This window comes from Salvelinus sp. IW2-2015, linkage group LG1, assembly GCF_002910315.2.
Source record: "Salvelinus sp. IW2-2015 linkage group LG1, ASM291031v2, whole genome shotgun sequence".
In the NCBI taxonomy this organism is placed as follows: domain Eukaryota; kingdom Metazoa; phylum Chordata; class Actinopteri; order Salmoniformes; family Salmonidae; genus Salvelinus; species Salvelinus sp. IW2-2015.
In genome coordinates this window covers 18,691,897-18,763,985 of record NC_036838.1, presented here as the reverse complement: position 1 = coordinate 18,763,985, position 72,089 = coordinate 18,691,897, and the positions used below count along the sequence as shown (strand labels likewise).

At 44.2% G+C, this 72,089-nt stretch overlaps 1 protein-coding gene across 1 annotated transcript; it reads right to left on the bottom strand.

The window, feature by feature from the left end:
• Window positions 1-34,365: 34,365 nt before the first annotated feature.
• On the bottom strand, window positions 34,366-63,529 carry LOC111962082 (histone-lysine N-methyltransferase SETD5-like). The gene is given in 24 exon segments (XM_070440784.1): window positions 34,366-37,055; window positions 37,155-37,243; window positions 37,564-37,691; window positions 38,057-38,361; window positions 40,524-41,030; window positions 41,204-41,260; window positions 41,480-41,760; window positions 43,779-43,902; window positions 44,117-44,374; window positions 44,662-45,024; window positions 45,134-45,283; window positions 45,386-45,469; window positions 45,659-45,968; window positions 46,109-46,218; window positions 47,365-47,482; window positions 47,752-48,209; window positions 50,241-50,279; window positions 50,821-51,008; window positions 54,165-54,185; window positions 54,188-54,222; window positions 56,098-56,237; window positions 56,240-56,368; window positions 56,833-56,935; window positions 63,417-63,529. Coding segments are annotated over 24 exon segments (4,731 nt in total). The 5' UTR covers window positions 63,488-63,529; the 3' UTR covers window positions 34,366-36,392.
• Window positions 63,530-72,089: the final 8,560 nt, after the last annotated feature.

The window sequence follows — 72,089 nt, the reverse complement described above, 5'->3', positions numbered from 1 at the left end:
ACATAGGGAATAGGGTAACAAAAGTAGTGCAATACAGTATATAGGGAATAGGATGGCATTTCAGACGCACYCTTTGTATAGCCTTTTCAAAGCAGATTTCTACTCTCATCCCAGCCTCAAATTAAATGTGTATGTAACAGAGGAACTTCTGTCTTCTCCATCTTGCTAACAGCCAAGTATATTGAAATTTATTGGGATGGTTCTAATGGGAGACTATTTCATTTTTGTATTATCCCTTTTGTTTTACTGTGACTTACATCAAATATCTCTGAACCTCTCTATTATAAATCTTTTTATTTTATTTTTATTTTTACAAATCTCTGTATTGGCTACAATGAAACCTGTCAGCAAATTGCCATATCAATTCTTTAACTTGACGATATGATATCTGGTATGATAACTGACACATACATGTACAGTGTATTTGGAAAGTATTCAGACCCCTTCACTTTTTCCACATTTTGTTATGTTACAGCCTTATTCTAAAATGGATTTAAAAAATACAAATCCTCATCAAATCGACACACCCATAATGACAAAGCGAAAACAGGTTTTTCAAAAAGTTTGCAAATTTATTAAAATAAAAAAACRTATTACATAAGTATTCAGACCCTTTGCTATGAGGCTCGAAATTGAGCTCAGGTGCATCCTGTTTCCATTGATCATTTACATTTACATTTAAGTCATTTAGCAGACGCTCTTATCCAGAGCGACTTATCCTTGAGATTATTCTACAACTTAATTGAAGTCCACCTGTGGTAAATTCAACTGATTGGACATGATTTGGAAAGGCATACATCTGTCTATATAAGGCACGAAGGTCGAAGGAATTGTCCGTAGAGCTCCGAGAAAGGATTGTGTTGAGGCACAGATCTGGGGAAGAGTACCAAAAAAAAWRTTCTGCATCATTGAAGGTCCCCAAGAACAGAGTGGCCTCCATCATTCTTAAATGGAAGAAGTTTGGAACCACCAAGACTCTTCCTAGAGCTGGCCGCCCGGCCAAACTAAGCAATCGGGGGAGAAGGGCCTTGGTCAGGGAGGTGACCAAGAACCCGATGTTCACTGACAAAGCTCCAGAGTTCCTCTGTGGAGATGGGAGAACTTTCCAGAAGGACAACCATCTCTGCAGCACTCCACCAATCAGATCTTTATGGTAGAGGGGCCAGACAGAAGCCACTCCTCAGTAAAAGGCACATGAAAGCTCGCATGGAGTTGCCAAAAGGCACCTAAAGACTCCCAGACCATGAGAAACAAGATTCGCTAGTCTGATGAAACCAAGATTGAACTCTGGCCTGAATGCMAAGTGTCACATCTGGAGGAAACATGGCACCATCCTTACAGGTGAAGCATGTTGGTKGCAGCATTATGCTGTGGGGATGTTGTTCACCRGCAGGGACTGGGAGACTAGTCAGGATCGAGGGAAAGATGAATGGAGCAAAGTATAGAGAGCTCCTTGATGAAAACCTGGACCTCAGACTGGGGTGACGGTTCACCTTCCAACAGGACAACRACCCTAAGCATACAGCCAAGACAACGCAGGAGTGGCTTCGGGACAAGTCTCTGAATGTCCTTGAGTGGCTCAGCCAGAGCCCGGACTTGAACCCGATCGAACATCTCTGGAGAAACCTGATAATAGCTGTGTAGCGACGCTCCCCATTCAACCTGACAGAGCTTGAGAGGATCTACAGAGAAGAATGGGAGAAACTCCTCAAAGACAGGTGTGCCAAGCTTGTAGTGTCATACCCAAGAAGACTCGAGGCTGTAATCGCTGCCAAAGGTGCTTCAACAATGTACTGAGTAAAGTGTCTGAATACTTATGTAAATGTGGTATTTCCGTTTTGTATTTGTAATAAATTGGCTAACATTTCTAAAAACCTGTTTTTGCTTTGTGTGTGTGTGTGTGTATGTGTGTGTGTAGAATGATGAGGGGGAAAAAACAATTTAATTCACTTTAGAATAAGGCTGTAACGTAACAAATTGTAGAAAAAGTCAAGGGGTCTGAATACTTCTGAATGCACTGTATGTTAGTTATATGATCTGTTATTTGATTCACTTTGATATGTTCTACTGAAATGTGCCAAAAATTACATTTAAATTCTATAAATAGTCTTAGTGTCGAGCATCCCTACAGATGAGTCTTATGTCAAACCACACTCCCTGAGATGAGTTTGTGAATTCAATATACAAGATATGCTGTACCAATTATCAGGTTTCCATCCAACCTTTTCAGGTGAGTAAAGCACATGTCCAATAAAACATTTCATTACAGGCCTGATGGAAACAGAACATTTTTCAGTCAACTTTCCAAATGTTGACAAAWCAAAATACGCGAGACATATTTTTGTGTAGGTCAAATTCATTATGCGAGAAATGGCGGTGGAAGCGCCATTATGCCCAAATATTGATATCATAACCATTGTATCGAAGTAAAGTCACACAATGATATGTTGTGTGGTCCTCCCACTACAACTTGGGAAAGCATGCAGTTTATTAGGGTACAGGTTTAAATAAATTATTATGAATTTCACAGGGTGGCGAAAGTGCACGGTGATGAGCTTGATGCTCCTTTCCAATAAATATTGAGGGTCTTATTTTGGTGAAATGATGATCGATGCTTGGCTGCCTAGCATTCCTAGGAATTAGCGACTCTTGCATGGTGGAGGAAAATTATGTTTCATATAGAAAGTATGCATCTTTTCCCCGCCTTCTCGCCATTAAATKAAGTCGAAGCCTTTGTAGCCTGAATGGAGAATGCTTTATGTAGGAACCGGTCGCAGGGGGACGTGAGCGTATTACCGGCTGTGCACATCAAGCCCAGACGATAGTGGAGATCCATAMGGCCCACTTAGCGGCTGCCAAGGCTAGGTAGTCACATGCACTGTCAATTTTACTTAAGAATCTGTTTTTCTTTTTGTTCTTTCTCTGATCAAAATGTGCCAAAACAAAACTGAAATTGTGGAATACTTTGTATGTGCATTACCTGTTGAATGCTTTTCCTTTMAATCTTTTTTGTTGTTGCTTTGCTATMGTCGTAATGTTATTTTCTATCGTAATGAGATGAAGTGATGTCTCGATGTTATGAAAATGGAATGTTTATGCAAGATTGTGCAGCAGGAGAGTCCACCGTGACMGATATTGTCACACACCACTTTACATTGTTAGTGTTGTTGTTTTAAAGGAAAAAAATATGAAATAAATCAATTGAATATCATGCTTTCCATTATTTCATATTACGGTTGAGACACTAACTATCTGGAAAAACGAACAATAATGTATTCAGCCAAAGCGAACTATAACACCATCTAGTAGCATTTAAAGTTAAATAATTCTGTATCCRACAGCTACTGTAACTTCATTTTGTATTTATTTCCCGAGTGCCTCTGCTATGACATTTTCAAGTTCTTTGAGATTTGTTTGGGATACCTACTGTAGTTGTTACTGCCAGAGCCAGAACCAGACCCTGACGCACATGGTTWTTACTTAGTTTTCAAGCTAAAATGATGTTACTGTATTTATTTGGGGAAGAATCTATGAATAATCTATGAAGACAAGCTGGCTCAGCCTGGCTGACAACTCTACTAMACCGTCTTAAACGGCCCTTCTGCATAGTCAACCTGGAACAACATTTTATATCCTATGAATTATTCACCACTTACAACAGCTACCACTGCTTAAAACGGTCGGATGTCTCTCTCCATCTCTCCACTACACCACGTGCGGTAAATTAAGTGTGTTACGCTGTACAATGCACACCTACAGTTAAGACATCTGATGATTGGTTAACCACATCAACGCTATCCATCCTTATTTTAGTCTATTTTTAAAGTATTTTTGAAATAATATTTAAATAAAGTGTAGGCTATTTATTTATAATTTAATGGATTYATATAGAGAGGAATGAGATGGGGAGACAGATTTGGAAAGTCACATGGCGGGTTTTGAACCATTGCCCATAGGGCGATGTTTAGTCTAGAGTCAGCGCTACCACCGGACCAACTCTGGCACCACCTAAGTAAATATGGTCTAATCAATCATTATATAGCCAAACAGATGACCCAACCTGGCCCTCACATCTCCTTCCACAATCTTTTACAGGGGTCATTGGTACTGGAAGGTGGGTAGGGGGGTGGGGGGCAGAGTGGGTGACGGAAGGACTGTGCTGGGTGCCTCTGATTTCATCCTCTGATCTCATCTGTTTGAGAAGCGGCGGGGTGTGACAGAGTACTACTGGACAGTAACATGACCAAGCTTCATCCCCAGGGCTGCGCTATGTACACTTGGGGGATCGGGGATCATAGACATGACCCTTTTCAATATGTTAACCCTTGTTGGGGGGAAATAATACCCCAGAGGTTTGGCTATGGMAATGGTATTCAAACTTTTTCTGCGGGGACTCCATTCTTTCCACCACAATTTCTGGGAACCCCATTTTTTTCCACCAATACTTTCTCGTGACCGCACCACAAATATAATGACACAACCTTAAAAAACAGTAGATTTCGATTTTTACATTCACAAATAACCTTTCATTGAATTTTCATTTTGTCAAGAGATGCTGAAAGAAAGAAAGAAAACCTCCACTCCTGTTCCAGAGACTATTATTTATTTATTTTAAATAATTTTACTGCAAGAAATGCATCATTTTGCAGTAGTTAATATTATATTCCACTTGAAAATTGTCATAAATAAAAAAAGTATACCAGTTTAATTTAAGGACAAAAAAATACAGGTTGCAAAAGAGTTGGGATGAGATTTTCGATCTATCAATTCCATGGCACATTGTTCGTAAACTGATACACAAAACGACGCCGGATTTAAAACTCAAGAGTTTTTCAATTTAAATTAGTATACAACATTCTTGCAACCAATAGAATGTTATATATATGGGGGATACAACSATCCCAGCTTTKCATATTTTGCTGCAAAGAGACAGAATAATTAGATGACTTGTTTTGGTACTGCCCATATGTACCTTKTTTTTGGTCGCAGGTTCAGGAATGGCTGAAAAATTGMAACATTTACTTGAAGCTAACTCTRCAAATAGCACCGTTGGGTGATTTGAAAAGTCAATCAATCGGTCAATAATATAATAATACTCTTAGAAAAGGACAATTTACAATCTGTACAATCAATTTACATTTACAATCTGTAGAAACTATCGGAAAGAAAGGTTCAGTACTTTTGTGAAACATCACAACACACTGGAAAAATATATGGCAGCTAGGAATCCTAACTAGATGGTCTTCAGAGATAGATGGGAGGGTAGCTGAAGGATGGGASTAAGAGTATATACCGTATCCATAAAATGTACAGTACCAGTCAAAAGTTTGGACACATCTTCTCATTCAAGAGTTTTTCTTTATTTTCAACATTGTAGAATCATAGTGACAACAAGAAATAACACATATAGAATCATGTAGTAAACCAAAAAGTTTTAAACAATTCTAAATATGTTTTATATTTGAGATTCTTCAAAGTAGCCACCCTTTGCCTTGATGACAGCTTTGCACACTCTTGGCATTCTCTCAACCAGCTTCATGAGGAATGCTTTTCCAACAGTCTTGACGGAGTTCCCACATATGCTGAGGACTTGTTGTGTCACGCCCTGGCCTYAGTTATCTTTGTTTTCTGTAATATTTTGGTTAGGTCAGGGTGTGACAGGGGGGATGTTTGTGTGTATTTGTCTCGTCTTGGGTGGTTGWATTGTATAGGGGKTTTTGTAGAGGTTATGGGGTTGTGTTGAGTGTAGGTGTCTAGGTATGTCTATGGTTGCCTGAATGGTTCTCAATCAGAGACAGCTGTCTATCATTGTCTCTGATTGGGAGCCATATTTAAGGCAGCCATAGGCATTAGGCTGTTGTGGGTAATTGTCTATGTCTATGTTGCATGTGTGCACGCAGTTTGTTTAGCTTCACGATCGTTTTTTTTCTTTTTTTCGTTTGTAAGTGTTTTGTTTGTCTTCATTAAAGAAGATGTATTTCTCTCACGCTGCGCCTTGGCCCACTCTTCCTCAAAGTTACGACGATCGTGACATGTTGGCTGCTTTTCCTTCACTCTGCCGTCCAACTTATCCCAAACCATCTCAACTGGTTTGTGGTCGGGKGATTGTTGAGGCCAGGTCATCTGATGCCGCACTCCATCACTCTTCTTCTTGGTCAAATAGCCCTTACACAGCCTGGAGGTGTGTTGCATCATTGTCCTGGTGAAAAACAAATGATAGTTCCACTAAACGCAAACCAGATGGGATGGCGTATCGCTGCAGATTGCTGTGGTAGCCATGCTGGTTAAGTGTGCCTTGAATTCTAAATAAATCACCGACATTGTCACCAGCAAAGCACACCCACACCATTACACCTCCTCCATGCTTCATAGTGGGAACCACACATGCAGAGATCATCCGTTCACCAACTCTGCATGAACATATCCTCTGCAGCAGAGGTAACTCTGGGTCTTCCTTTCCTGTGGCGGTCCTCGTGAGAGMCAGTTTCATCGTAGCGTTTGATTTYTTTTGCAACAGCACTTTAAGAAATTTTCAAAGTTCTTGAAATTCTCCGGATTGACAGACATTCATGTCTTAAAGTAATGATAGATTGTTGTTTCTCTTTGCTTATTTGAGCTATTCTTGCCATAATATGGACTTGGTCTTTTACCAAATAGGGCTATCTTCTGTATACCACCCCTACCTTGTCACAACACAACTGATTGGCTCAAACGCATTCGGAAGGAATGAAATTCCACAAATTAACTTTTAACAAGACACACCCATTAATTGAAATGCATTCCAGGTGATTACCTCATGAAGCTGGTTGAGAGAATGCCAAGAGTGTGCAAAGCTGTCTGGTACTGTATATTAAGCTAAATTGAGAGGTTATAGGCCTACAGTCAGTGTCCATATTTCAGTTACTATTCCATTTAACCCATATGAACTTAAATGAGCAATATTCTGTTCATTCATGGCTACAGGGATACTCATGAGCGGGATATCAAAGGTGCATGTAAACCGCTTGTCCCGAATAAGACCTTGAGCGGGATATGAACTACTAACCGTATTCCGTATGTAAACATGGTCATTGACCTCCAAACAAAAACTCCTTGCTTGGTGGGTTAAACAATTAAAAATCTCCACCTGCTGGAGGGAGAATGATTCTCCGGCTAGTTGGGCCGCTCTCTTCCTCTTCCCCTTCTCTGGTTATAACAGGGGTTGGAGCAAAAACCTCCAAGAGGGTAGCTCTCCAGGAACAAGGTGGGAGAGCCACGTTCTAGTGGTTGAAGTATTGTATAGCAAGCAGGCAAGTAGGCCTAAGTATTTTGTGCAAATGGGGGATATGATGACATGCTTAGTTATAAAAACAGTAACAAGATGCAACCACTTGCCATTAGTGGGAAAAACGAAAATAGARTGTGTTTTATTTTTGGAATCTAAAATAATTAGACATAGTAATCTATTTACTATTTATTTTATTTTCATAACCATTGCAAAATAAATTATTTACTTTTCTGGCCTTGATGGGTTCATATTACTTAAGTAAAAAAAAWTGTTTTGAGTGCTAGACAATGTTTCAGAAGTTGCAGGCTATATTTAGGTTGAGGAAAAGTCGATGCAAAACATTGTTGAATTMAAACGTTCTGCTGACAGGTCCAAAACAATTTGCCATTGTTTTCTTTTTCAGAAACTGTCACAGTCSTTTGCCAATTTAAGCATATATTACTCCAACACRGGAAATTGACTGGTAGCTTYATATAAATGTAGWCTATTTKAYAGTATGGGTAGGCTATAGTWTTGCTCTGYGATAGGARCACAACATCATAGGCCTAAACCTTTTTAATCTCAGAGCCTAGACCAAGGCAGGAGGACATAATCTACTGACTAAMAWAATATTGAACAACAATTCATCCTTGGCATAGAAGTTTGGGCTCCTACCACAGGAGGTTGGTGGCACCTTAATTGGGAAGGACGGGCTTGTGGTAATGGCTGGAGCGGAATCAGAGGAATGGTATATACCATTCCATTTGCTCCGYTCCAGCCATTAMTATGAGCCGTCCTCCCCTCAGCAGCCTCCACTGGCCCCTACTTTTAAATTGTTTTCCAATATATACAGTGCATTCGGAAAGTATTCAGACTGAACTGCTACGTTACAGCCTTATTCTAAAATGTATTTAAAAAATGTTTTGCCCTTATCAATCTACGCACAATACGCCATCATGACAAAGTAACAACAGGTTTGTAGAAATTTTTACAAATGTATTAAAAATAAAAAACTTAAATGCCTTATTTACAGAAGCATTCAGACATTTTGCTATGAGACTCGAAATTGACCTCAGGTGCGTCCTGTTTCCATTGTTCATCTTTGAGATGTTTCTACAACTTCTTTGGAGTCCACTTGYAGTAAAWTCAATTGATTGCACATGATTTGGAAAGGSACACGYCTGACTATATAAGGTTCCACAGTGCATGTCAGAGCAAAAACCAAGCCATAAGGTCAAAGGAAATGCCGTAGAGCTCCAAGACAGGATTGTGACGRGGCACAGATCTGGGGAAGRGTACCAAAAAATGTCTGCAACATTGAAGGTCCCCAAGATCACAGTGGCYTCCATCATTCTTAAATGGAAGAAGTTTGGAAACACCAAGACTCTTCCTAGAGCTGGCCGCCCGGCCAAACTTAGCAATCGGGGAAGAAGGGCCTTKGTCAGGGAATTGACCAAGAACCCGATGYYACTCTGACAGAGCTCCAGAGTTCCTCTGTGGAGATGGGARAACCTTCCTGTAACGCTYGTCTTCCTCCTCATCTGARGAGGAGCAAGGATCGGACCAAAGCGCAGCGTGGTTTGAATACATACTTGTTTTATTAAAGAAAGACGAACACGAAAAAACACTTGATAAACTACAAAACAATAAACGACGTTAACAGACCTGAACTTGTGAACATATACAGTGGGGAGAACAAGTATTTGATACACTTCCAATTTTGCAAGTTTTCCTACTTACAAAGCATTAGAGGTCTGTAATTTTTATCATAGGTACACTTCAACTGTGAGAGACGGAATCTAAACAAAAATCCAGAAAATCACATTGTATAATTTTTAAGTAATTAATTTGCATTTTATTGCATGACATAAGTATTTGATCACCTACCAACCAGTAAGAATTCCGGCTCTCACAGACCTGTTAGTTTTTCTTTAGAAGCCCTCCTGTTCTCCACTCATTACCTGTATTAACTGCACCTGTTTGAACTCGTACCTGTATAAAAGACACCTGTCCACACACTCAATCAAACAGACGCCAACCTCTCCACAATGGCCAAGACCAGAGAGCTGTGTAAGGACATCAGGGATAAAATTGTAGACCTGCACAAGGCTGGGATGGGCTACAGGACAATAGGCAAGCAGCTTGGTGAGAAGGCAACAACTGTTGGCGCAATTATTAGAAAATGGAAGAAGTTCAAGCTGACGGTCAATCACCCTCGGTCTGGTGCTCCATGCAAGATCTCACCTCGTGGGCATCAATGATCATGAGGAAGGTGAGGGATCAGCCAAACTACATGGCAGGACCTGCTCAATGACCTGAAGAGAGCTGGGACCACAGTCTCAAAGAAAACCATTAGTAACACACTACGCCGTCATGGATTAAAATCCTGCAGTGCACGCAAGGACCCCCTGCTCAAGCCAGCGCATGTCCAGGCCCGTCTGAAGTTTGCCAATGACCATCTGGATGATCCAGAGGAGGAATGGGAGAAGGTCATGTGGTCTGATGAGACAAAAATAGAGCTTTTTGGTCTAAACTCCACTCGCCGTGTTTGGAGGAAGAAGAAGGATGAGTACAACCCCAAGAACACCATCCCAACCGTGAAGCATGGAGGTGGAAACATCATTCTTTGGGGATGCTTTTCTGCAAAGGGGACAGGACGACTGCACCGTATTGAGGGGAGGATGGATGGGGCCATGTATCGCGAGATCTTGGCCAACAACCTCCTTCCCTCAGTAAGAACATTGAAGATGGGTCGTGGCTGTCTTCCAGCATGACAACAACCGAAACACACAGCCAGGGCAACTAAGGAGTGGCTCCGTAAGAAACATCTCAAGGTCCTGGAGTGGCCTAGCCAGTCTCCAGACCTGAACCCAATAGAAAATCTTTGGAGGGAGCTGAAAGTCCGTATTGCCCAGCGCCAGCACCGAAACCTGAAGGATCTGGAGAAGGTCTGTATGGAGGAGTGGCCAAAATCCCTACTGCAGTGTGTGCAAACCTGGTCAAGAACTACAGGAAACGTTTGATCTGTGTATTTGCAAACAGAGGTTTCTGTACCAAATATTAAGATCTGCTTTTCTGATGTATCAAATACTTATGTCATGCAATAAAATGCAAATTAATTACTTAAAAATTATACAATGTGATTTTCTGGATTTTTGTTTTAGATTCCGTCTCTCACAGTTGAAGTGTACCTATGATAAAAATGACAGACCATCTACATGCGTTGTAAGTAGGAAAACCTGCAAAATCGGCAGTGTTCTTGGGGTTGTACTCATCAACCCCAATAAAATGCAAATTAATTACTTAAAAATCATACAATGTGATTTTCTGGATTCTTGTTTTAGATTCCGTCTCTCACAGTTGAAGTGTACCTATGATAAAAATTACGGACCTCTACATGCTTTGTAAGTAGGAAAACCTGCAGAATCGGCAGCGTATCAAATACTTGTTCTCCCCACTGTATATACATTTTAGAATGTAACGTAACAAAATGTGGGAAAAGTCAAGGGGTCTGAATGCTTTCTGAATGCACTGTAGACTAATCAATCTTGCAGAATGCACGGACAGGCGGAGACACGCATTCGCTATAGTCCCAGTCGGTCTTAGATAGAACGCCTGCCTGTGGGGAAAACAAGCAATGGCTACCTTGGTTACCCCATCGGCTCACAGCAAAAACTTGATTCTGGTCATACGCAATTTTCTTGTTGTCTGCTTGTTTTAGTCAATTACAAAACTAAATTTAAAGAAAAGTACAACATTTTTAAAGATAGCATTTCAACATTGCCTGCTCCAGGGCGTTGTCAAAATAAACATAAAATGTCAAACCGTACCAATATATCCTCTTGATACCGGCTTCGAGGACATTATCGCTTTTATACATTACCAACATATTCAAATAATGATTGACATATGTTCATTAAAACATTTATTTAGCCGGCTGTGACCGGGAATCCCATAGGGTGGCGCACAATTGGCCCAGCGTCATGCGGGTTAGGGGAGGGCTTGGCCGGGAGGGCTTTACTTGGCTCATCGCGCTCTAATGACTCGTTGTGGTGGGCCGGGCGCCTGCAGGCTGACTTCGGTTGTCAGTTGAACGGTGTTTCCTCCGACACATTGGTGCAGCTGGCTTCCGGGTTAAGCGAGTAGGTATTAAGAAGCGTGGTTTGGCAGGTCATGTTTTGGAGGTCTTATGATTCAACCTTCGCCTTGCAGCAATGAGACAAGATCGTAATCACGAAATTGGGGAGAAACGGGGTTAAAAAAACAACAACATTGATTTAGATACATTTATTCATACTATTTCATCCTCCACAAGACATAGTCCTGATACAAATCTAGGGTTGCTACCCAAGGTCGTTTTTTTCCATATGTTCGGTTGCCAGACACTCGTTACGTTAAGTCTTTTTGTTCGGTATCTATGGACGCGACCTAGTTGTTCGTCCTAAATGTTCTATTGGCTGGCAACATTCTTATCCTTTGCTTGCTAGCTAGCCAACTATGGCTAACTTACAGTCACGTCAAACAGTGCAGCCAGTGGCCGCATTTGCATTTGTATAAGCTGTTTTTCAGTGACATTTATTTGGATACAGTCATAAGATTGAGTTAATGATGCGCGATTTCACCTGGCATAGAAAATGTGCGCTCTCATCAGGACACTGATGTCCAGAGGAGCTAGCCAACAACACAACTAACACAATATTTTTTATCTTGAAGTTGGAAAGACTACAAACTAGCTGTATTTCGTTTAGTTTAACCTGTTTTCTATTGACATTTCAATAGTCCATAAAAATTATGCTGATTCATGATTTCGACTGGCTGAGAAATGCTGCCTGCCTCATCCCGACTCCCGACCCCTACACTGTCATTACTATGGGACAGCTGGAGAACGAATTTCAATATTGAAACAATGTTGCAAATGTCAGAGAGACAAGTTTTATACAAATCACCGCTATTGAAAAGCAAATAATTGCTAGTTAAAATGAAATGGGAGATAATGTCTAGATGCTTTTTACAGTGGATATCAAGTTTATAAATTGTCTGGCTGGGCGGATGAGACAGTGGATTGCGCAGTGAGATGGAACAGAGTAAATAGGCATTTCAACGTCATAGCTTTATCCAGTGGTAACTTGTGGAAGAGACTGCACTTTTAACCAATCAGCATCCAGGATTAGACCCACCCATTGTATATTTATGTATAACAAAAAAACGATGATGAATTTGGCTCTTTTACAATGGGGGTGAATGGGAAAGAATGTTGGTTTCCCACAATTTGTGGAAGAATCACTGCAAAATATCCCAACATTCTGCCCACACCTCTACAGAAATGCAATCAAATATGCCATTGCTCTTTATTTTACAGACTGCAGTGGCCTAATTCTATTAGTGCCAAATTATTCAGCAAATAAAGGGCGATTGTCACCATAAAAGGTGAATGGAGTTTGATTCGTTTTATGACAGGTCTGATTCATAATGGGTAACATGAATATGTATGGCGTGCGCCAAGTTTATAAATATATTTCTGTGCATGTGCAGTCTTTTCAGAAATTGCACATGCAGATACAGTATCTAGTGTGAAATTGCTACAGTTCTAAATGAGGCCGCATGTGCCATTTTTGAAAAGTATATCTAAATAAAAAATATTGAGGTTTATAAACTTAGCGCATGCCATACATAGGCCTACGCATGTTTCCCGTTATAAATCAGACCTGTCGTAAAACGGTGCGGGTGTGAATGAGCATTAAAACTCCATTCACCTTTAAAGGTGACAATCGCCCTTTATTTGCTGAATAATTTGGCACTATTGGAATTAGGCCACTGCAGTTTGACCTTTTATGGTGACAATAACACCCTTATTTGCTGTATACTTTGGAAGTATTGTAATCGGCATATACTGTATTTCCTTTTATTAATTGAATTTCCATTATCATTGCAGAATAAATTCCTGGGATGGTTTCATAGGCTACTCATGTCACGAAATAGCCTATATCCCTACAACAAGTTACTACCATGAAATAGCCTATATGCCTACAACAAGTTAGTATAAGATTGGTTGTTCCAGTTTAGATGATTAAGGTAGTCTCATATCTGAATGCAGGTTGCGGGTGAATAAACATTGCAAATGTTGGATATCCCCACTCTGTCTGGATTCCAATAGGAATTACACATCACTTTGCAAGCCAGCATAAAGTGACTTGCAGGCCTAATTTTGCCTGTAAACCATGAGTTTTAGGCCACTGTATTAGGGTAAAAATAGGCCCTCAAAATAAGGACTTATTATGTGTTGTATTGTGTTAAAGCATTACATTTTAATGATAACATATTCGCTTAGGATCTCACTTGGTGAAGGCCACAGGGCTGAAAATGGATGAATGCAACAACCATGTCTCTGTCACTAACAAATAGTCAACAAATAGTCTACAATTCACTCAAAAGGCAAGGCACTCTGGGAAATATTCAAATAAGGCTTTACACTAAGCAGTGTGTTAAATGAACACTGAAAAGTGTGGATCCATATAGACACTGGACCAGTGTTAAATTTAACACTCTCAGTGTTGATTTAACACTGGAGAATTTGCTGTGAAGGTATCAGTGAACACCATAACAGTGTACATTTAACACTGACCTGCTGTAGTGTAAAAATCGAATTTTACGGTGTTAAATACAAGGTATCAGTGAACAACACCAACACAATGTAACTTTAACACTGAGTTAGTGTAACATTATAATGCCACTGGTGTTGGAAAGCATCGGTGTTAAGGGGCTTTGGTGGGTGGAGTAGTGGAGAACAATTGGAGGGTTACTTAGTAACAATACAAATATCATGATACAGCTATATGGACACTCAATCACTATGGTACTTTTTAATGGTAAATTTACAAACATATATAGATTTGAAACTTGAATCACATTATGGTAAATGGTGAAATAAGTATAGCCAGTTAGAATTGTAATGGCTTAGCAGATAATAAGAAAAGAAGAACAATATTTACCTGGCTCGAAGAGAAGAAATATAATATTGTTTTCAGGAAACTCATTCAATCATTTTAGATGAAGGTGTGTGGAAAATGGACTGGGGGGGGGGTGAAATATACTTCTCCCATGGACAAAGAAACTCAAAAGGGGCGATGATATTAATTAACAGTAATTTTGATCTGAATGTGCAAATTGTCCAAACAGATCCGCAAGGTAGATGGAGGATTTTAAATATGTTACTGGACTATAAACAGATATGGCTCATTAACCTTTACGGAACAAATAATGATGATCCACGCTTCTTTGAAAATATATATCATACATTGGCAACCCTGCAAGCAATACAAGACTCTAATATTATGGTGAGAGATTATAATACTGTTTTAAATACCTCAATGGACCATAAAGGAAATCACACTACAAACTATCACCCTCATGCACATTTGTGGCCTGCTGGAGGTCATTTTGCAGGGCTCTGGCAGTGCTCCTCCTTGCACAAAGGCGGAGGTAGCGGTCCTGCTGCTGGGTTGTTGCCCTCCTACGGCCTCCTCCACGTCTCCTGATGTACTGGCCTGTCTCCTGGTAGCGCCTCCATGCTCTGGACACAACGCTGAGCGACACAGCAAACCTTCTTGCCACAGCTCGCATTGATGTGCCATCCTGGATGAGCTGCACTACCTGAGCCACTTGTGTGGGTTGTAGACTCCGTCTCATGCTACCACTAGAGTGAAAGCACCGCCAGCATTCAAAAGTGACCAAAACATCAGCCAGGAAGCATAGGAACTGAGAAGTGGTCTGTGGTCACCACCTGCAGAACCACTCCTTTATTGGGGGTGTCTTGCTAATTGCCTATAATTTCCACCTTTTGTCTATTCCATTTGCACAACAGCATGTGGAATTTATTGTCAATCAGTGTTGCTTCCTAAGTGGACAGTTTGATTTCACAGAAGTGTGATTGACTTGGAGTTACATTGTGTTGTTTAAGTGTTCCCTTTATTTTTTTGAGCAGTGTATTTTAATAATAAAGCAAACTGGATGGAATATGGCAAAAAATGCACCAAATATCTTTTTATCTTCAACATGGAAATGCTGCCAAAAATAATCCAGTACATTTAAAAAATTGTAGGCCCCTTACACTTCAGTGTTGGGATGCAAAAATTCTAGCAAAATGTATAGCGCATATAATTAACAGCTATTGTCGGACATTATTCATTCTAATCAGACAGGTTTTTACATGGACTATACATTGGAGATAATATAAAGCAAGTACTGGAAACAATAGAACACCATGAAAAATCTGGGTAGCCATTTGATTAGCTGTTCAGGGGTCTTATGGCATTTGGGTAGAAGCTGTTTAGAAGCCTCTTGGACCTAGACTTGGYGTTCCGGTACCGCTTGCCGTGCGGTAGCAGAGAGAACAGTCTATGACTAGGGTGGCTGGAGTCTTTGACAATTTTAGGGCCTTCCTCTGACACTGCCTGGTATAGAGGTCCTGGATGGCAGGAAGTTTGGTCCCGGTGATGTACTGGGCCATACGCACTACCCTCTGTAGTGCCTTGCGATCGGAGGCCGGGCAGTTGCCATACCAGGCAGTGATGCAACCCGTCTGGATGCTCTCGATGGTGCAGCTGTAAAACCTTTTGAGGATCTGAGGACCCATGCCAAATCTTTTCAGTCTCCTGAGGGGTAATAGGTTTTGTCGTGCACTCTTCACGACTGTCTTGGTGTGCTTGGACCATGTTAGTTTGTTGGTGATGTGGATGCCAAGGAACTTGAAGCTCTCAACCTGCTCCACTACAGCCCCCGTCGATGTTAATGGAGGCGTACTCGGTCCTCCTCTTCCTGTAGTTCACAAACATCTCCTTTGTCTTGATCACGTTGAGAGAGAGGTTGTTGTCCTTGCACCACACCGTCAGGTCTCTGACCTCCTCCATGTCTCGTCGTTGTTGGTGATCAGGCCTACCACTGTTGTGTCATCAGCAAACTTAATGATGGTGTTGGARTCGGGCCTRGCCGTGCAGTCATGAGTGAACAGGGAGTACAGGAGGGGACTGAGCACGCACCCCTGAGGGGCCCCATGGCAGATGTGGATCAGYGTGGCAGATGTGTTGTTACCTACCCTTAYCACCTGGGTGCGGCCTGTCARGAAGTCCAGSATCCAGTTGCAGAGGGAGGGGTTTAGTCCCAGAGTCCTTAGCTTAGTGATGAGCTTTGAGGGCACTATGGTGTTGAATGTTGAGCTGTAGTCAATGAATAGCATTCTCACGTAGGTGTTCCTTTAGTCGAAGTGGGAAAGGAAAGTGCGGAGTGCATTAGAGATTGTGTCATCTGTGGATCTGTTGGGATGGTATGCATGCATATTGGAGTCCATGATATCTTTGGACATGATATCTTTGATGATGGTGTTGATGTGAGCCATGACCAGCCTTTCAAAGCATTTCATGGCTACAKATGTGAGTGTTACAAGGCGATAGTCAATTAGACAGGTTACCTTGGCATTCTTGGGCACAGGGACAATGGTTGTCTGCTTGAAACTTGTAGTTATTACAGACTGGGTCAGGGAGAGGTTGAAAATGKCAGTGAAAACACTTGCCAGCTGGTCAGAGCATGCTGTGAGTACGCGTTCTGGTAATCCATCTGGCCATGCGGCCTTGTGAATGTTAACCTCTTCAAAAGGTCTTACTCATGTCGGCTACGGAGAGCGTGATCACAMAGTCRTCCAGAACAGCTAGTGCTCTCACGCATGGTTCAGTGTGGCTCGTCTTGTAGGCTTGTGTCACTGGGGAGCTTGTGGCTGGGTTTCCCTTTGTAGTCCRTGATAGTTTGCAAGCCCTGCCACATCCAACGAGCGTCAGAGCCGCTGTACTAGGATTCAATCTTAGACCTGTATTGACACTTTGCCYGTTTGATGGTTCGTCGAAGGGCGTAGCAGGATTTCTTAAAAGCATCCGGGTTAGTGTTCCGCTTCATAAATCATAGAAGCAGCAGAGATGGTGCTATGACCAGGTCTGAAACCCGACTAATTATCATTTAGAATATTTTTCATAGTTAAAAAGGATCTTAGTTGAGTATTTACCAAGGATGTTMCGATTTTAGATAGGCAAGAGAGTTTGGAAATGGGGCGATAATTTTTTGGGTCACATGGGTTGCAACCTTTATGAAGGAGGAGTATATGGGCCGCCTTCCAGACCCCAGAGATGGAATCAGAAAACACAGTCAGGTTAAAAATATGTATTAGAGTTTCTGCTATCTGTGGAGAATCAAGCTGTAGCAAGAAAGGATCAAGCTAATCTGCCCCAGTGGATATGTTTTTTTTTACATCAATCTTARRCAAGGCATCTRGCCCATCACAAGTACAAAGTTGTTGAAATTAAAAATATTCACTAAAAGTTGACTGATCTTCAATCGAGCCAACTGGAGGCTGGGAGGGGGAAGAACAATTGACTGATAGACCAGGGTCAATTAAACCACAATTTATTTCAAATAAATAAAAGCATCACTTATCTCATTTTTCTCACACTGTCACGCTCGTCGTACGAACTGGAAGCATACTCGGACCAACGTGCAGTGTGATCTAGGTTCCACATCTTTATTTATTTAAAGTAAGTGAACCACATAACAAAACAATAAAGAATAATGAAACGTGACGACAATGGAGTGCTGACATACAACTACACATAAACAATATCCCACAAAACACAGGTGGAAAAAAGCTACCTAAATATGATCCTTAATTAGAGACAACGATTACCAGCTGCCTCTAATTGGGAATCATACAAAATCACCAACATAGAAAAACAAAACTAGAACCCCACATAGAAATAATAAACTAGACTAACCCCCAGTCACGCCCTGACCTACTCTGCCATAGAAAATAAGGCTCTCTATGGTCAGGACGTGACAGTACCCACCCAAAAGATGCGGACTCCGGCCGCAAAACCTGAAACCAAAAGGGAGGGTCAGGGGGTGTCTAGTGTCGGTGGCGCTCTGGCGCGGGGCGAAGTACCCGCTCATCCGCCAGCATCGGGGGGCTCTGTGCGACGAAAACCCACTCAGCTCGCGGATCCACCATCTTTACTGGCGCTCTGGTGCGGCCGAAGAACCTGCTCATCCCACGGATCCACCCGACCCAGCTGAACACTGTGCCTGGACTGACCTAGATGCCGAGGAAGGCTCCTTCCAGTGAGCGGACTGGACACCGGCCCTGGCCTGGACATCGTGCAGAGGAAGACTCCTGCCATGGAGCTGGACTGGACGCCCTGCTCGGACTGGCATCGGCGCAGAGGAAGCTCCTGCCCTGGAGCTGGAGGTTCTGGACCGGGGACCGTCGCAGGAGTTCTGGACCGTGGACCGTCGCGTGAGGTTCGCGACTGTGGACCGTCGCCGGAAGCTCTGGACTGGGAACCGTCGCCTGAACTCTGGACTGGGGACGCCACTGAGGCCTGATGCGTGGGGCAGGCACAGGTGGCACCGGACTGGTGACACGCACCTCAGGGCGAGTGAAAGAGCAGGCACAGGACGTACTGGGCTGTGGAGACGTACTGGAGACCTGGTGCGTATAGCCGGCATCAATGTACCGGGTTCATGACACCCTCGCCGCAAGTGCGAGACCTGGACAGGACGTACTGGGCTGTGAAGGCGCACTGGAGACCTGGTGCGTATAGCCGGCATCAATTGTACCGGAACTTTAACACACTTCTTAGACGAGTACGGGAGCTGACTCAGGTGGCATTAAACTAATTACACGCTCCTTAGGGCAACTGTCGTGCATCTTCCCACAACTTAACAACTCTCTCCGCCTTTCTCCTCCAATACCTCCATCCACTCTCTGACTGTCTCTGACTCTCTCCTTTCACTCTCCTCCAGTTTCTCCCTCTTCTCCAGACTGCTCTGGTTCACTCCGCCGACCATCCCATGTGCCCCCACCAACAAAATAATTCGGCTGTCTTTTTGGCGTTTCTCTGTGGCCGCGAACCCCGGCGTCGTCGCTGTCCTCCCTTCCTTCCTTGCGTCTCCCGCCAAGGAAGGCGACCTGTCCTGCCAGGATTCCTCCAAGTCCAGGATCCCTTCCGTCCAGAATCTCCTCCCAAGTCCATGTTACCCTCTCCTCCTGGGCACGCTGCTTCGTCCTTTGTTGCGGATATTCTGTCACGTTCGTCGTACGAACTGGAAGCATACTCGAACAAAGTGCAGCGTGATCTGGGTTCCACATCTTTATTTATTTAAAGTAAGTGAACCACATAACAAAAGAATAACGAAACGTGACGACAATGGAGTGCTGACATACAACTACACAAAACATTATCCCACAAAACACAGTGGGAAAAAAGCTACCTAAATATGATCCCCAATTAGAGACAACGAATACCAGCTGCCTCTAATGAGAATCATACAAAATCACCAACATAGAAAAACAAAACTAGAACCCCACATAGAAATAATAAACTAGACTAACCCCCAGTCACGCCCTGACCTACTCTACCATAGAAAATAAGGGCTCTCTATGGTCAGGACGTGACACACACATGATGCCAGAGTCTGACACAATTTGCTTAGGCAGCGAATTATAGGAAATTCCACGCTTCAGAGCATTTACAATTTTCMAAAATTTTGACTGATCAGCAGAGTCTGAGATGGAACTTACAGGGTTCGTACAGACAGTGTCAAGTCAAATTCAAGGAMWTTCAAGTACTTTTTCAAGCACTAATATTTATTTTCAAGGACCATTCATTTGTAATAGTTCCTATTATGCAATTGTTTCTAGTCGCCAACAGACGACAGCATATTGGCACAACMTCATGAAAAAAAACAACTAACTTACTATTCATCACTGAAAAAAGGGGGAGGGGCGGCTATATATGTGAAATTGACTCTCGTGGCATCATTTTGTCTAAGTGTCACTATCCCCAAAAGGTGTGAGTGTTTGGTTATAGACATCACAAGTTCTATTCAATAATACCTGTTTCACTGCTTATTTACTACATACACGAGTGGTAAGTCAGGACTGATGATGTTGACTGATTTCCTTACATGAACTGTAACTCAGTCAAATCTTTRAAATTGTTGCATGTTGCGTTTATATTTTTGTTCAGTGTACATAAAATGAAATTGTCTTTATATTTCACGAAATTGTAGGTCCCACAGGCTGTCCCAACACAATGACATGAAAGTGAATTCTGAYAGTGGAAAAGGCCCTTAGTTGACTCTAAAATGTATTCTATACCCATTTGAAGAGAAACAAGTTATGAATGTGTTTGATAAGATTAAAGATTATGTAAGGACCCTGTCTAAATTTTAGGGGACCCCACATTGGTCCCGGACACCAAGTTTGGGAACCAATGTAYTATTAACCTCTCTCCCTGTTTGCKTCAATGCTTCCTCTCTCTGTGTATCTCCTTTGCCCCCTTCATTGCAGCCTGACTCCCCACTGTCTGTCACACTACGCTCTATAGAGAAAAGGTATTTTGTTATAATAACTTATAGTAGGCCATCTTYCGATTACAGTTAGCTTAATTTCAGTCAACTGCTCCTGCTGCGGTSAGGCTCCGTTCAAGGTTAGCTTCTAACGTCATCCTTCTAGCCAGCTAGTTATAGCTAGCTACCTGGCTAATAGCCAGACCAAGGTAAAGTTKGTTTTATATTCACACATTCGGGACATTCAACAGACATTCGCCAAAAGCCATTTAAAATGGTAAAAATCCAACACGAATTCATTGATTGTCACAGAAACAAAAAAATAGATATGGTTTATTCTATRCATTTCTAGCATACTTTTACAACCTTTGTTTTGAGGGAAAAATCCAGTTTTGACTTGATAGCAATACATAACATCTATAAAATGCCATTTAAAGCTACAWAAATCAATAACGTTTTCACTGATTATGACATATTGTTTGCCAGAGATATACAAATAGATGAGACAAATTCTAGAGACAATTCCAGGTCAGTTGCATAGCTGATAGAGGAAAGCTCAGAGCAATACATATCATGAAGGAACGCCTGTGGAGATACTGTATATATATATATATATATATTTTAATACAAGAATCAATGTTTTTCTGTTTTGTATCTCTAATACATGCAATAGGATAGTGATCACTGATGTCATTAGAAAAAAACACCACTCGATAAGCACTTGTGGGGGGCCTTTTGTCAAAAWWTGTTCAATCRKGGAGGAGYTTGYTGGGTTTCTTACATTAATCCGTGTAGGTTTGGATATTAGTTGAGTCAGGTTAAAGTCGATACAAATATTCTATTTAAATTATCTGAGGCCGGGATAAACTAATCCAGGTTAAAATCTCCCCAAAGAAATATACTGAACAAAAATATAAATGCAACATGCAACAATTTCAAAGATCAGGCTGTTGCTATGTGGCCTGTGGAATGTTGTCCCCACTCCTCTTCAATGGCTGTGTGAAACTGCTGGATATTGGCGGGAACTGGAACACTCTGTTGTACACGTCGATCAAAAATCATCCCAAACATGCTCAACGGGTGACATGTCTGGTGAAGGCCATGGGGAAGAAGGCCATGGAAGAACTGGGATATTTTCCGCTTCCAGGAATYGTGTGTAGATCCTTGCGACATGGGGCCATGCATTATCATGCTGAAACAGGAGGTGATGGCAGCAGATGAATGGGCCTCAGGATCTCGTCACGGTATCTCTGTGCATTCAAATTGCCATCGATAAAATGCAATTGTGTTCATTCTAGAGCTTGTTCATTCTAGCTTCTAGCTTTCATTCTATGCCTGCCCATACAATAACACCCCCCCCCGCACTATTGGGGCACTCTGTTCACAATGTTGACATCAGCAAACTGCCATATTCTCTAAAACGATGTTGGAGGCTGCTTATGGAAGAGAAATGGTGGACATTCCTACACTATGGCATTGTGTTGTGTGGCCTTTTATTGTCCCCAGCACAAGGTGCACCTGTGTAATGATCATGCTGTTTAATCAGCTTCTTGATATGCCACATCTGTCAGGTGGATGGATTATCTCGGCATAGGGAGAAATGCTCACTAACAAAATGTGATAAATATATGTTTTTTTGTGCGTATGGAAAGTTTCTGGGATCTTTTATTTCAGCTCATGAAACATGGGACCAACACTTTACATGTTGCGTTTATATTTTTGTTCAGTATAATTCAGATTACGGAAAAGGTTATAATTAAATACAGAAATAGTACCAACAGCCTCTGGCAGTGCAGCAGGGCGGCAGTAAATCTTTGCTACAAACATATGCATGTTTTGGCACAAGGCCACATCTATAACCAAACACTCACACCTTTTGGGGATAGTGACACTTAGACAAAATGATGCCACGAGAGTCAATTTCACATATATAGCCCCCCCTCCCCCTTTTTTCAGTCTATCACACCTGAAGATGTTGTAATCAGCAATTTCAATGTCTTTATCCATGATCGAACCATTGAGCCAGGTCTCTGTGAGAACCAGAACATCCAGACAGAACCTCCTCGTTGTTCGCCGAGAGAACTGTTGCCTCTCTCCTATATGGATGCAAGCCATTCCTCTTGTAAAACTGGGGCCTCTTCCAGGAGTTCTCAAAATTGTCAATGAACTCCAAATCTATCGAGGAACAGTAGGATTTAAGCCAGTAGTGTAGACAGAGGAGACGGTTACTACTTTATTATCATTATTTGTATTAACAATGGACACCACAGAAAACTATCAATTGAAATTATCTCCACACTACTGTTTAGTCTATGACAGAAGCTTGAAATGCTGAAACGACACACGGTTAAATATCACATTACAAAGCTATGGCTAGAAAGAGAGATGGAGAGAGAGACAGAAAAAGAGGGCAGAAAGTGAATGCAAATCTCGGCAAATGGGAAAAGAGAAATGAAGAGCAAGAGTCAGCTGGAATTGAGAGAGAGAGAAAAAAACAGAAGGAGACCCAGATGGTCAGTCTGGCGCTTGGCTGCAGCAGGCCGTCTCCTGTCTGCTCCCTGCGGGCTGGCCAATGGGAYGGCAGGATGGAGGGGGCCCTGGCCTGGACAGTGCCAACGCTGTCGGGCAGTGCCAACATGCTTTGAGAGGGGCCAACCAGGGGCCAAGCTGTCACAGAGGAGCCCTGTGGAGGGTACCGGCAGGGCCGCTTTCACTTTGATCACAGGGCACCGACAGATGATGGCACTGCCAGTGCCAGCRGACTGATGCCAAGGTATCCTTATACACCCTAAGAGTATCTATTATAATGACAAGATAGTCGAGTGACCGCTCTAACAATGGAAATACATGTCCTCAAAGATGGAAGCACTGTATTGTCTTTGATGGAAGACAGGCGGGAGTAGGCAAGATCAGGTGGGACCATTCTAGCCAATGAGAGGGCAGATATGCATGTGAACAACAGGCACATTTCCAATATTTTGGTTTTTTAAGTTGCCAAAATGCCACGTACGTCCACTTATATCAGCACATTCGTGACAACCTAAGCAATATGAAACTTCTATTCGATCAAATAAGCCTCACRTAGCAAATGAGCAATTCAATTTTTTGTTGACAAAATTTGACACTCTCTCATTGACCTCCCCAAAAAAATTCCTCACTTCGTGGTCTTATCTTTGGGCGGAGTAAACCCTCTCACGTCGCCTGTTCCTCTCTGACTACCCTTTCAAATGCCTCCTCGCTTTCTCCCTTTCTTGASAGGTTCGCCGATGTGTTGGCAATAAGACAAGTGAAGCTACACAGCCACACTAATGGATTGCGTCCTAAAGTCATATATAATTGAAACCTGSATATGGTGTAAACATGTCATTGTCTTTGATTGCACCAGCTGTCATCTACAGTATCTAAACAGAAGTGTGGTACGACTCAGATAGTGAGCGAGTCTGGACCCTCACTCTGTGTCGATCAATCGGCTCTGACCAGTTGCGCATGTGTGGTCCTATCGGCCGCTCTCCTTTCTGACCTGTAGACATGAAAGGGAAAAAAGGAATGACCAGTTGTTTATAGCACACCTTGTTTAAATAATTCAGTCTGGTCAAAGAAAAGGATGTTGTCAGCCCCTGGCTCCAAACCACTTCTAAATCATCATCACCCATCCAGTCTTTATGAGTCACCAGGAGTATTACACACAACCAACTAGGCAGTGGGTGCCACACCTTGAAGGCCTGAGCTCATCGACTGGAGAGAGAACAGTCGAGTCAGGGAGTGGACCACAGTTTGTGTATGTGTGGCCTGTCACTGTGTGTATGTGTCAGGAAGTGGACCACAGTGCGTGTGTGTGTGTGGCCTGCGAGAGTGTGGCCTGTGTGTGTTCACGCGGCTAGCGAAAATAATCACATGGAGTGTGGTCATCATCGGGTGAGCAGAGATTAGCTCTTTGGCCATGTGCGTTTCTCATCTATGGATGGGCTCGGTCGGGAGTGGAGGGGTATGGGAAGGAGAACAGGATGTGCTAGGCAGGGTTTTGGTGGGGTGGGTATCTGTCAAAGGGTGTCTGAGTGTTTAGGCTTCACCATCGGAGTGGCAGCTTTGAAAATAAAGCAACCATGTCACGTCACTTTGTAGACAGAGCCAGCAGCCGGGCCTGTGAGGCTTTGGCAGGAAAGGTGGAAAACGTTACCCCTTACCTACAACGCGCACACTCCCCCGGCACACACACAAGACGAAACCACACACACGCAAGATGTCACTGCTGATTGAAAAACCGAAATGATGCTTTTTTTGTTGTTGCTTCATCTCCTTCATTCATGGGGGGAGTAGCCAGGTAGCCTAGCGGTTAAGAGCGTTTGGCCAGTAACCAAAAGGTTGCTGGTTTGAATCCCCCCCCCCCAAAACAAATCGGTCAATGTGCCCTTGAGCAAAGCACTTAACCCCAATAGCTCCTGAAAAATCGCTCTGGATAAGAGTGTCTGCTAAATGACTAAAATGTAGGCGAAATAACACAGGCCTACCTTGGGCACAACACAATCATAGCAGTGCAGTCAAACACATGGTTCTAAATGCCATGTTGTCGCCGTCTCCATTCTTGTTTTAGTCAAATGTCAGACGTGTTTATTGTCCGTCTTAAAGAACAAGATGTGCTGACAGGACTCAATATAACACCACACCCTATCTAAAGCACTGGTTGGTGACCAGGGCCCGTAGCCACAAAGTCTATCAGAGTAGGAGTGCTGATCTAGGATCGGTTTAGCCTTTTAGATGATAATGAATATATTGACAGGTGGGGACCTGATCCTAGATCCGCACTCCTGCTCTGAGACGCTTTGTGGATACGGGCCCCGATTCCAGTGGACATGTAACACACAAGCATTAACCACGTGACACACAAGCAGGAACAGCACATGTACAAACACGGGCCATCCTGAAATTCAGGCAGTGCGAGAGTATATTTCCTCTGCGAAGCTCCTAAAGAGCTTGCCCAAATCATCTTATAGGAAATAATCTTCAATATATACCTTCGCCTAATGTACATAGAGCTCCATAGAAGTTACATAGATGTTTCCCCTAGGTACAGATCTAGGATCAGCTTGCTTTTCCAAAATCCTAACCTTAACCATTAATGGGGAAATGCTAAATTGACCCAAGAACAGCATCCAGGGGCAACATAGATGTCCAGGATCAGAACCAGTATGCATCTACTTACAGCCACTTACAACTAGCTGGATCTCTTTTTGGAGACTGGTTGGATGACGTGCCAAGATAAAATTAGACCGTGGTTTTCATCAGCTGGTATAATTAACCAGTTATGTAACGGTTCTGCTGCCACGGTGATGGCCTGGCGGGGGTTCTCCTCATTAAAAATGGACACATCTAACATCGTCATCACCRATGCACATGCAGTGAGCTCCAAATGTATTGGGACAATGACACGTTTGTTGTTGCTTTGGCTCTTTACTGCAGCACTTTAGATTTGAAATGATATGACTATGACCCCTCAAAGGTATTGGTACAAATTCACTTACGTGTATTAAAGTAGCCAAATGTTTTTGGTCCCACATTCATAGCACACAATGATTACATCAAGTGTGTGACTCCACAAATGTATTGGATGCATTTGCTGTTTGTTTTGGTTGTGATTCAGACACAGGAGGTTTGTGGCACCTTAATTGATGAGGACGGGCTCGTGGTAATGGCTGGAGCAGAATGACTGGAATGGTATCAAATACATCAAACACATGGTTTCCATGTGTTGTGTCATTTCCATTCGCTCTGTTCCAGACATTATTATGAGCCGTCGTCCCCTCAGCAGCCTCCACTGGTTTCAGATAATTTTGTGCCAAATAGAAATGAATGGTAAATCATGTATTGTGTCATTCATTATTTACCATTACGTTCTATTGGGCACAAAATTATCTGAAACACAACCAAAAACAAACAGCATATGCATCCAACAAATTTGTAGTCACAAGCTTGATGTAGCCATTGTGTGCTATGAATATGGGACCAAATACTTAACTTTTTACTACTTTAATACACGTCGGGCATCCTTCTGAGAATCCGGAGGCGAGCGTGTAAACTCCCACTGCCTTCCATTCTTCTGGCTAACGTGCAATCACTGGAAAATAAAATTGATGACCTACGATTAAGATTATCCTACCAACGGGACATTAAAAACTGTAACATCTTATGTTTCACCGAGACGTGGCTGAACGAAGATACGGACAATTTAGAGCTAGCGTGATTTTCCATGCACCGGCAGAACAGAGACGCTACCTCTGGTAAGATGAGGGGTGGGGGTGTGTGTCTTTTTGTAAATAACAGCTGGTGCGCGATGTGTAATATTAAAGAAGTCTGGAGGTATTGCTCGCCTGAGGTAGAGTACCTTATGATAAGCTGTAGACCACACTATCTAGCAAGAGAGTTCTCGTTTGTATTATTCGTAGACGTCTATTTACCACCACAAAACGAAGCTGGCACTAAAACCGCTCTCAACCAACTCTATGAGGCCATAAGCAAAGAAGAAAATGCTCACCCAGAAGCGGTGCTCCTAGTGGCCGGAGACTTTAATGCAGGCAAACTTAAATCAGTTTTACCACATTTTTACGTGCAACCATGGGAAACCATGGTTGCCATGGGGGAGGGGGGGGAATGGGGAAAAAATCCTAGACCACCTTTACTCCACACACAGAGATGCATAAAATGCTCTCCCCAGCCCTCCATTTGGCAAATCTGACCATAATTATATCCTCCTGATTCCTGCTTACAAGCCAAAAAGCAGGAAGTACCAGTGACTCGCTCAATACGGAAGTGGTCAGATGACGCGGATGCTACACTACAGGACTGTTTTGCTAGCACAGACTGGAATATGTTCCGGGATTCATCCAATGGCATTGAGGAATACACCACCTCAGTCATCGGCTTCGTCAATAAGTGCATCGATGATGTCGTCCCCACAGTGACAGTATGTACATATCCCAACCAGAAGCCATGGATTACAGGCAACACCCGCATCGAGCTAAAGGCTAGAGCTGCCGCTTTCAAGGAGCAGGAGACTAATCCGGACACTTATAAGAAATCCCGCTATGCCCTCAGACGAACCATCAAACAAGCAAAGCATCAATACAGGATTAAGATTGAATCCTACTACACCGGCTCTGACGCTCGTTGGATGTGGCAGGGCTTGAAAACTATTACGGACTACAAAGGGAAACCCAGACGCGAGCAGCCCAGTGACGCGAGCCTACCAGACAAGCTAAATGCCTTTTTTGCTCGCTTCGAGGCAAGCAACACTGAAGCATGCAYGGGAGCACAAGCTGATCTGGATGACTGTGTGATAACGCTCTCGGTAGCCGATGTGAACAAAACCTTTAAATAGGTCAACATTCACAAAACCRCTGGGCTAGACGGATGACCAGGACTTGTACTCAAAGCATGAGCAGACCAACTGTCAAGTGTCTTCACTGACATTTTCAACCTCTCCCTGACTGAGTCTGTAATACCTACATGTTTCAAGCAGACCACCATAGTCCCTGTGCCCAAGGAAGCGAAGGTAACCTGCCTAAATGACTACCGCCCCGTGGCACTCACGTCGGTAGCCATGAAGTGCTTTGAAAGGCTGGWAATGGCTCACATCAACAGCATCCTCCCGGACACCCTAGACCCACTCCAATTCGCATAACGCCCCAACAGATCCACAGATTATGCAATCTCAATCGCACTCCACACTGCCCTTTCCCACCTGGACAAAAGGAACACCTATGCGAGAATGCTGTTCATTGACTACAGCTCAGCGTTCAACACCATAGTGCCCACGAAGCTCATCACTAAGTTAAGGACTCTGGGACTAAACACCTCCCTCTGCAACTGGATCCTGGACTTCCTGATGGGACGCTCCCCGGTAGTAAGAGTAGGCAACAACACATCTGCCACACTGATCCTTAACACTGGGGCCCCTCAGGGGTGTGTACTTAGTCCCCTCCTGTATTCCCTGTTCACCCATGACTGCGTGGCCAAATATGACTCCAACACCATTATTACGTTTGCTGACGACACAACAGTGGTAGGCCTGATCACCGACAACGATGAGACGGCCTATAGGGAGGAGGTCAGAGAACTGGCAGTGTGGTGCCAAGACAACAACCTCTCCCTCAATGTGATCAAGACAAAAGAGCTGATCGTGGACTACAGGAAAAGGCGGGCCGAACAGTCCCCCATTAACATCGACGGGGCTGTAGTGGAGCGGGTCGAGAGTTTCATGTTCCTTGGTGTCCACATCGTCAACGAACTATCATGGTCMAAACATACCAAGACAGTCGTGAAGAGGGCACGCGAAAACCTTTTCCCCCTCAGGAGACTGAAAAGATTTGGCATGGGTCCCCAGATCCTCAAAAGGTTCTACAGCTGCACCATCGAGAGCATCCTGACCGGTTGCATCACCTCCTGGTAAGGCAACTGCTCGCCATCTGACCKTAAGGCGCTACAGAGGATAGTGCGAACGACCCAGTACATCACGGGGGCCAAGCTTCCTGCCATCCAGGACCTATATAATAGGCGGTGTCAGAGGAAAGCTCATAACATTTTCAGAGACTCCAGTCACCCAAGTTATAGACTGTTTTCTCTGCTACCGCACGGCAAGCGGTACCGGAGCGCCAAGTCTAGGACCAAAAGGCTCCTCAACAGCTTCTACCCCCAAGCAATAAGACTGCTGAACAATTTAGAAAATCACCACCGGACAATTTACATTGACCCCACCTCTTCCCTTTTGTACACTGCTGCTACTCTGTTTGTTTGTTACCTATGCATAGTCACTTCGCCCTCACCTACATGTACAGATTACCTCAATTAGCCTGTACCCCTGCACACTGACTCGGTACCGGTGCMCCCTGTATACAGCCTCGTTATTGTTATTCTTATTGTGTTACTTTTATTATTACTTTTTATTTTAGTCTACTTGGTAAATATTTTCTTCTTCTTGAACTGCACTGTTGGTTATGGGCTTGTAAGTAAGCATTTCATGGTAAAGTCTACACTTGTTGTATTCGGCGCATGTGACAAATAAAGTTTAATTTGTACATGAATTTGTCCCAATACTTTTGGTCCCCTAAAATGGGGGGGTGGGACTATGTACAAAAAGTGCTGTCATTTCTAAATGGTTCACCTGATATGGATGAAAATACCCTCAAATTAAAGTTGACAGTCTGCATTTTAACCTTATMGTCATCATTTGATTTGAAATCCAAAGTGCTGGAGTACAGAGCCAAAACAACAAGAAATGTGTCACTGTACCAATACYTTTGGAGCTCACTGTATATACAGTGCCTTCGGAAAGTATTCAGACCCCTTGACTTTTTCCACATTTTGTTACATTACAACTTTATTCTAAAATGGATAAATAAATACAAATCTCAGCAATCTACACACAATACCCCATAATGACAAGCGAACACTGGTTTTTAGACATTTTTGCAAATGTATAAAAAAACAAAAAACAGAAATACCTTACTTACACAAGTATTCAGACGCTTTGCTATAAGAGTCGAAACTGAGCTCAGGTGCATCCTGTTTCCATTGATCATCCTTGAGATGTTTCTACAACTTGGAGTCCACCTGTGGTAAATTCAATTGATTGGACATGATTTGGAAAGGCACACACCTGTCTATATACGGTCCCACAGTTGAAAGGGCATATCAGAGCAAAAACCAAGCCATGAGGTCGAATGAATTGTCCGTAGAGCTCCGAGACAGGATTGTCCCGAAGTGGCTTTGGGACAAGTCTCAATGTCCTTGAGTGGCCCAGCCAAAGCCCGGACTTGAACCCGATCGAACATCTCTGGAGAGACCTGATAATAGCTGTGCAGCAACGCTCCCCATCCAACCTGACAGAACCTGAGAGGTGTGCCAAGCTTGTAGCGTCCTACCCAAGAAGACTCGAGGCTGTAATCGCTGCCAAAGATGCTTCAACAAAGTACTGAGTAAAGGGTCTGAATACTTATGTAAATTTGATATTTCAGTTTTTTTTATACATTTGCTTAGATTTTTTAAACCCTGTTATTGCATTGTCATTACAGGGTATTGTGTGTAGATTGGTGAGGAAAATAAACAATTTCAYCMATTTCAGAATAAGGCTGTAACAACAAAATGTGGAAAAAGTAAAGGGGTCTGAATACTCTCCTGGCTTGGATCATTTTCAAAAACCCTGAGGTTGGGCAAAAAGGTGAATTTGCTGCTAATTACTTGGTTAGGATGTTGGGTGGTAGATGAGAATAAACTCTACTTAATGTGGCCAAAAAACAGGTCAGGAGCCACTCACGGCTCAGACTTGAATGGAGGGCTTGAAAAGGGGCTTGTGTCATGGTAACTGGGTTAGATCACGGAGGGCTGTCGTGTTCCCKTTACGTCTGTTAGCTCTCCAGAGTTTCCTCTCTGAGTGATTGTTATTCCGAGTGCAACAGTGACGACAGATAGACCTACACGACAGCCTGTTCCCACGTAAGACTCCAGGTGTGGTTGACTGATGTGCGTGTGTGTTTTTGTGAAAAAGCCACCCAGCGTGCTACAGTGCTAGACACGGCACCGACACCCACAGGAAAACGCCAGGCTGGGACATTCCGAAACGAAGCGGTCCACATTCCACACCTAGCGTTACAATTCCGGAAGCTGCGCTTTGCTCATATAAACCCAATGAGTCAGAAGAAATATCAAAATATTTAGTGGAACTTTTCCCTTTTCCCAGACCCAGACGGACCAAACCCCAGTCGACCCAGAGCGTTCCAGAACGGAGATGCGCCAGCCAGACAACGAGGGGCGGGGGTGCACTCTGGCACAGACATGAGTGCAATAGAAAAAGAGGGAGGAACGAAAATAACATTTAAAAATTGGAAAGAAACAAGTACAGAAATGTGTGTTTAGTCCTAGGCGTCTCCCACCCTCTCTCTCTCTCTCTCTCTCTCTGCTGTGTGGTACCTTGGCCGTCAGAGCAGGTGTTGGGCAGGGAGGGTATAAAGGCCATCTGGAGCGCAGAGCAGTGAGAATTAAGACTTCCACACTCTGACAGGGCTCAGACGAACCATCTGGTCCACCCCTYGCTTAAAGAACCTGTTCCCAGCTTCATCACACACCGGCCTCCGGCACTTGCGCTCTCTCACTAAAAACATAGGCTACCTCTTCACTCACTCGCTTTGATTAGCATTCGCTGTCGGGAGGTTAGTGTCGTGTGAAGACCTGCTTCTTCCTGGTAGATTTCMAGTTAATTTTTCTTGTTACTTCTTGGAGTGGAGTCGGGCTGCCATGGCGTGGGCGAGACGTGTGTTTGGACCTGGGATGTCAGTCTGTCTCTGGGCTTTGTGTCTGTCCCTTAGTCTCATCTGGACTTGTCAGGTGACCCAGGCAGCCATCTACAGACACGCAGGTACAGTACAACCTTGATTATATACACTCTTAGAAAAAAGTTGTAATGAAGGGATCTGTTTTTTGGTTCCGGGTAGAAACAGTTCACCCAACGAACAATCCTTTTGTAAAAAAGGTTCTACCTGGAACCAAAACRAGGGWTCTCCATCAGGAACAGCTGAAGAACCTGCTCTGGTCCTAAGTAGTGCGCCAGAGTAGGCTAACATGTTTCTGGTAACTTGTCGTTTTTCTTTTGGTGCACAGGCTATTTCGTTTTACCTTTCTGTAAAAAAAAGAGAAGTAAAACCTATATAGAATATATTTTGGCTTAGGTCAAATAAACATTTTGCACACATTTCTTCCTTCAATTGAATAGTGACTKGCCAAAACAAAGCAAAACTCCCCTTAACAAATCAGCGTAGATAAAGATACACGTTGTGTTGTACCATCAATTAAAATAAAATCACATYTGTGATAATGCATTTTCACATGCATTGTATGAATCCATTTCTCAATTTGGGTCATCACTTATTTGGTATGGAGCGCTTTACTGTTCAGCAGTTTTAAGTGTAACATTTCCATCTACTGGCCAACTGAAATAATGCTGGCAGCGCAGGGTGTGATACAGCAGGGCAGGCCTACTTATTCAGGGTCAGATTGGTATCAGGCAGTAATCTCTTGAGTTTATTTGTAAATCCTTGCAATTGTGCATGCCATAGCCAGATAAATTGACAGTGCATTCTAACAACCGGTACCTTTTTAATCAATGTCAATTGAGCTCTGTATTCTGACTGCAGGTCCGTGTATTTACAAGGAGGTTCAGTTTCAGCCTGGACAGACCTTCTACAGGGGCTGTGACAAGTGCTACTGCCACGAAAATGGCTACTTTTGCCTCTCGTGAGTAAACGAACCAAATGAATAGCTAAATTAAAATAGACCTTAAAATGTTGAGTACTGGTATGCAACAGTGAGATAGAAAAATCTGCTAAAGACAAACAAGAATTCTGTTGTTGCCAATATCAAAGTGCCTCGTTTCTGTTCGTATCYCCAGACCGATGAAACCTACCACATGGCCCAACAAGTGCCAGCGGGTTTCGACAGAGTGTGGCTACCGCATCGTTTATAAGGAGTTGCCGGAGGTGGAGTGTCGTGCCTACAGCTGGATCCGGTGAAGGAAGACACACCGATGCCCCCTACAGTCAAAATACAAGACGGCAAGACTCTGGCAGTGGACAACCCTTTAACGAAGCAGTTACGCGGCAGAGAACATAACCCTTCGATTTGGGAATTGGTTCTCTCAAAAGGAGGAACCAATTCCCAAATTGAACAACCCAACTCCCAAAGTTTCATCCTGTGTGCCAGTGTGTGCACAATATTGACTGTAAAAACATTTAACTGGACCAAAGGATCTCCTCAGTTGGCATGGATAGTAATAAGGTGTTATCAAACAAGTACCGCAAAAGTAGCAACCAACTCCAGTGTACAGTTTCCYATCGTCCCAATATGCTTGTTCAGATTCCTGCCCATCGCCTTACTGTAATGACCACTGATACATGGGACAAACTGAGTTGATTGGTGGACTGCGTTGCCCTTCTAAGAGGACAGACCATGTATCACCTCGCGACAAGTACGCAAGACAAATGGCGTTGCATTATACATGTCAACGCTATTACACTCCGCTGSCCAAGCGTGGGCGCCCATACCCCGACCAGACACCCTTCATTACCACGCAGTGTTACAAAAAGGTCTATAGCCATTTCCCTATTTATAATTTTCCTATCTGTTCTTTCGTAGGTCTTCAATCTCCTATATGACATTGACTAAGTAGCGCTTTCGCACCCTGATAGGTTTTCAATGTGAAAGGTAGCGAGAGCGCCATCAGTCAACTTCACAAACGTAGGCTGGGTTTACACTTCACTAGGCGTGCTCCAGAGGCTTCCAGACTACACACGACACCGAGATTTCGGTGCATGTCAGAAATTGCAACTTTACGCAAGCATCCGTGACGTATTGCTAAGCACCCTAGCATCACTTAGTTTAAGCTAAGGAGATGCATGCCAATATTTCACTGTTGACTTCATTGTATGTATATAATTTCTTTCTAATAAAAAATGGCAGTTTAACATACTGTGTGGACATTTTTTCCTCACAGATTTGGGGGGTAGGGTATACACAACATACCATAGTTAGGGTGGAAGGTAGTCTAGCGGTTAAGAGCGTTGGCCCAGTAACCGAAAGGTCGCTGGGTCGATTCCCTGAGCCGACGTGTCCTTGAGCAAGGCACTTAATCCTAATTGCTCTGGATAAGTCTCTAAATTACTAAAATGTAAACGTAGGATTGTCCTTGCATGAAATATTAAAAAACTCAATGTATTTTATTACAATTAATTACATCTCTTCTGCTTTCTTTTGGATGGGGAGTCCAAATAGTTACCACTATGCTCTGTTTAAAAATCAAAACAAAAAAGTTAAAACTCACCAAAAAAAATAAAAAAATAAAAATGCACTGTCCCGTTTTGTTGAGTAKAAACAGATTTTCTGGACAGACTCAGTCATCCCAATCTGTCCATCGGTAAGAYCCAGAAAAGAAATATCATGCTGCAAATTTAGTGTACTATATTTTTCTTCGTACAGTTTAACACATTTTATACAAGTACACATGATCTTACATTCTCATTTGTTTCATTTTAGGGGTTTGTCTTTCACTTAAGGTGCTGGTAATATTGGGTCACAAATTTCTCTGAAGTCTTCGGTCAAACATTCATGTAACAAGTGAGTACCCTTTGTCTATGGATGAGGCAATAAGGTCAAGTGTCCGGTCAAGCTGACAAGTCCCTCTGTCCAAAACCTTCCCTTAAAGCCCCAGTGTGCTTCCTGGCTCCCCAAAGACATTTACTCCCAACCAAACTAGAACGTCCGAACGAGTTCCATGAAAAGTCCATCTTCCTGCGGTCTCGTCTGTCACGAGGAGACTACATCTCCCAGTGTGCATCAGCAATGTCATTTAACATTGATTAAAAGTCCCACTGCAGTGATCATGGCACATGACTTGAAAATCACACAGCGACGTTAACATCTTTTTGTTTTGGATTCAGTTGGTGAAGACCCTACTAAAATGGAGGTACAGCATTCTGTGGGAAGGGAAACGTCTTGAAGCAGCACTTGCGTAAAAAATAAGAAAACAAGGAGAACACAGCAGCTTTTTTTTTTTTTTTATACCATTCAAACAAATCCCGCCATAGATTATCCTCCTATTTTCTTAGGTGGCATACGGAATGCAAGGATTGGTCAGAGGGAGAGAAAAAAATATATTCTCAATACATTTTTCATAAAAAGAATCCGACAGGATTCAAGAGACAACAAACCCAACAACGGAGTAAAGAAAAATGAAGTATTCTGCTTCTTACTTCTCGCTCCAGCACAATAAAAGTTAACGATTACTAAGATGTATTTCTGGCAAAAGTCTTGATTCCAAATAACAAATGAGCTGAATCAACCGGGTGTGGAACATAACTGGATTTGAATGTAAATAACTTAAAGACGAAAACAACTGCAGCACCATGAATTACAAGATCTGTATGACTCAAGTACAATATAGCAAATCTACTGTGAAGTAGTAATACATCAAATAAAAAGAGTCATGTGGAAAAAGAAAAAGAAAAAAAAAGAGCAGAAGAAAAATCATTGAACAGTAAATACAGATCAAGAGTTTTCAGAAATTGGCTAAATTTGAGACACAAAAAACTGGAAATCATAAGGAATGATTTTTAGGCAGCTCTTATTTGCCACCCTCTGCATCTTTATAATGGATGATACACACATACGCTTTTGCTAGTATCGTTTCCCCTTTCCAAACGAAACACTGCAGGACTGACCCGGCTTCTAGCCAAATCCAAAAAGTAACCTTGACAAAGTCTCTGCTGAGTTACACCTGCCATCTCAGCATTATCAAATCCGGAACCAAAACCATAGGTACGCTTCTTTAAGAACAAAAACAAAGAATACACTTTGTACAGATAGTCGCGGTTGAGTTTCACCATCTACTTAGCCAGTTTTACACAGTCTGCTCACGTCAGGGCAATTTCAAATTACACATCTTTTTTTTGTTGAACATGTCTTTTTTCGCTTTTCATTTGATTCCTTGATGATGTTGAAGTTCCTCAATTAGCCATGTTTAGAATGCAGCAATTTATTTTCGGATAAAACAAAAAAAGACAGAAAATAAGGAGAAATCCATACAAGAAGCCAAGTCCTTTCTCCTCTTAGGTCTGTATATATCCCCTCCCCCGAGCCTAGTTTCTCCACAGGGTTTAAGATAGAAGGTACACAATTTCACACACACGCTCAAGCAAACAAACACACACACACACACAACATCCTAAAAGCTTCCTGACTGTGTCCTTACTCCTGACCCCTGTATGGGTGGGTGCTGGAACTGACTGAGGGGTGTCCCGCGCTGTGGGTAGTGTTGGCCGGTGGAGGACGCCAGGAGCCTGGAGCCGGCCTGCAGCACTGTCTGCCCGGGGCTGCCTGGTTTCAGGCTCCGGGACGCCTGCTGCTGGCTCAGTCTGGAGACGTGGTGGGACGCCGGGTTCCCCGCAGCACCGGCGCCCAAGTCTGTTTTAGGGTTGCCGTGAGCCCTGGAGCCAGGGGTGGGAGACCCTGACAACCCGCTGTTCAAGAGGCTGGCTTTTAGGTGGCTCCCGCCACTGTACACGTGGGACCCGTCCATACTGCTGCTGCCGCTCGGCTGGTGCAGGTTGCCTCCTGGCGGTCTGGAGGCCCCACACAGCGCCGAGTCTGCAGTGGAGGTGGTTTGGTTGGGGAAGGAGGACAGGGGGTTGAGGGGCTGTTGTTGATGCTGCTGCGAGGGGTCTTGAGACAGGCCGGAGAGGGAGGACAGGCGAGAGTAGAAGCCCTGGCCTGAGGGAGAGGGAGCCGAGGGGCTGTAGGAACCACGGAATGGAGAGGACACGCTCTGCTGAAGGAAGGCTGGACTGTCCACTGTCTGCTGGTGGCTCTCCGATAAGGGGGGCTGCACCTTAGAAGGAGAAAACACACAAAATACTTCCTGACACCCTAGTACAAAACCAGGCGAAACAAAACACTCAACTCTCGCAAATGACAAGGGACACCATACCTGGTGTGTGTAGACAGACGAGCTGTATCTCTGTGGGCTTTTCATGGGAGAGGCCAGGGGTACCGTCTGGATCTCATACCGGTCTGCATCTGGGATAAACATAACAGGACACAAGCTTAACAGGAGAACAGATGGTACATGCGTGCGCATTCCCCGAAACCTCGGAATCTGAAATKAATTTGGCAAATGTTGTTCCAGACTAGGCTAGATACTGTAGCTACATTTCAGACAAAAACTTAAGACGAGAAAAACCAAGACAAACCAGCCTAAACACRCCTCTATATTTCAGACTAGAGGTCTATGCTTTAGTCTAGTCTAAAATTGGGACGGGAGGACGTCTGGTCTGAATTTCCTACTACTTCATTCACGTGAATACTAGAAAAACGGGTAGTGAAAACGAGTGCAGTACCAGGGTCCTTGTCTGTAGCCGAGCAGTCCGTTCTCTTCAGCACACGGTCCATCTTGAGGGAGCCCCTCAGTACCCGCTCTAAGACACCCTGGCCCTCCCTCAGCCGCTCAACTGTCGTGGGCACCATCCTGGACCAAAGCAAAACACCAACACCGTCATGTACAGTATGTTCAGTCACACAGACACACACAAGGGGCTTATGTAGGACTCTATAAAATCTGTACAATATATTTGTTTTTTGCCGAATCCGTGTTAGTTTTTTCCTAAACTCAGTTWAAAAAAAWTWWWWTWATAGAAGAACAAACAAATTGGATGTTCCAAGTCCACAACAATGTTTAAACCACATCAGGATACCACTTTTGAGGTCTGGGGGATTTTTTGTTGTYGAGTGTAGTTACCCTTTAATTCAACTGSACACCAGCAAGACAAGTGAATGCTAAGTGACAGGGAACAAAGTGCTGTGAGAGGATGTGGTGCCAGTGTCTAGTCTTACCAGTGGCTGGTGCCTTCCTGAGCCCTGGACTGTTGCTGTGTTGACGGTCCAGGGGCGTGGGAGGTGGTGACGTTGTGGTGGTTATCTGGGGGGCTCACCTCCTCTATCTGGGGGATGGAGGAGTGGGTGGGGGAGGAGAAGGAGCTGTGGGGGGAGGCTGGGGGCTGCAGGTGGAAGGAACGGAGGCCTCCGGGGGACTTGGCGCTGGCACAGATGGAGCTGGGGCGGGTGTCCAGGGAGCTACCCCCGGGCTCTGGGTCCCTGCTGCTCCCCTGCTTTCTCTTACGGTACTCCAGCAGAGACACCTGAGTCGCCGAGGGAAAAGAACCATCCCTAGTCAGTCATATGTACAGCCTTAGTCCCATGACACACACACACACTACCACTGGTTGCATTGCGACACCAGTGATTACTCACCAGTACAGTATGGTCAGGGCGTCATGCATCAACTCAACTGTTAGACGACTTACCTTGAACGCACGTTCGCTTACACGTTATCAACGGACTGACCAAACATCCAAAATGTTACCAAACCCTGAACGGAAGAGCAACCACAGGTCACCGATCTACTACTTCTACCATCCTGGGAGTTCTATGGTGGGTCAACATCCTCGGTTGCTGTGGTTATCTGACGTGGATACAGAGGGGCAAAAATACAATACCTTGGCTGACAATTGGAACGAGTTGACTTTTGACAATAACAGACAAACAACGAAGCAATCCTGGGTAGCTTTATCACGCTCTGCCTACAGTGTCGGGACAAAACCCTGCTGAATGGCAAAGAAAATGGCTTTTTGTATCAGAGTATTGATACTGGCATCAATGTTATTACCAGAATCAGGAAGCTATCATATTCTAAAATGGGTTKTGTCACACACCACAATTCTGTTTTGACTTTTGAAGCCTTTGTTCTTTGTGGATAGTTAGTAACGGGCCAAAATTGAAACATCAGCACAGGCAACTTATCATTTTCAAATGAAACAACACAACACAAAGCAACCACTGCGAGGTAATAAACAAAACAGAAAAAGGGGGGAGGGGGGGGACGACAAAAACAGAACCACAGAGCACTCGCGTACGGTACATACACCCACACTCAAGAGACAAATGAGAACAGCCCGGCAGAAGGTCGTCATGAAACAGGCAGGAGACTCAAGGAGGGGACGGGGGGAGGATGAGAGAGATGAAGGCTGGCTGAATGGACAGTCCGATATCAKGGCTACCAGGAGGCCTCACCTAGACCCTTAGGACTTGAAGAATCGCCACACAGTAGGGTCTTCGGACCCGAGGACTACTGTACTTGTTAGGGGCTTTGGATTCTGCTTGGGCCCTTAGAACAGCTTCTCGGGCTCCAAAGACTACTTTTATGGACCTTCTGATTGTCCTTGGGCCCTTAGGGGTGCCTCTTGAAGGGGTGCTAGTATGGTTCTTAGATGGGCATTGGCCATACTGMTGGTATGGATCTGACTTGGGCATGGATCGAGGCTGGTGAAAGGGGAAGCGGGCACAGGGGGACAGAACTATGGATGAGATGGACCATAGACGAATGGCCAGTGAAGCCGACGCCAACAGGGCCTAGCCCAACCTCGGCAGCCTGAAGACGACACCATGAAGCATCGGGCTCGTAGCACGGCGCTCCGAGACGACGGGGTGACCATGTTTCTGATACAGAGATGTTTTGATATAATAGGTCATGTTCATGTAGGTTTCTTTTGGAAAAGGGGAGTTTGGGGCAGGGCTGTGTATGCGGATGCCAAACAATATTTACATGCACACTTCTAAATGGTATGGAAATATTCACCATATTGTGTACTGTCTTGTATTCACGTCTTACTGCTATAGCCTGGTAACCTGGCTGTCCTGTCAGCAGACTAACGGTTTGCAGGTTGGCCCTCTGCCTTGGTAGAAACAGTGGAAGAAAGACTTGGCAAAGGTTTCAGGAGGAGCATAGGGGGGAGTGGGAGGGTGAGGAGAGGGTCGACAGAACACAAAACCTGTTGGGCTAGCTGCAGTAGGAAAGACAGAATACACATAGAGAGAGAGAAAATGTGTAAATCATTCTAGAAGTACGGCATTGTTGGTTTCTAAAGACATGTATGACAATTGTTACCCCACGTCTATTTTGATTTAGTTATCATCTCGGCGTGGAATCACTGAGCCCACTTGATCTATTTGACACAAAGTGAATGGAAAACACAAAGCAAGGAAAGACTACAATGTCCGAGTAGCCATTCAGTTTCCACATACCCTACCACACTCAAAATGACTCTTTCACCCTCAAATTTGGACATTATACCAATAAGCATGTAGGCACTTCTTCCATACTACCACTACAGACATGATCTACCTAGCATACCGCCATTTGGGAGTTTCATTTAAAACACAAATATCTTTGTTAAAAACAGTACAATTTCTTTGGGGAGAAAAAAAAACAAAAGCAGGAAGACGTTGAGAGAGTTGGACTTGCCTTCTTTTTCTGCGGTGGGTTACTGGTGTGGTGGGGAGGGGTGCCGCTGTCTGGGTAGCCCCCGCCATAGTGCTGCTCGCCGTAGGGCGACAGAGAGCCAGGCCCTGCCTCCGCCAGAGGCCCTTGGCCACTCACGGTGCTGTAGAAGGACTCGGCCGGGGAGAAGCTGCCCTCCGATTGGCTGAGGCGCCTGTCGGTGGTGGCGGGGTTGCCCAGGTTGGCGTTGAGCGGGGAGCAGGTATAGATGAGGTTGAACTCAGTCCTGAAGCTCTGCTCTCTGGCCTGCTGGGCCGACTCGGACAAGGTGCCTGGCGCCAGGGGAGTGAGAAGGCCTGCCCCGCCCACTATGGAGGTCAGCGGCCCCTGCGTGTCGGGGGGAGGRGGCCCCGTTGCCAAGAGGAGAGAGAAGTCGTCTGACATGGCGGGCACAGGGCCATCAAGGCCCGAGGACAGGTTGGGGAACTGCAGGGCGCAGCGCGGTGTGTCAACGTCMGGTTGCAGACACGGCTACAGGTGGAAGAGGAAGAAGAGGGAAACAGGGTTACGAAACCTGTGACAAAGGAATAAACACCTGCCCTCATCTGTCCTGTGTTCCCTATCCATTGACACTAAAGCTAACCCATTTAGCCCCGTCTCCAGTGCTCTCACAGTTACTCTGGGTCTGTGGGGTGAATGCCTACCTCTGGAGAGATGGACTCTGGCCTGTGCACAGGAGAGGCCTCTGGAGATGATATGTTCTGGATGGGTAGAAGAGAGACACATGAAATACCATTAGAAACAGATAGATAGCACAGTGAAAACAACTATGTCTATGCACTGTAGCGTTGTACGCAGAAATGTCATATGTTCTGGTACCCCACTGACACACGCTCAGTATGTCCTGTGTGTGTGMGCGCGTGTTTGTGAGTGTATTTCTGTATGTCCTGTGTGTGTTTATMCGCCTCCTTCCAAAGTACCTCAAACTGCAGTGGCGTGTTGCAGCGGCTGGTTGGCAGCGAGGGCAGTGGCGAGTAGCCAGCCATGCCGTTGGACAGCCGGCGCTCCTCGTCGCCRTAGCAACCCAGCAGCGCGGCGTAGGAGGCGGGGCTGGGCAGCGGTTGGTCCGACGGCAGCGGGGGAGTGATAGGCGACAGGGGCCGCAGCAGCAGACCGTGTTCTTCTGAGCCGGGCAGAGGCGGCGCTGCCTCCACCTCCGGGCCATATATGGACCGCCGCTTCTTGGGGGGCGCCGCCAGTTCTTTTTTTTATTCGGAAAGAAAAGCAATAGCGTCAGACGATCTGCTGTGACAGGTGTCAGCGCACACCGATGAAAAAKATCTTTGTTTGGGGTTAAGTTCACTTAAAATGATGTACATGGTTGACTAATTAGGATAAAGTAAAACAATACCAGACTAATAATAGCCAACGCTAAATATTGGCACGACTGAGTAAGTGTGCTCGTCAACAGCAAGACTGCTGTACCGGACCCGGGTTCCAAAAACAATTTCAACTATTAGAAACCTTTCAAATGCTGCAGCTGTGCTTGGCTGACCTCTTGCAATTGAACAGAAAAAGAAAAAAGTCCCAAAAGTGCAAACATCGTCCACCTTGAAAATGCTCAAAGTATTTGAAAGACTWGGAATAGTATAAACCAGGTCTGTACTAAACTCAGCAAAAAAAGAAACTTAACATGTGTAAATATTTGTATGAACATACGATTCAACAACTGAGACAAACTCAACAAGTTCCACAGACATGTGACTAACAGAAACGGAATAATGTGTCCCTGAACAAAGGGSGAGGGGGGTCAAAAGTAACAGTCAGTATCTGGTGTGGCCACCAGCTGCATTAAGTACTGCAGTGCATCTCCTCCTCATGGAGTGCACTAGATTTGCCAGTTCTTGCAGTGAGAGGTTACCCCCACTCTTCCACCAAGGCACCTGCAAGTTCCCAGACATTTCTGGGGGGAACGACCCTTGCCCTCACACTCCGATCCAACATGTCCCAGACTTGCTCAATGGGATTGAGATCCRGGCTCTTYGCTGGCCATGGCAGAACACCGACATTCCTGTCTTGCAGGAAATCACACACAGAACGAGCAGTATGGCTAATGGCATTGTCATGCTGGAGGGTCATGTCAGGATGAGCCTGCAGGAAGCCCGCGTTACCACTCATGAAGGAGGATGTCTTCCTGGTAACGCACTGGTGTTGAGAGCTGCTGCAATGACAACAAAGCTCAGTCGACTGATGCACTGTGAACACTGCCCAGACCATGACCTCCACATCGATCCCCTCTCCAGAGCCAGGCCTCGGTGTAAACGCTCTGATTCCTTCACGACTAAAAAGCGAATACCGAATCACCCTAGTGAGACAAAACCAACCGACTGCGTGTGAGTGCACTCTCCGCGTCAACAGGACATCATTTCTTCGTCTTGTCACAGTCAGTCCCGCTTACTAGAAATTATCTGCCGCCGTCGCGTTGCTCATCCACACTCGCAAGTGTGTGACAAAGTTGTTGTAGGATCTATAGCTCGTGGTGGTGCTTCTTGAGACGCATGGACCTGCGTCCTAGAGCCTACACCGTAGAGGCTCATGGGGCACGGCACTCAACTCAGGTAAGCCTCCTCTCAGCCTGTTGCGGACAGTCTGAGCACTGATGGAGGGATTGTGCATTCCTGGTGTAACTCGGGCAGTTTTTTGTGCATCTCTGTACCCGATCCTGTGCAGCGTTGTTATTACACGTGGTCTCCACTTGACATGAGGTACGATCAGCTGTCCGTTCCTGGCCTTACTCCCTGATAGCCGTGTCCTGATCTTTATGCATCTCACAATACGGACATATAAATGTATTGCCCTGGCCACATCTGCAGTCTCATGCCTCCTTGCAGCATGCCTAAGGCCCATTCACCCAGATATGAGCAGGGACCCTAGCATCTTTCTTCTGGTTCTTCAGGATTTCAGAAGGCCTCTTTAGTGTCCTAAGTTTTCATAACTGTGACCTTAATTGCCTACCGTCTGTAAGCTGTTAGTGTCGTAACGACCGTTCCACAGGKGCATGTTCATTAATTGTTTATGGTTCATTGAATAAGCATGGGAAACAGTGTTTAAACCCTTTACAATGAAGATCTGTGAAGTTATTTGGATTTTTACGAATTATCTTTGAAAGACAGGGTCTTGAAAAAGGGACGTTTCTTTTTTTGCTGAGTTTAGATTACAAATGCTACTAGACTTGTTAGTAAACAGTGGACAAACAAAAAAAAAGACGTTTGTAGATACCGGCTTTGAAAGGGTTGGGGGTGGAGCTGCTGCTGTTACTTTGGTGGGAGGAGGTGGACTCGGTGCCGTCCTCCAGGCCTCCCGAGCAGAGCCCGCTCTCATCCTGGGCTTGTTGGATCCATCTCTGCACATAGGGGAGATAAAAACAGGCATCAGACAAAATACCGGAACACTGAATATCCTTCAAACCTATGATGGGTAGTGGACAAGTGTACACTTGGGATGCATCCACTTCTAACAGTTCTGTCCTTCTCAAGCACCCACTACACATCACATTATCCATGTAMCCCTTATTCCCCATTGACCCCAACAACTTCCACAACTCCCTCCACCGTTACCTTCTTGAAGGAGCCGTAGGTGGCGTCCACACTGACGGGCCGGCGCCGGCGCTCAGGGTTGAAAGGCGAGCCGAAGCGCACGTAGTGTTTGGGCGCTGTGCAGATGAGCGGCGAGGCCGCAAGCCCCGGCAGCATGTTGAGCGTAGTCGCMAGCACCGTGGGGTCGGTGGTGATGCGCAGTTGCCGCTCCACCGTGGGCGCCTCCTGCTGGACTACCTTGTCCAGCACTTTGTCGTTCAGCCACTCCGTCACCAGATACTGGGGGAGGGGGAGATCATTATTTGCAAACAAATTCTGGAAGACTCGTTACCGTCAAATTCTAAAAAGGGACTTTTTAGCGAGAAATTTGGGAATTATTTTTAACTAATTGTGGAAGAGACTTTTCAGTGCCAAATTCTACATTTGTGTATATTGGACTATAAATGTTGTAATACAAACACAAAAAAAACTCTACAGAGTTGTCCTGGTTCATTAAATGTTTAAGAAATTATAACGATTAAATACAAAACTAGATGGTGGTTGGAAGTCAGCCCCGTCCCGCTCACCTTCTTAGTCTTAGGCAGGTTGCGAAGGTTGCCCTTGTTCAGAGCACTCAGGCCTTCTCCGTCAAGKAGTTGCCCAGCTCCCAATGCTCCGTCCCCCAGCCTCAGCTCTGTCCCGGGTCCCCCCAGGGGACCCTCCTGCCCCTCGGCCACCACCGCCTGCTCCAGGGCCGCCTGCTGCAGGGCCAGGGCCTGCCGCTGGCGGCGGGCTCGCTGCGACGAGCTGGAGCGGTAGCGTGAGATGCGGCTCTTGGGCCGTGGCTTGGAGGAGCGGGCCGGGGGAGGCTTGGGGGGCGCCGCRAGAGGGGCCAGGAGGGGTGCAGTACACACCAGGGCCTTGTCTGCGTCGGCTGCTAAGGAGGGTTCCTGGAGAGAGAGATTCTGTTAGGGTGGGGGGGCAATATTGAAATTGGAAAATTGGTCACAAAGTTCAAAGAGAGAATGTGGCGGTAAGGGGGATGAAAGTCTGACTCACGGTGACGTAGGTGGCACGGCGGGTGCTTATCCCCACCCCTGCTTGGTGGGCCGCGGCGATAACCCCCGTGGGGTTCCCTCCGCTCCCCTCTACAGGCTCCAGGYCCTCCTGTTTAAACTCGTCTATGCCCCCTGCGCTGGGCGTCCTCTTCTACAGACAGAGAGAGTGGGTTACGAACTGCAGACTTACACTATGATTTGATAGTGACAGTGGGTGGGTTGGTTGATGCGACAGGAATTATGTGGCACATACCGGTCTACTGGAGATGAGGACTCCGTTCTCGTCCAGCTCTTCCTCCTCTCCTTCCTCCAACTTCACCCCATCTAGGAGTCCCTCCTGTAACACACATGCACACATTACTTTGTGATTGCGAAATGGCGCATTCATTTTCATTACACAGTGCACACACCCCTGTGTCTCTCTGTAGGAAAGCACCATATGAGTTGTAAAATCCTCTACAACCCACCCTGTCTCTATACGTACACACACACACACACACACATCTTTGCACCAAGACAAACACACCTCTGTGTCACTGTTGCCCAGGCTGACGTTGCCCTGCAGCGTCTCCCGGACCTCACCACTCTCCTCGGGCGGCTGGTTACTGTCATCTGACATCCCGAATGGTCCCTTGCCGCCACCTGGCCCCTCCATCTCTCTCCGCTGGGCCTTCCGCCGCCGCGTCTCGGCCCCCGTGGGTGCCGGGGGTTGGGAGGGCGGGGGCAACGACCCTGTGGCGTGGCAGAGCAGGGTTTCGCGCGGGCTCAGGTTGTGCTTCAGCACGGGGCAGTTCTGCTGGCTGCCCWTGTAGCAGGCACAGTCCACCTTGTAGTTACTGCAATAACAATACAATTATTTTTCGAGTGCTTTTCTAAAACCCAGATCTGATACTTTAGGGTCGAGATAGAGAAGAGCGAAACCGTACATTGTGCTGATATGAAAAAGTCTTTACAGATATACTTGATTGACACTGACCAGCTATTGAACTCGTAGTCAAAGCCGATGGTGACCTCGGCATCCTTGATGATTTGCGTGACGGCGTAGATACAGAGGTGGATCATGCCATCGGCGATCATATGCCGAACCTGGAGGGGACAGAAGACATTATGTATTAGCTTGGCTAGGACTGTATCCACTTCCCCCCTAGAACAGGGGTCTCCAACCTTTTCCAACATGAGAGCAACGTCAAAAAGAATTAAATGAAACAGGTCACAAGCTACTCATTTTTTCCCTAGCTTTCAAATAGGCACATTCTTCTCTTCTCTCCCCTGCAACTCTTCCCCGGGTCCTTACTGTACCAGAGAAAGCAGTGCACTGTTTTCTATCAATATACCTGGTAAAATAATGGTTAATGAAAAACTAAGGGGGGCATTTTCAAATCTGTGATGTATTATAAAATTGTGTTTTACTCAMTTGTATTTTTCCTGGTTTTAGATTTTAGTATTTCACTCACAAAATGWCAATTGTTCATAGAGAAACAACAAAATTGGATGTTCCGAGTCAATGGTTAAATCATATCAGAAGACAATTTTTTTGTTTAGGTCTGGAAGAAAACTACCAAATTGATTAAGTGTAATTCCCCTTTAATTGCACATCTAGCGAGTGAGGAAAGTGCCATCTAATGTGCCTGTCTAGTGATGGTTCTGTACTGCTGCTGCTCATTTCAAGGCAAAGTTCGCAAATAACAATAGATACTCATGATATACTTCTGCCAGGTAAGCCTACAATGCAGTTAACACTTCATTGAGAAGSTTTTGGGGAAAGCRCCACAGACAAACAGGGGCAACTTTTCTGGAACTTAATTGGCAGATATTGTTTTAGGTTTGGCTTTTTAAGCCAATGGGTGGCTAACCAGGGGTGGGATAATGTCAGTGTTGCGTTGATTAGATAGTAGCTTGCGGTGTCTGATACTTGTGAGATTGGTTTATGAAAGTTTGCGATGGAACACATGGAAAATTGCATTTAGGCYTACTTTCAGAATTGTTTGATCGACCTGTTGGAGACTCCTGCTCCAGAAGGGTGCATCTCAATAGGCATACACCTCCTCCTCTCCCTATCTCTTTTCCTTCATCTATGCTGATGTAAGAGCCCAGGAAAGGTGAGAGCTAAATTCACCTGGTCTGACATTTCAAATGAGTGAAGTGAACTAAGGAGAGGAGGGAGTAAGTGTAAACTATTGAGATGCACCCAATGCCTTTCTTGAAGAAAAAAACAAAAACAAGATGGCTGACCTCTGCGCTGGGTGTACAGGACCTCCGGATGAAGCGTGCGTCATTCCCAAATGTCCGCGCGTCCACGCACATCTCCACATCGTTGAACTTGGAGTAGAACAGCACGAAAGGGTAGGGCCTAGAAGAAGTCAAAATCATGTCAGAATTTGTATTTTTTTCATAATAATACATCCTCAATTTCCTTCTTAAAAACCATGCAATGGAGCAGCATATGAAAACCAAAATATTCCACCTTACAAATGTCAGATTTGACATCTTACAAATTAGTTGGATGCCACAATTTAGATGCCACATTTTTATTGGGTCTGCTTGAAAAAGCATGGAAGTTTGGGAAAGGTTTAGGGAATTCTGCAACCATATGGAGAAGTGTAATGAACAAATGCATACTTTTTGAAGAAGTGTCCGTTGACCTCAAACTGCTGTTTGAGCATGACCTTGCCCCGGTACTCGATGATCAGGGTGTCTGGCTCTAGATCCCTTGACGCACGCAGGATCTTCCGGTGCTTCTGCACGCGTGTCACCCGCCCCAGTTGTAACTGCATCTGAGAGCCAAGCACCGTGTTGTTGCACGCCAGCTCCGTTCGGTTAATTGTGTCCATGGCATTGGCCGAGGCGTTGACCTGGGCCGGTGAGGTCGTCGTTGCCGCTGGCATTGTATCGCCCACTACCACGCCSTCGGCAGCAACAGTAACGGTGGCGGCGCGGTGCAGCTGGAGCAGTGTCTGGACGTCAGCACTGTACTGGTTGGCCGTGGCCTCCTCGTACTGGTCCGTCCACTGGCGRATGCGGCTCTCCCAGCCCTCCGCTGTGGTCTCGTCCACTGCGCTGGCCTCCGTAGTGGAGTTCTGGGGGAGGGGAGGGGAACGTTTTTACTTCAGAGCCGTGTCGTGTTGATAATACTTATTTTTATTGTATTCACCTCCCTTCTAAAACCTTTCATAAATGACCATGTCAGGKGTACAACCCGTGTTTCTTCCCCTTAGATGAATGGGTTACCATGGGTGGGTGGTGCACTGTGCTCTATATCAACTTAACATATGATAATAAAATGGGTGTATTTGTGTTATGCTCAAAGGAACACGTCACTCAATGGAACCCTGAAGCTAACAGTGGCACTGATTTCTTCATCCCATTAGCCACTGCTGTGAAGTTTATCTATACATCGATATACAGTACCAGTCAAAAGTTTAGAATCACCTACTCATACAAGGGTTTCTTTTTTTTTTTGTTGCATTTTCTACATTGTAGAATAATAGTGAAGACATCAGAACTATGAAGTAACACATATGGAATATGTAGTAACCAACAACAAAAAAAGTGTCAAACAAATCAAAATATATTTTATATTTGAGATTCTTCAAAGTAGCCACCCTTTGCATTGATGACAGCTTTGTACTCTTGGCATTCTTTCAACCAGCATCATGAGGTAGTCACCTGGAATTAATTAAATTAACAGGTGTGCCTTATTAAAAGTTAATGTGGAATTTCTTTCCTTCTTAATGCATTTGAGCCAATCAATTGTGTTGTGACAAGGTGTGCCTTATTTAGAAGGCAAGGGTGGTATACAGAAGATGCACTAAAAGACCAAGTCCATAWTATGGCAGGAAGAGCTCAAATAAGCAAAGAGTAACAGTCCATCATGACTTTAAGACATGAAGGTCAGTCAATCCRGAAAATTTGAAGGACTTTGAAAGTTCCTTCAAGTGCAGTCACAAAAACCATCAAGTGCAATGATGAAACTGGCTCTCATGAGGACCACCACAGGAAAGGAAGACCCAGAGTTACCTCTGCTGCAGAGGATATGTTSAYTAGAGTTACCAGCCTCAGAAATTGCAGCCCAAATAAACACTTCAGAGTTCAAGTAACAGACACATCAACATCAACTGTTCAAAAGAGATTACGTGAATCAGGCCTTCATGGTCAAATTGCTGCAAAGAAACCACTAGTAAAGGACACCAATAAGAAGAGACTTGCTTGGGCCAAGAAACACGAGCAATGGACATTAGACCGGTGGAAATCTGTCCATTGGTCTGATTAGTCCAAATTTTAGATTTTTGGTTCCACCCGCCGTGTCTTTGTGAGACGCAGAGTAGGTGAACAGATTTTCATTGCATGTGTGGATCCCACTGTGAAGCATGGAGGAGGTGTGATGGTGCTTTGCTGTTGACACTGTCAGTGATTTATTTAGAATTCAAGGCACACTTAAACAGAACGGCTACCACAGCATTCTGCAGCGATACGCCATCCCATCTGATTTGCGCTTGGTGGGACTATCATTTGTTTTTCAACAGGACAATGACRMAAAACACACCTCCAGGCTGTGTAAGGGCTATTTGACCAAGGAGGGTGATGGAGTGCTGCATCAGATGACCTGGCTTCCACAATCGCCCGACCTCAAACGAATTGAGATGGTTTGGGATGAGTCGGACCGCAGAGTGAAGGAAAAGCAGCCAACAAGTGCKCAGCATATGTGGGAACTCTTTCAAGACTGTTGGAAAAGCATTCCAGGTGAAGCTGGTTGAGAGAATGCCAAGAGTGAGCAAAGCTGTCATCAAGGCAAAGGGAGGCTACTTCGAAGAATATCAAATATATTTTGATTTGATTAACACTTTTTTGCTTACTACATGATTCCATATGTGTTATTTCATAGTTTTGATGTCGTCACTATTATTCTACAATGTGGGGGTGGGGGAAAAAACGTTTAATGAGTAGGTGTGTTCAAACTTTTGACGGGTACTGTATATAAATGAACTTCACAGCAGTAGCTAATGGGATGAAGAAATCAGTGCCACTGTTAGCATCATGGTTCCATTGAGTGACCGTTGACTGGTACTGTATAACTAAACAAAAGATCCTCGGGAAGGAATTCATCTTACCTTCATCCTCATGGACTTTCTAGAACCCTCTCTGAAGGCCTGTAAAGACAGACACTCATTTACACAACGTTTCAGAGTCTACTCACAGCGTTTAGACAACATTCAGAGGGTCTCCTACTCACAACGTTTAGGCAACGTTTCAGAGAGTCTACTGGTCAAGATTCAGCTAAATAATGTAGCAAAAATAACTTTATGCTACTAGAAAAAGACTGCAACTTCTCTCTTGGCCTCAAGAGGTATAATTGGCATATTCAGCCTTAAGAGCAAGTTAAAACAAGGAACTTTACCATCTTGGTCCTCTTCCTAGCTGTGGGTTTTGCATTTGCTCCCTCAGCCCCTTTTCACACTTTGCTTGTGTGGCAATTGGCACACTTGGCCATTTTCCCCATACTATTGGTGTCTTTAGCAAGGATACTCTTGCCGTCGCTACCGCCTGCATTTAGCCCACATGGTGGCTGGCACCTTCCGCTAGCACATCATTTGGCACTCTTGCCTGGCATGTCTCGCATTTCACACACACTTAGGACTCTATGCTAACTGTGCTCTTTTGAGGACTGTGCTCTTGCGCCAAAGTTCCTACCTTTATTTTCTTGCCCTTGGGCACTCCGCGGGCCTTCTCCGTGCTCTTCTTCCTCTTCTTGGACTTGTTCCGCTTGACGCGGTTGACTGTGAGCGTGATGCTGGTGGGCGTGTGCTGCGTTGCTGTGTAGGACACCGTGGCGGGCGACACTTCCTCGTCGCCACTCTCCGTGGCGCTGCTATCGCCCACTAGAAGCGCAAGAGAGACTTGAGCATTCACAGGTACTTGGCAAAGTTAGTTTCCACCTGGGCACGCCAACAGTAAAGACTTAGGGTTGGTTTCCCGGACTAAGATGCTATTTAAATASAGATTCTGCATTGAACTTTTTAGACCAGGCCTAAGGGTGCTTTCACACCAAATTGGTTTGGAACRTTTTTTCCGAACTCTGGCGCGTTTTCTCCCTTAGTTCAGTTCGTTTGGACTGGTGTGAACACTATCCGCACTAGGGAGCGCACTAAACACACCGTGGTTCGCTCAAAAAGGGTGATCTCGGTACGATTCCATTTGTACTGTGGTGTGGTTCGCTGCAGGTGATCATGCAGTCCGGACCAAACACAGTAAAAGAACCAGAGGTTCATTCAGTATTATTGGTTGTTTGATTGCGATAATTTGATCAAATGCATGCAGTGCCTTAACATACGGTGAGTAATATCACATTTATGAGCGCATCCCATGCAGATTCATGGAGAAGGGGGCTATACTGTAGGCTACTGAGCCGGTAGTGAAATTCTACACACCCCTTGCACAGACTTCACATTTTGCGGCCTGAATATAACATCTAAAAAGGGATTACATAGTATTTAAGTAATGAGGTAGCATCATGTTATGAWTGTCATTGGCAGGGACTGGGGAGTTTCATATGTCTTTTGATCCTGACAAAGGAGCAAAGCTCACGTAAAAAGTTAAATGAAAACCTGCCTCAGTCTTCTGAAAACCTAACCCTGGGATAGTTTTATCAGCAAGAAATTTACACAGATCTTTATGCCAAAGACACACCAGAATGGCTCTCCAAGAGGTCTTGCGTGTTCATGAGTGGTCTAGCCTCTTTCCGGACTTAAATTTGTTTGACAATCAGAGTCAAGGTTTAAATATTGCTGCCCATCAATGATTCCCAACCAAATTTACTGAGCATGAGACATTTTGACCAAAACAATGGACATATGTTGCCCTAAGAGTTGTGCAAAGTTGGTAGAATACTATTCAAAATGATTCACAGCTGTAAACTCTGCCAAAGGTGCTTCCACCAAGTATTAACACTGGGGTGTGAAGACATACGCAACCAAACTTTCACTTTGAATATGTGGAGTAGGTCGTTCAGATCTGAAGGAACAAAATCCAATGCAATCAATTTTTACATTTAATTTTAAGGCAGCAAAATGTGAAGACTGTGCAAGGGGTGTGTCGACTTTCACTAGGCACTGTAGTATACTCTTCTCCTCTGGCGGCCGTTTTCACAGTTAGAGTGGATATTGCGCGGTTTCCTCACGCATTTTGTTGGATGACCAAAGCGAAAGTATTAACTCAGCAAAAAAAGAAGCATCCTCTCACTGTCAAATGCGTTTATTTTCAGCAAAATGAACATGTGTATATATTTGTATGAGCATAACAAGACAAACTGAACAAGTTCCACAGACATGTGACTAACAGAAATGGAATAATGTGTCCCTGAACAAAGGGGGGGGGGGTCAAAACCAAAAGTAACAGTGAGAATCTGGTGTGGCCACCAGCTGCATTAAGTACTGCAGTGCATCTTCTCCTCATGGACTGCACCAGATTTGCCAGTTCTTACTGTGAGATGTTACCCCACTCGGCCTTAGCCCTCAAGCTCCGATCCAACAGGTCCCAGACTTGCTCAATGGGATTGAGATCCGGACTCTTCTCTGGCCATGGCAGAACACTGACATTCCTGTCTTGCAGGAAATCACACACAGAACGAGCAGTATGGCTGGTGGCATTGTCATGCTGGAGCGGTCATGTCAGATGAGCCTGCAGGAAGGGTACCACATGAGGGAGGAGGATGTCTTCCCTGTAACGCACAGCGTTGAGTTGCCTGCAATGACAACAAGCGCAGTCCGATGATGCTGTTGACACACCGCCCCAGACCATGACGGACCATCCACCTTCAAATCGATTCCGCCCCAGAGTACAGGCCTCGGTTAAACGCTCATTCCGTTGACAATTAAACGCGAATCAACCATCACCCCTGGTGAGACAAAACCGCAACTCGTCAGTGAGAGACATTTTTGGCCAGTCCTGTCTGGTCCAGCGATGGTGGGTTTGTCCCATAGGCGACATTGTTGCCGGTGATGTCTGGTGAGAACCTGCCTTACAACAGCCTACAACCCTCAGTCCAGCCTCTCTCAGACTATTGCGGACAGTTTAAGCACTGATGGAGGGATTGTGCGTTCCTGGTGTAACTCGGGCAGTTGTTGTTGCCATCCTGTACCTGTCCCTCCAGGTGTGATGTTTGGATGTACGATCCTGTGCAGGTGTTGTTTCACGTGGTCTGCCACTGCGAGGACGATCAGCTGTCCGTCCTGTCTCCCTGTAGCACTGTCTTAAGCATCTCACAGTACAGACATTGCAATTTATTGCCCTGGCCACATCTGCAGTTCTCATGCCTCCTTGCAGCATGCCTAAGGCACATTCACGCAGATGAGCAGGGACCCTGGGCATCTTTCATTTGGTGTTTTTCAGAGTCTATAGAAAGGCCTCTTTAGTGTCCTAAGTTTTCATAACTGACCTTAATTGCTACCGTCTGTAAGCTGTTAGTGTCTAACGACCGTTCCACAGGTGCATGTTCATTAATTGTTCATGGTTCATTGAACAAGCATGGGAAACAGTGTTTAAACCCTTTACAATGAAGATCTGTGAAGTTATTTGGATTTTTACAAATTATCTTTGAAAGACAGGGCTCTAAAAATGTTTCTTTTTTTTGCTGAGTTTATGAAGTTTGGGAACACACAGTTATGCTTCTTGATAATCATTGATGGATTTAACATGACCATTTTCTCCAATAAACAAATGGCTCGTATGACACATGGTTGTTTAACATTTGGCAATGTGAAACCAACCTGACCAAATGCAAAAAATAAAAAGTAACAGATAAAATCAAAGTCGGATTCGAACTATAGCTACGGAATATAGCTATGAACTGTGTTGTAAGGCCCTAAACTTAATCAGTCCAGGAAAACTGGCCCATGGAGTTTACGTGGTTTAGTTGAGGCCAAGTGGCACCATATATATACGTAACGCCAGTGCATTAATGTGGTGGCTGTATGCGTTTTCCATACTTGGAATACGCACATTGAGATGTAGGTTATGTAGTCTGTCATTCACCATACCTGATACATTTTCTTGTTTCGGCGTTGGCCATCCAGTCCTTTCCTCCTGTCTAGCCCCCTGAAAATCACAGAAATAAGAACATTTCAATCAGGAAATTGCAGATCTTATAGGCTTTAGCAAGGTGATATATATATATATATATACACACACACATACTAGGTCTGTATTAATCTAAGACAAATAGAAGTGGTGACGTAGATAGATACACACACAGTTGAAGTCAGAAGTTTACATAAACAAGTTATGACTCCAACTAAGTGTTTCAACCACTACACAAATTTCTTGTTAACAACTATAGTTTTGGCAAGTCGGTTAAACATCTACTTTGTGCATGACACAAGTAATTTTTCAACAATTGTTTACGAAATTATTTCACTGTATCACAATTCCAGTGGGTCAGAAGTTTACATACACTAAGTTGACTGTGCTTTAAACAGTTTAAAATCGCAGAATCTACTTTAGTCATTTAGCAAGCTCTTATCAGACGCTCAATGTGATTACTTATGTCCATGACAGCTTACAATAGTGATATCTTTAGTCAGAAGGATTACTTATCTATCCTAGGTATTCCTTAAAGAGGCTGGTGTGATATAATTGACATCATTTGAGTCAATTGGAGGTTACCTGTGATGTATTCAAGGCCTACCTTCAAACTCAGTGCCTCTTTGCTTGACATCATGGGAAATCAAAAGAAATCAGCCAAGACCTCAGAAAAAAACAACAAGTCTGGTTCATCCTTGGGAGCAATTTCCAAACGCCTGAAGGCACCACGTTTATCTGTACAAACAATAGTACGCAAGTATAAACACTATGGGACCACGCAGCCGTCATACCACTCAGAAAGGAGATGCGTTCGTCTCCTAGAGATGAACGTACTTGGTGTGGAAAAATGCAAATCCAATCCAGAACAGCAAAGGACCTTGTGAAGATGCTGGAGGAAACCGTACAAAAGTATCTATATCCACAGTAAAACGAGTCCTATACTGAGATAACCTGAAAGGCTGCTCAGCTAGGAAGAAACCACTGCTCCAAAACCGCAAAAAAAAAAAGTCCGACTACGGTTTGCAACTGCACATGGGGACAAAGATTGTACTTCTTGGAGAAATGTCCTCTGGTCTGATGAAACAAAAATAGAACTGTTTGGCCATAATGACCATCGTTATTTTGGAGGGAAAAGGGGACGCTTGCAAGCCGAAGAACACCATCCCAACCGTGAAGCACGGGGTGGCAGGATCATGTTCTGGGGGTGCTTTGCTTCAGGATGGACTGGTGCACTTCATAAAATAGATGGCATCATGAGGTAGGAAAATTATGTGGATACATTGAAGCAACATCTCTAGACATCAGTCAGGAAGTTAGAGTTGGTCGCAAATGGGTCTTCCAAATGGACAATGACCCCAAGCATACTTCCAAAGTTGTGGCAAAATGGCTTAATGACAACAAAGTCAAGATTTGGAGTGTCCATCGCAAAGCCCTGACCTCAATCCTATAGAACATTTAAATGCAGAACTGAAAAAGCGTGTGCGAGCAAGGAGGCCTACAAACCTGACTCCGTTACACCAGCCTGTCAGGAGGAATGGGCCAAAATTCACCCAACTTATTTTGGGAAGCTTGTGGAAGGCTACCCGAAACGATGACCAAGTTGAACAATTTAAAGGCAATGCTACCAAATACTAATTGAGTGTATGTAAACTTCTTACCCACTGGGAATGTGATGAACGAAATAAAAGCTGAAATAAATCATTCTCTACTATTATGCTGACATTTCACATCTTAAAATAAGTGGTGATCCTAACTGACCTAAGACAGGAAATGTTTACTCTGATTAAATGTCAGGAATTGTGAAAAACTGAGTTTAGATGTACACACACATCCCACAGATGTTACCATGTATTCAGAACCTTTTCTCAAAATGGTGCCGCCGGCTCTCACCTGCAGCTCTCGCACTTTATGAGGAAGCCATCCTGAGTCAGGCTGCAGTGGCACCAGCTGGCCACGGCCCCTTCTTCCTCCGACGAGCTGTCGCTGTCAGCAGAGTTCTCCTCCTGGCGGCCGTTGTCATGGTAGGGGAGGTAGGGCCGCGTGCCACGCCGTTGAGCTCCATGCGGGGGATGATGGTTTGGGAGAGCGGGAGGCGGGTGGGTGGGGGGAGGGGCGCGCCATAGTTGTGATCCTGACAACACACAACGGAAGACTGTTGCATCTTCAAACAATGGGTGTTCAGGTACAAAAAAAGAACAAAAAAAGAGGAAGGGGGAAACGGAAAATGGAAGACGAATGAAAATGAGGGCAAACAAAATGGTACGTGACAATATAGCATGTTAGCTAAAAACGCACGAGGGCGCTGCGAACGTGTTAATCAGCATTAGCGATCCATAGCATTGAAGCCTTGCGCCGACTTTATTTTGCTACGTTTTTCTAGATACTTGAGACTTAGCATGTCGTGCAGGACTCTCCTTCCACTCGGATGTAAGACTAYGCTTGCAACAGTACTGCCCGTACGCGCTCTTAGGCCGACACATTCATTTAGTGTACTGATGAAAAGTCCATAAGGGACATCTTACAAAAAGGTACTTGATCGGAATGTTGATATCGTCAGATATGAGAGAGACTGGCCTATAAAATTGGCCACATTGTGACAAAGGAAGAAAAGAGCTGTGTACTCACAGTATATGGTAGTCCCCGATACCCATGACTCTGTGCACTCACACAGCTGTGGTTGGGGTAGTTTTTCTCATTCACGGCAGGGCTTGCTTCCACTGACTCAGGGCTGAGAGAGGGAGAGARAATGAAACCGTAAGCAGTGGAAACATGGACAGTAAAAGAGTAATGGTACAGACACATCGAGAAATCTGACTGCTGATAGGTACTTAGCACAGTTGGAGGCTGTTCCTCCTCTTGCAAGAACAAAGATGAACTAAATGCTTTACCAATAAATAATTTAMTTCACTCTCCATTATCCCATACTGCCAGTGTCAGTTCGCTTGCAAGCGTCGCCATTTAGCACAACACCGCTAGCTACTCCATCGTCTCTCGAAAGACAGGCAGCTGCTTCATTCAAAAAACAAATCCATTGTGATTTAATTATAATGTTGCTAACTACACTAGTTATCTATACTGAMTACAAATATAAAACATGTAAAGTGTTGGTCYCGTGTTTCATGARMTGAAATAAAAGATCCCAGAAATGTTCCATACGCACAAAAAGCGTATTTCTCTCAAATGTTGAACACACATTTGTTGACATCCCTGTTACTGAGTATTTCTCCTTTACCAAGATAATCCATCCACCTGACAGGTGTGGCATATCAAGCTGATTAAACAGCATGATCATTACACAGGTGCACCGTGTGCTGGGGACAATAAGGCCAAACTAAAATGTGCAGTTGTCACACTTCACAATGCCACAGTTTCAAGTTGAGGGAACGTGCAATTGGCATGCTGATTGCAGGAATGTCCACCAGAGCTGTTGCCAGAGAATTGAATGTTAATTTCTCTACCATAAGCCACCAACATCGTTTTAGAGAATTTGGCAGTACGTCCAACTGGCCCCACAACCGCAGACCACGTGCAACCCCACCAGTCCAAGACCTCCACATCCGTTTCTTTACCTGCCGGATCATCTGAGACCAGCCACCCAGAGAGCTGATGAAATTGAGGAGTATTTCTGTCTGTAATACAGCCCTTTTGTGGGGGAAAACTCATTCCTGATTGGCTGAGCCTGGCTCCCCCGTGGGTGGGMYTATGCCCTYCCAGGTCCACCCATGGCTGCACCCTGCCCAGTCATGTGAAATCCATAGATTAGGGCCTAATAAAGAAATCAGCCAATTGAAATAAACTCATATGAACTGTAATTCAATAAAATCGTTGAAATWGTTGCATGTTGCGTTTTATATTTTTGTTCAGTGTAAATAGCCAAGAAACACAAGGACAGTTTCACTTCCGTAGACTTTCGTTTCAAGTAAATAAGTAACAGAGCAGCTTGCTAGTTTGCTTACATTAGCTCCAGCATGCACAAGCCAAACAAGCTACTGCCACCTTGTGGCCTGGAGTATTTCAATGAAGCAAATAGGAGGCAAAACTGTTCTGTGTGAACAACAAAGTAAACTGCCGACACTCTGGGCAAAGGTGCTAAGTACCTACCAGAGGTCAGATCTCGGTGTGTCTGACCCGTAAAAGAGTGTAAAACAAAAAAGTTGGAGAAATGTAGGAGTTAAAGATAGAACGAGATCCAGATAGGGAAAAGTTAAGAGATATACTGTAGAATGAAATATCGTATCTAGAAAGAGTAAACAAAACTACAGGGAAAGCCATTTTTCAACTACTAAGCAGCTAAGCTTGGTCAAATTCATAACGCAACAGACTGAAAAAATAATAAAGACAACCTAAATTTGCCAATAAGACATGCCCGTTGTCACTTATCGTCACAAAACGTTTTGGTATAGTTTKTCTTGATGAATACTACCATCTTGGGGTGGTTCCTGCATTAACCTGCTTTACTTGTAAACAACTCTAAGGTGATATCTCCTAGACCTGTTCTGTACACTAGATGGCACCACAGCCCAAACCATCCTCAACAGCCAAGGGAAGTCTGGGTGAACGATGACAATTCAGGAAATGGAATGTCAGCGGCCATGATGCGTGTTATGCAACTCCCCCGTTGCCCTTTAGCAGAGGTCTTGGTGGGAGGGGAGAAGAGAACCATGTCTTTTTACCCAACTACTAACAGTCCTGGTACACGTAGCCCTGCCGAACAATATCAAATGTCAAAAGGCTACATGTCAAAACAAGAAAATATTACATCCCGGCTGGTGATTTTTCTAAATGTCGCCCATGTCTGCTTTTCTGTTTCTCATTGTTTTCATGTGAGGTGAAATCCCCCACCCTGCATGCCTTCCCCTGAGTCAGGTTGGGTTTCTTAGAGGGAGATGTATGGGGGAGGGGAAGAGCCTGATCCAGCTACATTCCATAGAAGCTCAGTCATCTGGCTCACCTACAGGGTAGTAGGAGCACTGGGTTCAGGTTGTTTTCCCTGTGCAGTCCGGAGCCATTTCCTCATACAGCACTCAGCAGAGCAGCTGGCTCTTGATCCAATACTTTTCTGATTTAGCCTCAGCCATCCTTGGGGTCATCACTGATCAGTTACAGGCTCCGTCCCAAATAGCACCCTATTCTCTATACATTTTTAGCAAAAGTAGTGCAGTATGTATGGAATAGGGTGTCATTTGGGCACAGCACTCAGCAGAGCAGCTGGCTCTTGATCCAATACTTTTCTGATTTAGCCTCAGCCATCCTTGGGGTCATCACTGATCAGTTACAGGCTCCGTCCCAAATGGCACCCTATTCTCTATACATTTTTAGCAAAAGTAGTGCAGTATGTATGGAATAGGGTGTCATTTGGGGCGCAGTTACAGGCTCCGTCCCAAATGGCACCCTATTCTCTATACATTTTTTAGCAAAAGTAGTGCAGTATGTATGGAATAGGGTGTCATTTGGGGCGCAACAACTATGTGATGGGGTGGTTGAGTGTAAGGCCTGACTGGGGAAGGAGGGTTCAGATCCTAATGGTCCCCCACGCTGCCTTCTGCCCCATAGATAGAAAGTAGGGATGCACGATATATCGGTATCGGATGATATTAGCTGAAAATGCCAACATCGGGCTCGGCCCTAGTTTAACGCCGATGTGCAAAACCGATGTCAAAGCTGACGTGCATACCTACATATCGTAGGTACAAGACGTAATGACTCCATGTAAAAATGTTGCGCTACACGTGCAACACAGCATTCCTAATCTATACCACGGTGTCTGCTGTGTGGATCAAGCAATCAACAAATCGAGCAGTCATTTGAAAGAGTAAAAAAAAAGKCAGCAAGACAACTCAAAMGGCGAAATCCATTAACGCCAAGATAAATGGCATTCATTGCCATTGACAATCAATCGTTCTCTGTCGTGGGTGATGTTGGCTTTCGCCGACTGGTCGAGCACCGGTACACATGTTGCCCTAACGGAGTTACACAGTAATAGCGTCACAGCTATTGGCGTCACAACATACTATGGGACGCCGTTTGGGTCTTTGCGTGTCAAAAAAGATMCGTCAAATAACACTATTTGACGCGTTAAATAAGCTTTTAAATTTGACACGTCAAATAACAGTTCTATTATAGAATGCGAGTTCTGAATTTGCATGTGCAAGTCACGCGCCACCACTACTATCAGTAGCACTGTCAAAGCTGCACAAAAAAGTCTGCAAACAAGCAGACACCGGCCACGAACGATGCATTTACAATAAATACMACGTTGGTAATGAAGCATTATTTGTTTGACCACAACTTCTGGGGTAGCTAGCTTTAGCTTGGTACCTAGCTAGCACCAATACAACCAGCCTGAAARCAAATGACCAGTAGAAACTGCAGTMATTTTCATTATTTTTAGSAATAATTTAGGAATCCTTGTGAGTAAGTATTACGTAGGTAACCACTTGTTGTTCGCCTATTGAAATTGAACTTCAAATAAATAGCTAGCCAGCTACTTAAMCGTGTTGCTCAAAGCTAACGTTATAAGCAGCCAGCTAGCTTCATCTGGCTAGTGAGGCTCGACCTGACCGGGTTGTGAAGCTAGCCACAATAAGGATTAGGCACAAGTGGAATTTGCGGTTGCCTTCAAAATAAAAGTTCCTATTTGACAGTGATGCAGAAGGTTACAATTGGTGGAATAGTGCCATATTTAGACTAAATAATGTTAAACAAGGTTGGAATGTGAAGCAATGAAATGGGGTTAGTCTACTTGGTGACACCCACAGAACACAACTGTGAAGAGTTTACGCAAATATTAGCATTGTAGCTCTTATCACGGGACTCACCTCCCCAGTCAGCCTATTGTGTGTATTGACATTCATATTGCACTGTACAGCCGTACCTACGGATTGGGGATCAATGAAATGGGTTATCAGTCTACTCAATACCCAAGATATTTTTTCCCAACGTCCTCCTCAGAGAGACTCCAAAACATCCATGCAGTATTGTTTTTCCTCGGGAATAGTGTTCAATRCATATTAGGTTGATAATAAATGTGGCTCAATTCACAGTTGTTTCAGARTCCCGCAATWAGAGCTACAACGTTAATGTTCTCTGGGTGTCACTGAGTAGACTGATACCCCATGTCATTGATCAATAGGTAAKGCTGTACAGTGAAATAAGTATGCCCTAAACGCAATTCTAARGTATAATACATCCAGTGTGAATTAACAAATTGTCTTTTGTWAATTTTATATAATATTCCAACCTCGTTTAGCATGATCTATTCAATTATGGCATAATTATACTATTTGTCTTCATTTGCATCACTGTCAATGACATACTTATTTTGAAGGCTACCAGCAAAGTCCACTATTGTGGCTAATCCTTATTGTGGCTAGCTTCAAATAGATGGGTCTGACCACATTYTAGATGACACCTAGCTATATAGTTAGCTAGCTACTGAAGTGGATGTCGTTTTTCTATGTTTTTGGGGATGAACATTGCTTGCATTTTTTTATGACCAGCGCTGTAGTAGGTGCGCGAGACAACTTTACCAGCATCATAGCATACGTATCGATGAAACATAACACATGAAATACGAGTGATCGTGTAATAACTACGTTAAAAAATGAATAAACRCATTAAATTATTATGTGACGTGCAGTCATTTTCAGGTCCTGAWTGGTCAACAAGCTTATTTGACACGTCAAATAGTGTTATTTGACACAAAGACCCAAACGGCGTTCCATAGTATGAGAAATCCTGGTTGAGCATGAAACTGAACAAATTAACAACGAAACAGCACAGCAAGTTAAAGAAATAGGTTTTGATTATGTTTTAGTGGTAATGGGGACATGCTTAAATGCCAACAAAATAACTTTTTGGTCAGTGTGGTGTGTATGTGTGTGTAACCTTTATTTAACTAGGCAAGTCAGTTAAGAACAAATTCTTATTTACAATGACGGCCTACCCCAGCCAAACCCGGGTCAATTGTGCGCCGCCCTATAGAACTCCCAATCACGGCCGGATGTGATACAGCCTGGATTCGAACCATGGACTKTAGTGACGCCTCTTGCACTGAGATGCAGTGCCTTAGACCGCTGCGTCCGTGTGTGTGTGTTACCTATTTAACTGTACAATAATGCTTAATAGGCCGTTAAAATTCGGAATATCGGTATCATTTTTTTGGCAAAGAAAATATAGGATATCGGTATCGGCCAAAAATGTCATATCGGTGCATCACTAATAGAAAGGCATATTCTGTCCAGGCTTGGGCAGTATACGGAAATAAGCACGGGATGGGTTTTCAATACCATTAAAACAATTTAAACGTTTTTTAATAAATGTGAATATTTGTAGCTACTTTAAATACCTGCTGTCAACTTGAACAATACGTTAGCAGATAAAGATCATTCTTCATTTCACCCGAAACATTTTTCATTATGAAGTTTACTGGTACTCCCTAGTCACGTGGCGTTTGTTTACAGGCACACAACGACGAGAGCACGCGCCAGGTGATCTAGTTACGGTATGGAATTCGCAACTAAAYGTTTGGAAGCTGGATATCTTTTAACTATTAAGTTAACGGTCTAAAATGTGCTGAATGCTCAGCAGTTGTGTATTAGGTTTGCTCATTTATTAACTTGTTAGCTTGATTTTGGAAGAAGCGTCGCTTGGTAACAGCAGAGAATCTCCTCCTTATCAAGAGCTTTGCTGTCTAATATTTGTTTTTGAGTTACTTGTATAACTTTGAGCTGGGATGTTTGTCCTGCAAATAATTTAGCTCAGACACTGTATAAAATGTTCACAATGCACTTGTTAGCATTCTCTATGGGATATTACATGTAATTGTTAGTATTGCGAACCTTTGGATTAAAAAGGCTCAGTGGGGTTTGAAAAGAGCACCCCCGTGTTCAGTGCTGATATTACCGAATATCCTGGTATGGAAAAAGGTCGGTATGAAAGTATGACAATCGGGATACCGCCCAAGCATAATTCTGTCTGTGGTGGGCCCCAGCTTCCTGGTCTACRTTGGAAGGCCTTCACTGTGACCTACACTTTCCAGCTCTCCTGGTCACTTCCTGATTCTGACCACAGTGGAAACACAGCAACAGCTAGTTTAGAAACGTTTTGAACTGCTGCACATGGCTTGTTGGGTTGTGAAAAGAGAGGACACAAACACACACAAACCCTAGCATCCCTATCCTCAACCCCCCCTCCCCTGTGGTACTCACTCTGATCCAGCAGCCATATCTGAGTAGGACGTTTCTGGTGTGGTGACTCCCAGCGCGATTACTATGCTCATGACGTCCAGCACAGCGGCGGGCGCCGGGAGGAGGGGGAAGGGGGGAGGGAGAAGGGAGGGGGGGGTGGGGATGGGACAGGGGGAGGAGGAGAGGGGGGATCAGGGGTCTGAACTTATGACAGACACTCAGGGGTGGGGTGCCGTAGACCGCAGCCGACGGCTCACGGACATGGGGAGACTGGGGGAGGGAGAGGCAAGGTCAGGAGTGAAGACAAACACACCCAAACAACGCCCACGAGCAGTGCGCGCACACACAAGCACACACACACACGACAAAGTGAAGAGTCAACAATAGACACTACAGGCTGATCCAACTTTGATGTAATGTCCTTAAAACAAGTCAAAATGAGGCTCAGTAGTGTGTGTGGCCTCCACGTGCCTGTATGACTCCCCTACAGACGCTGGGATGCTCCTGATGAGGTGGCGGATGGTCCCCTGAGGAATCTCCTCCCAGACCTGGACTAAAGCATCCGCCAACTCCTGGACAGTCTGTGTGGCAACGTGGCGTTGGTGGATGGAGCGAGACATGATGTCCCAGATGTGCTCAATTGGATTCAGGTCTGGGGAACGGGCGGGCCAGTCCATAGCATCAATGCCTTCCTCTTGCAGGAACTGCTGACACACTCCAGCCACATGAGTCTAGCATTGTCTTGCATAGGAGGACCCAGGGCCAACCGCACCAGCATATGGTCTCACAAGGGTCTGAGGATTCATCCTCGGTACAAATAGCAGTCAGGCTACCTCTGGCGAGCACATGGAGGGCTGTGCGGCCCAAAAGAAATGCCACCCACACCATGACTGACCCACCGCCAAACCGGTCATGCTGGGGATGTTGCAGGCAGCAGAACATTCTCCACGGCGTCTCCAGACTCTGTCACTCTGTCACGTGCTCAGTGTGAACCTGCTTTCATCTGTGAGAGCACAGGGCCAGTGGCGAATTTGCCAATCTTGGTGTTCTCTGGCAAATGCCAAACGTCTTGCACGTGTTGGGCTGTAAGCACAACCCCCACCTGTGGACGTCGGGCCTCATACCACCCTCATGGAGTCTGTTTCTGACCGTTTGAGCAGACACATGCACATTTGTGGCCTGCTGGTCATTTTGCAGGGCTCTGGCAGTGCTCCTCCTGCTCCTCCTTCACAAAGGCGGAGGTAGCCGGTCCTGCTGCTTGGTTGTTGCCCTCCTACGGCCTCCTCCCACGTCTCCTGATGTCTGGCCTGTCTCCTGGTAGCGCCTCCATGCTCTGGCACTACGCTGACGACAACAGCAAACCTTCTTGCCACAGCTCGCATTGATGTGCCATCCTGGATGAGCTGCACTACCTGAGCCACTTGTGTGGGTTGTAGCTCCGTCTCATGCTACCACTAGAGTGAAAGCATGCCAGCATTCAAAAGTGACCAAAACATCAGCCAGGAAGCATAGGAACTGAGAATTGGTCTGTGGTCACACCTGACGAACCACTCCTTTATTGGGGTGTCTTGCTAATTGCCTATAATTTCCACCTGTTGTCTATTCCATTTGCACAACAGCATGTGAAATTTATTGTCAATCAGTGTTGCTTCCTAAGTGGACAGTTTGATTTCACAGAAGTGTGATTGACTTGGACTTACATTGTGTTGTTTAAGTGTTCCCTTTATTTTTTTGAGCAGTGTATATAATCTAGATTATATTTCTATGGGTAGAACACCAATATACGGACAAGCATAAAACTGGGTTTCCCGCTGCTGTTAATACACAATTGGACCATTTAATTTGGATTCTCAATGAACTATCGTGAGTCATACAATTTTAGAGGTCATTCTAAATGTTGGGGCTTGTAAATCGATACAACAAGCCTAAAAGAAATGCTACAGAAGTTGTCACATACACCGGATAGGTGCAGTGAAATGTTTTGCAGGGTCAGCCATTGTATATGGCGCCAGTGGAGCAAATTAGGTTTAAGAGCCTTGCTCAAGGGCAAGTCGACAGATTTCTCACCTTGTCGGCTCCGGTATTCGAACAAGCGACCTTTCGGTTACTGGCTCAGCAGCAATACTCTGTCTTACCTAAAAGCCAAATGCAAAACAGGGGGAAAACTGCTGCAGCCCCATATTCTGTAAGTGTGTGTGAACAATGAACTTGATTGAGTTCCAATACCATGGGTCGTGCCGACCCTAGGCCTAAATCCTAGACAAGTTGGAGAATAGGCCTAATGTTTACGGGGTGTTTCCMCACCAGTGTGGACAGGGAATATTTTTGGCATCTCAGATTCTGCTCTGAATTTTCACAAAGAAAATTAKTTGGGAGGAAGGATGTTTATCAATATCTTGTGTCAAATGGACAATGCGCCAATCCTCTCCAAAATGGGATGGTATAATTTGATACAGAATCATTTCTTAATTTATAGACTAATCAACGCTGGTCAGGCTCTGTCCTGGCTGATATGCTGCACTAGCCGAGACAAAATTGCCACCCTCCTATCCCCGCAAAGTAGAATAGTAGCCTAGGCTACATACAGTGTAGGCCCACAATGCACTTTTATGAATGCCCATGTGGTAGCCTACCGTTTGTAATTTCTTTCATAAATTTGTGAACGCATGTATTAGTCATTTACTGTTCTCATTCTCGGAGTGGAAACGGRAGTTCACAACCTGCCACACTTGTGAGAAACGAGTTTGGGTTCATTACAAACCATCATTTATGTGCGCCATGTGAGCAATGAGCATCTGTCTGGTTTCTCGGTCCTGTTAATGTTGACGGCACGTGCGCTTGAGCACGCATAGAAGTACCTTGCCTGCTTCTCGCAAATGTCAAATATAGGAAAGTGCCCATTTGGGGGAAGTCTGATTGTCTTAACTCACCATGTCCACCAATAATAAGCTGGGCTTCTCAGTCATTTTTTCCCTTCACCTCAAAGTATATCAAGTAAGTATTTTTGTATATATATATATATATATATATTTTTATTTTTATTTTTTACATCCATTCAAATGATAATACTTCCTCACAGTATTTGAAAAATCTTTCCAACACCCCCCCTCGATAATCAGCGTTGCTGATAAATAGGTTATGGGCATATTGAGTGTATTTGTTTCCATTTTAAATGATTGTCAATTTCATCTTCACATTATAGCATAGCTGTACCCCTCATACGTTCCTTGTCAAATCATTATCTTATAGCCTACTTTTGGAAAGCCTAGTTTTTTAAAATACGTTTTAAGGAAAGGAGAAATATTTGCTTGTGTCTGGCGTATGCTCGTAGCTTTGATTGACGGGTGCTTTTACTGGGGTGTGCGTGTATGAGTTCGCTGATTCGCTATACGTCTATTCAGAACAATTCCTAAAGTAGCCTGTCTGGACTCCATCTCTTTAAATCATGACAGGAGCGTTTGATTATTATCTCATTACGGCGTCCTCTCTGACGAACATGCTAATGCCATCGAATGACCGCAGCAACAGGGTGTGACGTAGTGCGAATATTTTTGGGGAAAAGTGGGAGAAAAACCCACCTGACTTCGTTTGAATGGTTTCGTGCGTCGAAATAGGATCTGCATTAAAAACAATTATATGCAGAACAGGTAAGCATATCTTTAATTTGACTATTATTATAAAAATTCGACAGATCCTCTCCAACCTGGCATATCTTAATATTTACAAGTAATAACCTGAATGCTAATAACAAAGTGTAATTGCTTTTTTCAAATAGGTTTTATTAAGAAGCATATCCAACAAGTGTACAGAATTGTGACCTTCCCTTTTTTGACCTCCCCGCTGGACGGTTATGTCGGTGACTTTGTACATTGGCCCGGCCAATTACCATAAGCTCAAATTCCAAAACAGTCACATCCCTAGCACCACCAACACAGCGAATGGGAAAATGGATTCAAACGGAACTCCCTTTGCTGGTGATTTGCAATCTTAAAATGAGGGCTATGATTGGTTAATTATATATATATCAATTTCTTTGAATAAAATGTGTCATATTTTCAAAAGTACCAGAGAGCCCGCTCTTAAAACATGATGTACAGGTAGAGTATTAAAGGGTAGGAAGCATGAGTTTACTCAAACTAGGGCTGTCACCCCCCCCAAAAAACGATCTTCGTCGAACAAGAGCATTCGTTCGACCAATCGATTGGTTCGAAATTTTTAAAGGTGTATTTTTCCATATCCTATGTGTTTTAATCAATTAAACTATATGCACTGAGCTTGTCTGATGCCTTAAGCAAACTTTGACGAAACAATAACGACACAAATGACTAGATGAAGGCTGGGCCTGGCTCAGACTTGCTGCGCGTGACTGACTAGCACCCGTTGTCTCTCGCTCTAGTCCCTGCTGCAGCGACCACCACAGAACATCAAAAGTGTGTATCGCGCTGTCCGTGTTGCTGAAGCTTTAACATAATTACAGCCATTTCTGACTAAAGTTGTTACCAAAACACCTCATTTGTTTAGGAAAAACATTTCCTATTCCCTTGCTCTCTTTAAGTGCATTCGGAAAGCATTCAGACCACTTGATTTTTCCCACTGTTACGTTACAGCCTTATTCTAAAAAGTTATTATTGTTTTAGTCCCCCCAATCTACACACAATACCCCATAATGACAATGCAAAAACCAGTTAGAATTTTTTAGCAAAAAATAATAATAATAAAAAATAAAATAAAAAGTATTCAGACCCTTTACTCAGTACTTTGTTGAAGCACCTACGGCAGCGAGTACACCCCTGAGTCTTCTTGGGTAGGACGCTACAAACTTGGCACACCTCTATTTGGGGAGTTTCTCCCATTCTTCTCTGTAGATCCTCACAAGCTGTGTCAGGTTGGATGGGGAGAGTCTCTTCAGAGATGTACGAGAGGGTTCAAGTCTGGCCTCTAGCTAGGCCACTCAAGGACATTGAGACTTGTCCCGAAGCCCCTCCTGTGTTGTCTTGACTGTGTGCTTAGGGTCGTTGTCCTGTTGGAAGGTGAACTTTTGCCCCAGTCTGAGGTCCTGAGCAGGTTTTCATCAAGGATCTCTGTACTTTTCTCCGTTCATCTTTGCCTCAATCCTGACTAGTCTCCCATTCCCTGAAAAACATCCCCACAGCATGAYGCTGCCACCACCATGCTTCACCGTAGGGATGGTGCCATGTTTCCTCCAGACGTGAAGCTTGGCATTCAGGCCAAAGAGCTCCATCTTGGTTTCATCAGACCAGAGAATCTTGTTTCTCATGGTCTGAGTCTTTTAGCAAACTCCAAGCGGCCTGCCATGTGCCTTTTACTGCGGAGTGGCTTCCGTCTGGCCACTCTACCATAAAGACCTAATAGTTGGAGTACTACAGAGATGGTTGTCCTTCTTGAAGGTTCTACCATCTCCACAGAAGAACTCTGCAGCTCTGTCAGAGTGACCATCGGGTTCTTGGTCACCTCCCTGACCAAGGCCCTTCTCCCCCGATTGCTCAGTTTGGCCGGGCGGCCAGCTCTAGGAAGTCTTGGTGGTTCCAAACTCCTTCCATTTAAGAATGATGGAGGCCACTGTGTTCTTKGGAACCTTCAAAGCTGCCTCGACACAAACTTGTCTCGAAGGTCTACGGACAATTCCGTCGACCTCATGGCTTGGTTTTTGCTGACATGCACTGTCAGCTGTGGGACCTTATATAGACAGGTGTGCCTTTTCAAAACATGTCCGATATTTAATWTACCACAGGTGGACTCTAAATAAATTATAGGCATACCAAAAAGTCATCACGTAAAAAAATAAATAAAAGCCTTTATTACAGCAAAGACTAAAAACAGACGCATTCATTTGTGAACACAATTCCCGAAATGGAATGGTTCAGGCCCATTTATTGTTAACGATAATTATTCAATGTTTGCTTTGTTATTTTATTTTAAAAACTAAAATGCTYGATTGMATTTCAAATCATGAATGACTAGTATGCTATGAAAGACCTGAACAAATAAATGATTGATTGATACAGTAGCCTATATAAAARTATTGAAATAGGCCTAAGTAAGTTACGGTTTTAAGACTAAACAGGATGCGCTCTTAGGCACTCTTAGGTGGTTATACAAGGCGGCTATACGAAGCATACTAATGATAATGAAATTATATAATAATAATAATTTTAAGGAAAAATTTGGGGTTTTATAATTAAGGTCTTAAAAGTCCAGCTTGTGAACTGCAGCTGGCAAGCCTGAGGTGATTTACAATCTGACAAGAAAGGTCTACGAAAGTGCAAACCCGTGCCATTGGTAGGTTATAATTCAATGAAACTTAGATTTGAACCATTTCACATAACGAAATTGAAGTTTAACCCTTCATAGGAAAGACAACATAATGACGTGTCAAGATATAGTAGAGGTAAGTAAGGGAGGAATGAGTCCAGCTAGCTCAAATAAACAAGGGAATGAAATGGGTGTATTAATCCCTGAGTCTAGGGGGGGTTAGAGGTATACACTGAGTCTACAAGACATTAAGAACACCTGCTCTTTACATGACTTACACTGACCAGGTGAATCCAAGTGAAAGCCATGATCCCTTATTGATGTCACTTGTTAAATCCACTTAAAATCAGTGTAGACGAAAGGGGAGGAGACAGGTTAAAGAAGGATTTTTAAGACTTGAGAAAATTGAGACATGGATTATGTGGCATTCAGAGGGTGAACGGGCAAGACAAAAAAAATATAAGTGCCTTTGAACAGGGTATGGTAGTAGGTGCCAGGAGCACCGGTTTGTGTCAAGAACTGCAACGCTGCTGGGCTTTTCATGCGCAACWKTTTCCTGKGTGTATCAARAATGATCCAYTACCCAAAGGACATCCAGCCAACTTGACAACTGTGGRCAGCATTGGAGACAACACAGACCAGCATCCATGTGGAACACTTTYGAAACCTTGTCGAGTCCAAGCACTGATGAATTCAGGTTGTTCTGAGGGCAAAAGCGGGGGTTGCAGCTTAATTAGGAAGGTGTTCATAATGTTTGGGAAACTCAGTGTATATACAAGCAGTTTGTGAGACTGGTAACAGATARASWSWSWSWKRYKSTKKWRAWRYRSWKYTYKWGRRGARAMRMSMMCACWSKRKWTGTGTACATCTCGCCAGCCAAGGACGACAAGGTTTGGGTGGCTGCAGGTCAAGTTGTCCATTCCCTGTGTCCTTTTGAGGACAACAAGGGGAGGAGATACCATTTTATAGAGCCTGTGCTGGCAGATTATAGGGTGTGAGATTAATACAAAGCATGAGCTAATAAAATAAAAAAAAACACTGAATTGAGTTTGAGTTTTTGTATGTTTATTCTGTCACTCAGGTGGATTGCTAATAACATTTTAAAATAAAACATCTGTCATTAATGATCTAGAATGAAATGACTAAAACGTTGTAAATTTGAAACGGAGTGCAGTGTCATCACTTGCTGTCTTGTCTTTTGGGACCCTGTCACATCCATAACGCAGAATGTCACATCCATAACAATATTCTCCTCTAGTGTTATGAAGGGTTAAATATTTCTATAATAGAGGTATGCAGCACTCTAATTCGCAATGAAAACAGAGGTTTTCAAATAAAGAATTGWAAAAAAAAARARAGAGAAAAAAAAGGAAGAAAAAAAAGATTTGCACATTTCTGCATTTCTGGTTGTTAAGACGGGACCCACGAGTGCCCTTTGATAGCCTATGCAATAACTATTCAAGACACTGGAGATTTCTTGGATCTTTGAGGTGCGCTGCATTTTCAGATTATACAAGTATTATGATTAAGTTTGGTGAAGAAATAATTAATATACAAAAACACTCCTTTTACACAGAGTCACAACCATAAAGAATGTCATATCCATAACGGTAAATTTTCCTCTCTAAAGTATGACAATTGCTGCATTTTCATTGTGGTTGTTTTAGTGTAGCCAAGCATTACTTTCAAAGTGGCCGTTGTGTCCCTTCTCGCAAAAATGCACGTCCATTGTCCTTTCCATAACGAAAGTTTTGCTGTTCCGTTACACAATTCTAAGTAATACAACTTTGAAGTAATTGTGTATACACTTCCCCTATGGGGTTCTGCAAATCTACACATTCACATTCATGCCTGATAAGTCAATTCTGTGAAAAGAAAATTCTCATTTTGTGTGCAAATGTCACCTACATCACGCTGGAATTGCTCTACACAAGGTCTTGCAGGCGGAATGTATCGGTACAAATGTAAAAAGCATATCAAACATCCTTCTTCCCAATTAAATTTCTATGTGAGAAATGCCAGAACAATCTCAGATTGTTCTGGCAATAGCAATGTCAATGTCAACTAACGTCAGATATTTCAACAGCTTCATAGCAAAAGAGTGTTCCATACTCAAATCGGGAAGTGTCCATTACAAGTACCTTTCTATGGCATTTRGTGCCACCTCCCCCACACACACACGCAGACAAACAGTTACACATCCACATGTAACTAGTGCATGTACGSCACAAGGGGAAACGTCAAAGAGCCACCTATAATACCTCACATTACACWAACACTATGCTGAGTCATGCTGCCATCTATGACATGGGGTTGTGTGCAGGCCAGGTTGGCGGCACTGCTCCACCTAGATCAGCCWTGCAATGACTGTCAGGGACAGACTTTCCGCGTCCCAAATACAGTGCACTATTTTTGACCAGA